At 40.6% G+C, this 57,933-nt stretch overlaps 2 protein-coding genes across 4 annotated transcripts; one reads left to right on the top strand and one right to left on the bottom strand.

The window, feature by feature from the left end:
- Window positions 1-5,280: 5,280 nt before the first annotated feature.
- LOC117232824 (ubiquitin-conjugating enzyme E2 N) lies at window positions 5,281-7,593 on the bottom strand. 2 transcript variants are annotated; one of them, XM_033492512.1, is made up of 3 exons: window positions 7,275-7,593; window positions 6,081-6,341; window positions 5,281-5,946 (listed from the first exon to the last, which is right to left on the bottom strand). In XM_033492512.1, the coding sequence occupies exons 2-3, from the start codon at window positions 6,323-6,325 to the stop codon at window positions 5,736-5,738; spliced, it is 456 nt and encodes a 151-aa protein (XP_033348403.1). In that variant the 5' UTR covers window positions 6,326-6,341; window positions 7,275-7,593; the 3' UTR covers window positions 5,281-5,735. The 2 variants fall into 2 exon arrangements, with proteins under 2 accessions (XP_033348403.1, XP_033348404.1); XM_033492513.1 differs by having other exon boundaries at window positions 6,081-6,355; window positions 7,275-7,580.
- Window positions 7,594-8,060: 467 nt separating this feature from the next.
- Window positions 8,061-37,259, top strand: LOC117232813 (S phase cyclin A-associated protein in the endoplasmic reticulum). Of its 2 annotated transcripts, none has more exons than XM_033492482.1 (15): window positions 8,061-8,439; window positions 8,987-9,210; window positions 9,377-10,749; window positions 10,822-11,564; window positions 11,630-12,110; window positions 12,186-12,368; window positions 12,438-12,689; window positions 12,777-13,217; window positions 13,300-13,409; window positions 13,606-13,729; window positions 18,243-18,406; window positions 29,888-30,311; window positions 31,396-31,587; window positions 34,858-35,031; window positions 35,220-37,259. In XM_033492482.1, exons 2-15 carry the CDS (start codon window positions 9,000-9,002, stop codon window positions 35,298-35,300), a joined length of 4,953 nt encoding a protein of 1,650 aa, XP_033348373.1. In that variant the 5' UTR covers window positions 8,061-8,439; window positions 8,987-8,999; the 3' UTR covers window positions 35,301-37,259. The 2 variants fall into 2 exon arrangements, with proteins under 2 accessions (XP_033348373.1, XP_033348374.1); XM_033492483.1 differs by lacking the exon at window positions 8,061-8,439 and adding an exon at window positions 8,458-8,729.
- Window positions 37,260-57,933: the final 20,674 nt, after the last annotated feature.

The raw sequence follows: 57,933 nt of genomic DNA, 5'->3' as shown, positions 1-57,933 counted from the left end.
ACTGGAAAAATAGATGAAAGCGATCAGATATGAAAAATGTCATTAGCGCGTAACTGGGAATAACGAGAAGAATGTTGTGAAACGTCAGAGAATTTTGAAGACATACTCATTTACCACCTTTTCTTCGTTTTCACGATATTGAGCACCAAATGAAATTAACACGGCAAATGGAACAAAGAAATGAAAATCGGTGAACTTTAAGAGAATGTTTGCATTGTTTTCGTGATACGCTAGCTTAATATACGTGAAAGTAACTTTAATGCTTGTATCTCTTAGGCTTTGATACTTCCTTCATACGTCAAACCTTCGTTACATTTTCTCGATTACCGCGTCCATGTAGGGTGGCCTATTTTAATTTATAGGGTGTCCCTAGAAGGAAAGTACCGCGTTAATGGTGGCATGATTCTAAAGCAGGATAAGACTAAGGTGCTACACGATGCTGAAGCAGTAAATAACCGCTTTCGCGTTGAATACACCTTTTCCTAAAATTGCCGTTACCCGATCGCATTTTAATAAGAAACGCTGATATCTAACGCTACTTCTTATACTATTCTATATTATAACCAAGTTTCCAGAAAGAATCACGTTATCGCGCGACGAAACTTGCTCTACTTTATTTTCTTAAGCCGCGCGATCAAACGGAACTCCATTCTGAAAATTGTACGATCTCTGACAAAGAAAAGAACGCAACAGACCCTACAATCTCTTCATAAACAAAAAGCCAATTAGTCACCCTATATCAATATCGGCGAGAATAGGAAAAAGGAGATATTCATTGATCGAGTTACTCGCCTCTGGAATATCCTGATAATCCTCGCCAACCCTTCGAACCTCCTGTGTAAAGCTCCGCGTTCAATCTTTTTCCATCCGATATCCTTTCGGCTGATAAAGTGAATCGAGTCACCCTGTGGTAATGGCGACCAGGCAGAGAAATTAGCTCGAGGCTCCGAAATTCTGGCATCCAACTCTGCATAACTACCCTCCCGACAACTCGACTCTCCTAAATATCCGTGTCTCGCATCGCCCGTTCCATGACGCGACGCAACGTGCCGATCTTCCCCTCCTTGCGATACCAACAACGATCCAGATCACGTCGGATCGCCGCATCAGGAGGAGGTCTAACCGAATATCCTTCGACGGACTCATTCAAGGAATCTCGAACGCGCCTACCTGACTCCGACAGATTTTTGCTCTGTCTGTTCGAACGACCAAGTTCGCGATTTCAAACCGCGAAAGACGTCTCTACAACACACGGAAAAATTAATCACACTGTCGGCAATTTCGCATCCTCGGGGAATTTCATCGTTGATTACGTCAAAGAGAAACTTTGTATTTCGGTTACCATGGGTTATTTGCTTAATTACGTTCTTCATTAGCGTTGCGTTAATGAATAATCGTTGCGTTTCTTCAGTAATATTACCTTTATGAAGAATCTAAAACTCTTTCACCGTAACGTTGGAAACACATTTCATCCGGTGCAATTGGGAGAGTTGCACAGAGGTGATCACTGATCATGTACCATTGATATATGATCCTACGAAGCTATTGAGCTGCTCACATATCGACTGAAGCTCTTAATACGGTTGCATTAGAATCATTCATACATTCGTGTTATGACGAAACGATAAGCACGAAATACAAATTACCTTGAACCTTCAAAATGTTGGTTGATATAAAAGAGTATGAATTCTTTCTTTTTTCTTTTACATTAATTTTGTATGATATTTGAAGTGAAATTAAAAGGAAAATAGACGAGGCATAGTTAGGGTGGATATTCAGATGCAACAACCTCCACGCGGTGAGATCTGAGCACGATCATTATTATAATATATCACAATATTAATTTTTGAAACATAAAATTATAAAACTTTTTGTTCAGAATTGTAACTGATAGTAGTTACATATAATTGATAGATGAATTATGATTTATATAGTAAACAGTACAAACCACTTCATTAGACTGTAGCGAAATTCTTATTGATTCCAGAAACTGCAAATCAGCGGATCAGAAAGCTTTTGGATCTTTCTGGTGATGTGCAACGAGATATTGTTTCTTTTTAAATAAATGATTTTGTTCCTAAAAATAATTTTTGTTCTACTTTTGTTTCTGTACAGAAGAGACGCTCCGTTTTAGTCATTTGCTTTATAATAAAAATAAACAAATAATATTGTAGAAGTATAGAATTTTGTATCTATAATTATCGAGATATATTGCAATTTTATCTTGTAGCTTCAATGTATATGTACCAGCACAAATGTTATTATCTTATTCTACGCCGAATCGATAATGTTGGAAATGACACTAAAATGGTAAATGGACTCGACCGTAGAGCTTCTAAAATACATTACGTATATGGTGCTTGATTTATCCTGTATCATGTGTGAAAAGATTATTTAATAAATTATTTATAAGGTTCTCAACGAACATCAACATTAATTTTAATAAAATAGTTTTGACTACTTACTTAAATAGAATTCCTAATAAATTACAAAATTTCCTTCGGTACCAGATTTATTTCGTTTGATATATTATAAAATGATTACTTTAACTATATATATTTCACTGTGTTTTTTTCTTACATTAAACATAAATATCCGATTCTTTGCTCACCTTCTAAACCTAAATATATAAAATCAGAAATTAAATATCAGAATCACCCCAAATTACGTACACACGTTTCCTAAATTTGTAATATCATATGATCACATATAGGTTGCATAATAAAAAAATAGTTATAAATTTAATATTTGAATACATTAAAATTTGAATCTAGATGACAATAATCTTCTTTTCCTAGTTAATTGAATGCCAAAAGCTTCGCATATTATTTATACAAAACAATAACGCGATATGTAAAAAAACAAATTATATTTTTATTGCGTGTTATTAATTTGCGTTATTGAAAGGAAATATCACGAATTAGTCTAAATTATCCTTTTAAAAATACGTTTTTCTTTTCGACATACCAAAACGAAGGATTTTATCGAAATATGTATTTTCAGATATATAACGCATTAATACTCAATTTTTAAATTTTGAAATTAACATTAAGCGCTAGTAATTTAACAGTTCTGGTTCTATTTTGAAACAATTGGACTTCTCTTATTACAAACTTTTACTTAAAATCTTTACGAATTACCAAAATTATTTAATGTAAAAAAAATTTTCGAATTACTTTTAAATAAATTGTAGATCTTCAAGTGCCTTTTTCCATGAGAAATCCTAATTTAAATTTCATATATTGTCTGTATCTAGCTTTTCTATTTTTCTTATTATTGTAAAGTAATTATACATTCTTGAAAATTGGCAGCAATATATTGGCATGTTAATATTGCTTTGTAATATATTTATAATTACCTCTTTATTATTGCAAATTATCTACAGATATTTTTCTTTTCGTGTAACCGATCCCAGTGTCCTTCCATCACATTTAAATTAAGTATTACTGTCTATTACTTTTATTAAAATATTACTAATATATTAAATGAATACAAATTTTGAATTGTTCAGAAATATACCAACTGGTTGTTTAAGTTCTATAATGTAAATATCGATCGATCAAATTGAAGATCTATTATTAAATACTGATTAACATAAAATTAAATATGAGCCGTTTGTTGTAACTATTTATACAGCAGTTTTTTGAAATTCATGCATGGATGAAAACAATGTCATACTTCAACTTTTATACAGCTTTTTTATATCTGTGTAATCAATTAAATGGCATTAGCAATGATACCTATTCAATAATACAATTTTTTCATACATATGAAATCAATACATTTAACCATATGTTATGCTAATTATTAATACTTTTCGGTAAACAAACTACATAAATAAATTCTCAACATATTGTCTGTCTCACTTCTCTTATCTTATTTTATATATTAAATTTGTTTTCAATGGCTGAAACGGCTAAAATTAACAATAAAAAAATGTTTTAATATCAATGAAACTCGTCTTTCTTGAAATTAATTAAAAAGGACACGTCTGTTGAAGCAGTCTAAAGACACCAAAGTATATTACATTCACAACCATTATTGCTATAAACAATTGCTGGTTAACAATTGTTTGAAAGCAAAGTTCAAAAATTAGCTATTAAATATAGAAGTGAGGCCCTAGCTAATAAATAATGTTAGCCAGGGTCTTCTTGGACTAGTGTGTCAAGGAAAATATGGATAAAGTTTTTACTATTCTGATACTCAAAGTGTTAGGCAATTTCTTATTGTAAAGAAACCTTGATATCAAAATTAGGAATGTAATTATCATTGTGATATTAGGAAAAAAAACTATTATTCATATTCTAAAATTGATAAGCAGTCAATTAAGACAACAATAAATTTTAATCAAATGATATACTGCTTGCTTTAAGTTACTACTCTCGTTATTCAAATATCATCAAAAATATACAGGGTTTTACAAAGGATACTTTCCACTTTGCTACACTTCTTCTGTATGAGCTAAAAATCATGATATCTCGTAAGGCAACCTTTTAACAGTTAGATATTTGTTGAAAGTAGGCAATCGACTTAACTTTAAATTTAATATTTTAATTTAATTATATTATAATTTAAATTATGGTAATGTAATTTAATATTTTTACATAACATTAAGAATGAGCACTTTCATTTGCTCGCAATTTAAAATATTCTTGTATCTAAACTAAATTTCAAAGATCATCAAAAGTATATGATTAGACATTAGTAAATTTTTGAAACTGTTTCCAACTTATTCTGATTCAACCTTTATAAAAAGAAAAGAAAAAATAAACAAAAGTGATTGAAAATGTTTTCTTATATATATATATATATATATATATATATATATAATATATTATATATTATATATTATATATATATATATATGTATTTTTATACAGTAAAAATATAGATTAACATAATCATTGGACAGATGATTTTTCATACGACCAAAATTTTAAGGTCAAATAACTGAAATTTGTTATGAATATTCAAAATGTTTCGTTTTACATTACATTGATAAATAAAAATCTGCGATAGAGAAATATTGTTACAATAGCTATACACTTCAAAAATGGAACTTCGCATACTTCCAATATTTTTGTACGCTTATTATTTAAAATAGTTAATTATAAATAAATGCCATATGTGTAGATCCCAAATTCAGTATTAGAGCTTTCATTTAACATTGTACATTCACGGAAATGATAAATACATTAAGATTATCAGACAACCAGTTAGTAGACATTGAATACGGAAAAATGTAATATTAGTATAATATAATGAACGATCCAGTACTGCTTTTTTTTCAGGGATACATTAAAGGTATCAAAATAAAGGCTATAAATTACTGATTGCACAAGCCATTTTGTAATCATATTCAAAAAAAAAATCTTTACGCAACATGCTACATTCACTTATTTTTACTACAAAGGTATATTTTTAAGTAAAAACTAGCAATTCATTAAAATTATACCTTCTTCCTGAAATAGGAACCTTCTTACGATTGACTTTTTCAATGTTAGAAGATTCTTGACAAGTCTGTTCGACAAACCGTTGAAGAAATCTAAACACATTTTTGTATTCCCCGCGATATAGAAAATACAGTTTCATTCTGTTTACTCTTACAAAACTTTTATTATTTTTATAGCAAAATTGTGGACACAGGTGCAGGGTACGCAGCTGGTGCGGGTAAAGTGATCGGTAAACTCGGAAAGATAGGGGTGACGTCACTTCGCATCATGGAAAATCTAAGATCAGTTGTCCATAGCATATCTCCGAGTCCATTCTTTGGCATTGCGTATTGCTTCGCTTTCATTTACTTTCCAGAGTTCAGCGACGTCATTTGCCAAAGGGTCATCTGGATTTGGTGCACTTAAAAGTGCTTGTATTGATAATAAAACTGTTCTGATTTGAAGAGCAGGACTCCATTTATCTTTAAGAATATCCAAACAAATCCTGCCCAATCTATACAACAAATATAAATATTTCTTGTACATTGAATTTTATTTATGCATTACATAAATTAACACACTTAAAAAGCTAATATAATTAAACAAAATTATCAAAATAATTGTCAGAAATTATGTGTCTATAATTACCTATCTATATTTGGATGATAAATTTTTGTAATGAATCTAACTTTAGGAGCAGACATTGGATAGTCTTCTGGTAGGAACAACTCAAGTTTAAAAAGTCCACCTTCAAATGGCGAATCTTCAGGTCCAGTTACAATTACATGAAAATACCTAGCATTTGTATCATCTGGTACAGCACTGATACCGGGAACTGGCTCTTGCATTAGTCTTTGTGTTTCTTTGATAATCCTTCTTGGTAGCGCAGCCATATTTGATGAAACTCCTCTAGAAGAAAATATCTATACATCTTTTAACTTGCTTTCTAAATAATAAATCCAATTTATTACTTAAAATAATTTTGCTATAAACATGTACTTAGAAAACTATAAAAGATTAATGCTATATGTTTATTACATACAAATATAAATTATATTACACAGGTGCATTAATGAATGAATAATATAAACTAATAGTACTACCTTTAATATTCTTTACTTAGTAAAATACATACACTATTTCAATACTTTCACAATAATTTACAGAGGCATGAATAGTATGAATAAGATATAACGTGTTACAATAATGACTATAAAGGCTATACAAAATTACATCATAAATATAAAAATATAAAAGAAAATAAATAGGTTAACATTTCTAGTAAAACTTATTGCAAACTGTAACAGATATATCATAAAACAGGTTCATTATAATAGAACTTATAAATGACTAACATAAGAAAATTTAGGTTATCAAAGAATGTTTCCTTTTATTTCTATAAATATAATATACATTAGAAATAAAAATTAAATCTTAAACATCCAAATCATAAAAATCTTTCATAATTGTAATAATTAATACGGGTTTACCGCTAATTGACAGCTTCTCACGGTACGTATAATTCTGCCGAAACGAGTAATCCTTAAGCCTTAAACTATCATATACAACTAAACAAACGATGCAATACAAATATTTGTTGCATATGTTATTAACAAGGAAATCAAATAAATCGTTCAGAAAGTGGACAATGGTATAACAATTGAATTTTTGCTGAAATATTTCTGCCAACCTCCAAAGCTGTTGCAAGGCTACTGTGTATGCGTAAACAAAGAATTCGTGCACAGAGTCACGTACCATGTACAACTAAGCTGCACAGAGTGTCTCACACGTGTAAGAATGTCTGAAATATGAATACTCTATGTATAACAGTAAAATACGTACGATTATCTGAAAATATCCCCGCGTCACCCCGCAAACTGTGGCAGATTGTCCGCCTCTCTGGAAGCCTTTTCTTCTAGAAACCTCGAGATCGATTTTTAATCCTATTTTCGCAGCACTATCGTATTTCGTGATAATCGGCTTCGCGGCCGACTTCAAAAATCTGTCTGGGATCTATGGTGCAACCCCAAAAAGATACTTCAACAAAGTGTTAATTAAATTTCCACACGTAAATGTGCGTTACAGTTACAGCCCTCGTAACCGCTTCTTGCGATTCATCTTATCACGCGTTGATGGCGCTGCACATCAATTTACTGCGTAAACCAATTTAACAATGACTCCAAATAACACTCCTTCTCGTCATACGAACAATATCCTAACTTTTAAATTTAATTAATTCATATATGTCTACGAATGAAAACGTTTTTATGTAAAGGCTCGGTCAATTTTACTCTAGTTTCGTACCTACGTCTTTCAGATAACCAATGAGCTTTTAGAATATTTTAAAAATGAAAGTTGTTATTATTATTTATCATAATTTTTGTTGTTGTTCATAAAATGTCAGTTAATAAATTCTATTTGTTGAATATATTTCAGGTTTTATTATATATATATTCAGTATGTTATTAGTTCATCCAACGAGTAAGCACATCTTACTTTTGAAATATCCTAGATAAAATTTGTATGCTTTTCTTAATATGTATATTACACAATAAAAATACATGTAAGACAAATTTGCATATATGTATGCATATATATATCGTTAAGAACGTGATCTGAAAATTGTTAAAAGATCAGATTCAGAAACATGAATATGTGTAACTTGTACACTTATTAGATTAAGTCATTAAAAAATATAGTTAATAAAGTATAAAATAATGCAAAATTTATGCAAAATTTACGCAATATTACTATAATATAATACTGTACATAATAAATACAATTAGTGACTATTTTAATTGGTATCTGTACCTATAACCTGGTACCACGGTTGCAGTTTTTAATGCAGCAAGATCAGTGCAACCAACAAACTGCCGCGAAACTTAGGAGATATTTGTCATGAAATGTCTTATATTACTATTGAAATGTCAGTTCGAAGTTCTCGTTATTTGAAAACAATTTGTAGTCAATCGTTCTTTGATATTTTGTAATTGTAATTACAATAAAAGTAAGTCGTGAATTAAAAACATAAACGTTACTATAATTTGCAATTTATGTTGTGAAACATAAATAGATTGTGTCAACACATAAATACATTTATTAATTGTTGTCTTATATATTATTAATAGTGATGATGTCGTTGATATATGATTGTTTACTTGTTTATACAAATAATCGTTGTTTGTTACTTTGTAAGGCTTAAGATATGAGTGACAGTAATATAACATAACCTTAAACTTGCAATAAAACATAAAATTGTTAATGTACTACAAAACAATTAAAATGTCATGATTATATGTATGTAGAATGTGTTTTCTTGAAGTTATTATTATTTCAATTTCTTGTCTTTTATTTAAAATGAAAGATATATGTTTGTAACTTTGCTAATAAAGACAATGAATCATTAGAATTTGATTTTTAGCATTTTTTCAATGTGTTGCTTTTTTATTGCTGCTTTTTTATTGTTGCTTCTATCATTATTTTGATGCTTTAAATTTGGTTTAAATGTATCTCTATAATTCAATAGACAATATTTGATTATGATTTCTTTATAGAACTTTATTAAAAATGGCTGATGTAAGGTTACTTATACAAGAGGAAGGTCGGGCAGCTAGAAATTTAATAGCTTTTAATGTACCAGTTGGAACAAATAATACCGAAAAGGTTACCAAAAAACCACCTAGTGTTCCAAGAGTATCACAGACAAATGCTACTAAAAGATCTATGAAACCAACACCTAGAGTGAGATCAGCTTCTACTGGTCGGGATAAAAAATCTGGTAAATTGAAATTTATCTACGTTAAAATTATAAACTTATTTTCAATATAAAGCAAAGTTTCCATATAAGTTTTGCATTTGCATTCATTGTTACAATTACTTTTGAATCTTTTATATTCATAAATTTTGATGTACTAACTTAATATTCTTTTGTTTTGTTATATTAGAATTACAGGCAAGATACTGGGCATTCTTATTTGGTAATTTGCAAAGAGCAGTAGATGGCATTTATCAAACATGCGAAGAAGATGAAAATATTTCTGAGTGTAAAGAAGTGATATTAGTTTTAGAAAATTATACCAGAGATTTCCATAATTTGATTGAATGGTTTAGAGTTAAATGGGCCTATGAAAATTCGCCACCACCCTTAAGACGTACTCCTTTAGCTTGGGAAGTTAGAAAAACTTCTCCTTGTCGAATATGGAATTCCACAATGATTCCGAAATCCACTAGTCCTTTACAAAGAATGAGTCCCACAGAATCTGTTTGTAGAAGCCCTGTGGATCAAATTATTTCAGAAAATAAATCTGTTTCTGTAGACAATACGGCAAATCATATAAAAGGAGAATCTGTGCACAAGTTAATAAAGGATAATAAAGGTAATATTCCCAAAAATAATATGACAAACTTAGGTGAAAAATATAAAAATTCAATAGATAAAGGCATAAATCAATCATTGAATAAAGATAAATTAACTACAATAAAAGTAAATAAATCTTTGGTAAAACATACTGTAGCTACTAAAATTAATAACAGCATTACTACAGATCAAAAAGCAAATGAAAGTTTATCTCGTGAAGTGAAAGGTAAATTGGATACTAAAAGTGCATCAAAATCAGTTAAAGCTGGGATGCATTATGCTACCACTAAAATAACAGATTCTAATGTGATAATTGAAAAAAATGAACAAACAGTTTGTAATGATAAAGATGTACAATTAACTTCTACATCGACAGAAAAAGAATTTTCTAAATCTAATAGCATAGATAATAAATTGAATTCTCAAAACAATTTTCAAGTGAAGCCATTGGGTCCTAAAAATGATATAGGACTCGGAAAAAATGAAATCAATTCTAAAGTAAAAAGACAAACTACAGAAAAAAATATTAAAAATGTTGGTATAGAAAATGTTGCAACTGAAAATAAAATGACAGAATCCAATAGCGTAACAAAAGAAAATAGTAACACTATGGTGAATAAAAACATACAGAATATTACAAAGGTTTCAAACAAAATTAACCAAAAATTAAAAAAGCAATCAAGTGTTAATGATAGTGCAAACAATAAAACTCCAACAAAGCTTATATCCGATACATCAACCAGTAATTCAAGTAAGGGATTAGTTAATACAAACAAACCAGCATATTCTACGGTATCGCAAATGAAGGTTATTAAACCAAAACAACCATGCCTCCTAGAAACTCCAAAATTTGTTAGAAGCAAAACAACATTAAGCGACAAAAGTACATCGATTTCAAATAAAACAAGACCTGGAACATCCGTGATAGTTAGGCAACGATTTCAATCAATCGACAATAAGGTATCATTGCTTCTTTTTATCTAATCGGTAATTGTTTGGGATATACATTTATAATCATAAGTTTTTCTTTAGATTTCAGAACAAAGTCTATTAAAAAAAGATCAGAATAGAGATATAAATGGTTCTGTAGAGGTATTAACAAAACAGACGCATGTAAAAACAAAAGAAGAAGCTGATGGTTGGCAAACGGTCCGTAGCCGTTATAGAAGAGGCAGTACACATAACTTAAATATGTCTACAAGATTTCATAAGCCAAGTACTGCAACATCGTTACCAGCGTTATCGATTGAAAGTCCTTCTGAAAAGAATAAAAAGAATTGTTTAACTCCAGATGGAAATGGTAAACAGAAACGGAAATGTATTGTAGAAAAAGAAGGAAAAAATATAAGTAACGAGGTAGAAAAAGTTAAAGGGGAATCGGTCGTAAACCTTACAATTAAAGATAAAGTAGAAGAAGTTTTCAAGAACACTGCTAATTTAAACGAAATAAATTCTACATCAATGATCGCAGCTATTTTCAAAAATGATGCGGAATTACTTGAAAAACGTATACAACAATTTATGGCTGCTCAAGCAGAAAGAGAGAGAATAATTTTAGAAGAGGAAAGGAAGACAGAGGAAGCAGATTCGCAACGATCGCAACAGTTATCAGACGAAGAAGCGTCCTTACATAGACAAATTTTAGAATTAGAATGTGGTGAAACTGATGTTGACACTGAAACTGATGAAACAGACGGTGAAATGGTCCTTGAAATGGAAGATGAACAAAGAACATCTCCTAATACAATGCCCGATGATGTTAGTTTAGAAGATAGGTATGTACTAATTTTCTTATCTTATTTTTTCTTTAGTATATTAAGTTTAAAATCATTCTTTACAGATACGAAAATGTGTTAGAGGAAATGTCTTGGGCAGAGTGTGTAGATACGCTTGCTCAATTACGCGCATTAGTCGCTCGTCATCCTGGTAGAGCTTTAGAATTACATCAGAAATTATCGTCCCCATCTCGAAAGAGATCGTTGCCTGAGACGTTACGACGGTACCAAGCAAAACAGGCTTGTGCACAACATAAACGTCAAAAACTTTTAATGGAAAAGTCGCAAAGATTACGAGAATTGTTGAATAAAGTGAAAGATGTCAAAAGTGCAAAGAACCAATTAATAGAAGACAAAAGAATTAGAATGGAAACAAAGTTAAAAAAGGCGGAAGAAAATAGAACGCAACATTTGTTAGAAATAGTAAGAAAAGCTCATGATGAAGATTCTAAGTTAAAAGAAATTGCATTTATTAATGAACTTGAAGCACAAAACAAGAGGCACGATTTCATGGCGCTATGTCAAGAACAAGAAGAAAGATTACAAGTACGTTGTGTATATCTATATCTTCAATAAGACAGATTATAAATTCTTGTATTATTTGTAACAATTATTTTTTAGGGAATTCAAGAAGAACGCCAACGCCGGCAGGAAGAAAAAGCTGCTAAGGAGGCTGCAGCCGAAGAACGTAGACGTGCTTTGGAAGCGGAACGGCAGTTGCGTATTCAGAAAATGAAACAAGCTCGTCGTGAACGCGAAGAAAGGGTCGGTAAGATGCAGTTAGAGAGAGAAAAAGAACGTCAGGTAATTATATTTCACGAATAATTATCTAAAATTGAAAAAACATCGATATTAAATTAGCAAAATTTTAAGGAACTTGCAAGAGAAAAAGCAAGGGATAGAGAAGAACGTTTATCTGCGCTTCACGCAGCGCAGTTAGCAAATCAAGAAGAACTACAGAAGAAAATAGCTCAAAAACAGCAAGAATCAGCTAGAAGGCACGTTGAAAATATAGAACACATTCGACAAAGAGCAGTTGAATCTTCTATTTTAAGGTCGGAAGAAGTTCCACCTACGTTAAAATCATATCCTGCTCAAAAACAATGTTCTTTATGTGGAACTCTAGTGAGTATCGGTTTGTTAAATTTTATTTATATTTGTTGTTTTAATTATCAACTTATGTAATATTTAAATTTATTGTATATTACGTAGATACCCAATGAGGTATACCTGTTGAGCCATTTAAAAGGGAAAACACACGTCGAAGCAGTACGGAACACACACGATGGTCGAGAGCCATCACGAGATGAATTGCAGCGCTTCAATATATCTCAAATTCGCGATGTCCCAATTTCAGTAGTTGATAATAATAGTTCGAACGAGATTAAAGCTGCAAAAGAGAAACAGAAAGCTTTAAAACGACGATGCAGAAAAATGAAACAGCGTATGTTTCTGCGAGGTAAAGAATGGGAAGACAATCATAAAACAGATGCGAATCAATCTATCGAGTCGACTAATAAAGCAAAGTTCCGACGAAATTTAAAAGAATTGGATCGATTGTACAACAATCATTCAAAGACAGCTTGGTCAAGCGTCGCCATCGCTTCTTTAGAACGTTCATTGGGTGAAATAACAAGAGCTTATTCAAAATTGGTAAGATATAATAATCTAAATAAAATAGTAATATAAGAAGAATAATATAAGACGAATAAACCTTACATTTTAAATATTTTAGTGTTCGTTCGATCAGATTGTATTTCGAGTTTTAAATGGATTCGATATTTTAACTAATTTATTGAATTTGGGACTGCAAACACAAACTGCATCTCATAATTTACCAAACAAGTAAGTGTAAGTTGCTCTTTATGTTATCCGAGACAGATAAAGAATTACGTTTTATACTACACTCTCATACCGTGTAATTTAAACGTACAATTTTGGAAAGATCTTTCTGATCTAAAAACTACCTTTACAATTACTGGATTATATATGGATATGCATACTATTTTATATCTTAAATGCAAATTTTCGTATGTTCTAGAAGCATTCTTTCGGTATGCCGTGTATTTAAATTAAGCGTCAGTGAGAATGACACCAACATCGAAGCGGTTTTGTCAAGTAACAAAATTCTGGTCATCTTGGATCTTCTGCTTCAGCATTTAGAGGTACGTCGAACACTACACGTTTTGTAACTATTGATATTTGTTCAACATTTTTAATATACACGCATTTATTTATTTTCTTAACGACACTTCTCAAATTTTAATGGACCGTAACCGTGTATAAGTTCGAAATTTCTAGCTAGTTCATAAGAAAAGTATGCTAAGGTGTGTCGGCATCTTTTCCCGCGTGGTTATAGCTTTCTTATTTTATACTGGCACGTTGAATCATTTTTGTCTCGGTTGTATCATTAGTTATAGGGCACCTTGTAGATTGTAGAATGAATAATGTTGCGTGATCAGCGTGAAATAAATTGGGAGTCCACGCGACAGCGATACGCGAATGAATTTTCTTTCGCTGTGCTTGTTTTTCGGACTCATTTTGAGGTTGGTGGCTTCGAAATAAACGAAGGCAAAGACCATCACGCCTGTCCTGTCCGACTTGTCAAAATAAGGATTAAGAGAGTCTTAGGGTCTGGTTCGGCTTGCGTCCTCCGTTTTGGAGTTCAGAGTATTTAACTCTCTTATTCTGATCGTTTCTGTGTTGAACGCAAGTCGATAAGCTGGATATCAAAATCTACCGAACAATTTCGGTCGTGAATATCAAAATTTGTGTAGGGAGCAAGAACTTTGATATGATACTTAAGAACATTTGCATTTCTATGTCTTACGCCGAGTTTAAAAGTAGATTAACAGAGAGGTAGAAGTAAAGTTAATTATTCTGTTTTAATCAATTATTAATAATAAAGCTGTTTACTTTTGATTATTAATTGGGCAACGAGTATAGTTTGTGCGACCGAAGTTTATGATACGTACGAATGTAATCTGCTTTATTTATCTCAACGTAAGAATCATTGTAAGTGTAAGAGTCAGGATTCTAAAACTTTTGATGCTTATCGATTCTCTTAGTCTATAGAGAAAATGCTACAGTGATATAACTCAAATGGATAAGTGAAGCGTAAAAGGGGAGACCGAGGTTGAAGGTAGAGAACCAAGGTTGAGTCGTACGTTTCCACCGTACAGGCGTATCGCCGAATCTTACATTTTCATATAATTTTGATTTTTCAGAAGAAATATCTTATCGGACGAAAAATATTTCATTCTCCGTTCCATCGATTCCATTCTGAATATTTCGTTCTTTACAAACGTTCATTTTTCTTCTACTCTTTTTCTTCTTTCTTTTTTTTTTTTTTCACAAAATGTTTGTTTCTCTCGTCCTAGTCGTCTTATCAATTCTAGTCTCGCTCTTTTCTCTTACCTCCTGAACGAGATCGGTTCCTATCGAATAATTTTGGAGACAGCTATTGGTAATCGTCCCCAACTAGGTTGCCGACTGGGAGACCGGTGACTGGCCGTACGTTCGAAGTTAATCGTTTCGCTCAATGATCCGTCGTAATCGGTTCGCGAATTCACCGTCGTGATTTCAGGATCGATTTTTCACGCTTCATAGTACGGCACTGGCGCGGCGCCTTCCTTCTCCTGTTCCTCCCCCGGGAATCCCCCTCCGCAAATGCATTAGCGGTGAGAGAGCTTTTAGTGACGTCACCCACGCACATACATACATACGCTCACCCCCCCTCCCCTCCCTCGCACATACGTACATGTGCACACGGCTACACACGAACAGACGGGGGAATCAGGTTATACGATGAAAGAAGCGTGTGTTCCATGTAGAATGTGCGTGGGTACTTCTGTTGCCGCTTCCATCAAGCTCCGCTTTCGAGGAGCCGGCCTAATCTTTTGTCTCGTCCTCTATCGGCAGTTTTTCAACGACCTCTTTGCACGTTCCAGAATTCGGCTGTTCCTCATATTTTATCGCCGCGCGAGCTTTTCCCGGTTAGATGGTTTTAGCCTGTCCATGCGAGAACATTCTTACGACCACGAATTTCACTCACCGCGATATTTTCGAGTTTATGGTTGGGACGTAAGAAAGCGTTCTCATCTGGAGGAACAGCAATTGATATACGTATAGCTGGAATTACTGGAAAATATCGTTGATACTGGAACTACCAAAGCCGTGGGAACGGCTCTCGAATTGTACGATTTCGTTTAACATTGTTATTATTAACAATGTAACTGTATGAAATTGTTCCCGGGAGAAAAAAAGAAACAAGAAAAAAAGGGAAAAAGATAGAAGGAAAGTTACAGAACAAGCAATATTCTCTAACGTTCTATTCGACTTTACATACGAAAGACAATCGATCCTTAAGTTAAATTAGGATCTTTTTAGGGAAATGATGCCTGTTATATTATTAAAGCCTGGAAAGAATCACAGTTTGGGCCATTACACAAAGAGATCGATTGTTCTCTGGGGTCCGCGAATGCTTTCCAATCTCGTCCATTGGCCAAGCAAATTTACAATTTCCCGTAAGTCGTCCGAAGTTGCTATTCTTCCCCGTCATTTTGTCCCTCTCGTTCGGTCCTTTTTCGCCAGTGCATTCGTTCGCCTCTTCGAAAAGCGTAAAAAGGCTATAGATAAATTCGACGATTCGGAACTGGACCGATTGCTCGTAAAAAAAAGAAAAAAAAAAATGGGGAAAATTCTTCCTCTTAATCTAGTCGACTTAGAGTAGGCAGGATCGAAGCAGAAGAAAAGCGGATTTGGTTATCGTATCGAGTTACTTGGATTTTCGACGTACTTAGCGCGAGGAATTTAAAAATTGAATGTTTTTTTCTTTTTTGGGAAAGAAAGGATATTATTATATCGGATAGCATTTCTGTTTAATTTCGGAGATTCTTTGTTGACTTTAGGGCGAAGTCACGATTCAATCGAATTCTAAACGAAGCAACGAGGGAAGAAAAAACGATATATCACGTTTTTTAAACACCTCCAATCATTTCCATATCAGGAAAAATGTACTTTTATTTGGTTTTGGGATTAAATATATTTTCATCGCCTTTTTGAACACTGTGACAGTATCGATGAACATTAGTTATTGGTTTTATCAGGTTTATTATCTGCTTTTAACAGGTTTATATCTTCGAACTTTGGACTGGGCACGTTATTCCTCTTTCGAACTATATCGTATCAAAGTAACCGTTTTTAGCTACCGGTTGGCATAAAAATTCGAAATTTAACAAAAATCGATCTATCGTGTTTTCCCTATAGTCTTCGAACGAAGTGGGCCACAGGTTGTCGAATAAAATTTTTATTTTCAATTTCGTTTCTGACGATTCGAAGGAAATGAAACGGAAAAAGTAAATGCACCGCAGAATTATTAAGATAAAATAGAAGGACGAATTTCCTTGCGAGTTAACATATGTGTGCCCCGTTTCCCATCGTACGACTTTTGGTTCCTTCGTTGCGTTATTCCGGTAAAAATGTTCCTCTTATGCGTTTTTGAAACTTTTATTCGGTAATCGGATTTTTCAACGTAACGCCATTTATGTTTCATTTCAATTACGCGGCTGAAAAGCTTTATATGGTAAAATATCCAAGCGAAAGACATTACTTCGTATATTTAAATGGTCTGGTAAAAACTTTTTTCCCGTGAAATTCATCGAAAATCCCCCTTTTTCTACAAAAATGCGAAATGTTCGCTCTCTTCCGTAATTTCCTCGTCAGAGGATATAGCCTGCTCGATCATAGAACTTGAAAGAACTTGACGATTTCTGCTAACACGTTTCTCGAGATCGAAGTTGATAATTCGTTGGTAAAAGAGGGAAAGAAACGAGGGGAAAAAGAAAAGAAAGAGAGTGAAAAATCTCGGGTAAAATGGACGTTGCGCGTTAAGTGTTAAATCAAGTTAAACGAGCGAGAGAATAACGCGGAGAGTCAACGGGTCCGTGGCATTGTGCTGCGCGACAATTTTTGTCCCAAAACGTAAACGAATACGGGGAAATGCAAGCCGTTAAGTGTTCCCCGAAGGACTTATCGAATTTGTCGAGACTGAACCGTTTAGGGGCCATATTCTCCAGGATTCTTATCGTTACCTGCTGACTCGTTACCTCTAATTTAGCATTTTAAATGTCGCCTATATGTATGTGTCGTTGATCGGCCAGCCGAGCGGGCCGGTATCAATGACTCAACGTGCCAGGAATTCGCCTTCTCCAGCATCCGACTGATCTTTTGGCTGTTTGGAAACACGCGACCACCCTGCACTGGTAGCTGTTCGTCCCAGTCAGACATTACGATTTCGTCGGAGTCAACTTGCACGATCGCTTGACGAGCCTTTTAGAAAACCGATATCAACCTTTAAAAAGGACAAGTTAGACGAATATTTTCTTCAGGCAGGATGATGTTTGGTCGGTTGGCTCGTGATCCATGCAATGATATCTCTCTTAACGTTGGTCGTTGTGATATCTTCGGCTTTTATAGGCTGATTTTTCTGCAAGCATTAGCGATCTTTAGCTCGCTTTCGTTTCGTGCTGTACATGTTGTTCGAACGATTCTGAACTGCGTAAAAGGCGAATGGTAGGTCGATGTTTCCACTAGTTTGCGGGAAAATATCGTCTAGAAGACGAACGATATCTTATCGATTATTAATCGAGCTAAACGAATGAATTATTGTGTCGACAGACACTTGCGAAACTCGACGACCAGGTGCAAGTGCAGGAGGCATCCGGTAACTCGACCGGAAGTGGAATCGTAGCCAGCAGCCTGATGCAATTGCTGTGCAGTTTGGTCCCGGAGGAGCCTTTCGAAAAATCGGCATTGCAAACGCGGGTCCAGGATATTGCTGGGTGAGTAGCTAAAATGCGGCGTGTGTTTTCATGTTTTCACGTTACGAGACCTTAAAAAATTCGACGTGTACGTTCAGCATCGATCATACTTTATGCATCGATGTCATTTCCATTCTCAGAAAAGCGTGCTATTTAAAGTAGCATCGTGCATTAAGGAACAGCTGTCATAAATGCTTTCCTTGAATTAGAAATGTGAGAAAATAGACGAAGCAAAAGTAACATGGTAGCGTATTTTATTAGGATGCTTTGGCAATTCTGTCCGGCAGGAGAAGTGTGCCACGAATTCGTTTTTCAAAAGTGCTTTTCGAAATGTATCGTGCTAGACTGTTTTTTACGAGTAGACATACTACTACTTCCTTTTCTAAGTCTTTTCAATTTACGAACAAGTCATCCACGAATATTTCAACTGCTCCAAATACGTTTTGTAAACGTAAAGTGGACGAAACCTTACGAGGAAATTCGTCAAATCTACAAATAACGCGACGAGAATATTTTCTGAATGTCGTTCGTTATTTTGTTCTTTAAAACTATCGATAGAATGACGCACTTTCGTGATACCGTTATAGTAATTGTCGTTCTAAGAGGAACCTACTTACACCCTTAAGCCTTAATTTTGATAATTGCGTGACACGGGGCCGTGTGAAAGCCTTAGATTTCGTAATTTATCGCCTTTCATAAAAACGTACAATTATTTTTTTTCATTATAAATTCAAATAAACTTTTTCCCACTAAAGCGTAACATAAAATACGTTCTGTAATAACAAAAGTCTTCAAGGTGGATATTTTTATAAAGTATTAACGTTTCCACTGAAACGTCTATCTCATTTCCCTTGCATAATAAAATTACTTCTAGCATACCATTAAGTATTCATGCGACAGAAGTTATGATATTTGAAATCTAATTGCGTGCATTAAACCACGAATATACCTGTACTTGATCGAAATACACAGGTATCCTAATGAAATGCGAACATTGTTTATTCGAAGGAATATTCTAAGATATTGGAAATATTACGAACACGTGGAGAAAATAATCTTCGTAATACTTTAAAATATAATTTTACACATTAGTAATTATCTTTGATAATTCAAATATTTTCCTCTTACAACCTCAATGGAGTAAGATATTAATTATCGTATTTTTTCGATTTGAGATTAACGTAACGGAAAGGTTAGCGCTCTCTATTTTCGCTGTCCGTTTAAATTTCTACAAAATTTCCATCGTTCAACCTCTCTCAGTCCTATGTTGCACAAACATCGCGGTACACGATTTCTTTGAGGCGGACAATGAGAAAAAACTTGAACGCTTTTGAGGCGCGTGGACCACCCTGTAGAAAAACATGACGGTTCTGTTGCGCGAGCTGAATTTAATACGCGAGTCACGCGGCAAAGTGACAAGGTGCATGCTGTTTTCGTTGCATCCTCTGAGATTCGATCTTCGAGAGGAAGAAACGTTGCACCTGGGTCAACTTCCTTCTTCCAGACCCCCCAATTGGTTGGTTAATCCTTTCCTATTTACACGGAATCGCTTCCTTTCTTCCTGTTTCTATTATTCGAATTTCATTGCGTTTAGCGAATACGTATGTAGCTGTATCCATCGTTATTTAATTAAACGCGTTAAAATTTATTCTCACGCGTTAAATCCCCTATCGACAAATAGAAATCTCGAATTCCAATTTGACTGGGAAATTGCATATTTGTGAAATACACGCGCAAATTGTACCAATACTTACGTATGTCAGACACGTAAGTTGCGATTGATCGATGAATTTCGCTTTTTGCGAAGGTTAATTTTCTGTCGTATATTTTTCAAACGTTATGATAATTATCAGCGTCGTAGTTTCGCGTAAATTTATTTCCAAACATTCGCGTTTCTATGTAACACTTCTGTCTGTGAAAAATCAGAAAATCGATCGACTCTGCAAAGATTATTTATCCAAACAAATTATGTTAGCCGGTGAATCTGCAAATTTTGAGTTTACTAACTGTAACGTCCAACGTTTGAATAATGAACGACGAAAGCGCGATCAGAGTGATTGCCGGCCGGTCGTTGCTAGTCGAATTATTATGATTAATTTCCTGCCGATGCGAGAATGGCCTAGTCACGATTTTTACTCACCAGCCAAGATTGCTTTTCGTTCGTACCTTTAAAGTGCGCAGATGTCTAAGAACGATCGATCATTTCGTACCTGGTAATACGCATTTGAGAATCGTTGAGCGCATTCATCGTTGTTCACAGTTTGAAAAAATCGCCTCACGCCTTCCGTTTACATTTTGCGATTTTCTACAATACGACGATTCTCGTCGCTTCGTAAATCTCTGATCCGAACGATCGCGTAACCTTTATCGCACGGAAGTTGGAATTATCGTCGTTCGAAACATCGTTCAACAAATTGATAATCATTTATAGACCAAATATCATCGTAATTGGGTCGTTGTTGAAGTGTTGCCACTCGGAAAACAAGCATCGAATTGGACGAGATAAGCAGATAACACGAAAAAGTCGACTATCAATTCGTCGAGTTTCGCAATCTATGATTAAAGAGTCGTATACACCGGCATCTCTCGCGGGAATTATTTCCTTGCTCTCCAACGAATACGAGAAATGGCCCTTTTGTCGTAAATAGGTGCCACAAAGCGAGAGGCTTCGCGTAACGTGTACCATATCGTTTCCCCTTTTCTGTTGTTTCTTTTACCGAAACGCGCGGTCCGCGATGCACTCCGAGCTGCTACGAATTTTAAATGATCCGCTATTACGCAAAGGAGATGTGTTTTCATCCAAAAACTTCAACCGAAGTGACTCTCCGTATAGCCACGAATGTTAGGGCTCTTATGCTACGTAGAAAGCAGACATTGGCAATGTTGCAGAAATAATTAATCACGTTCGCTCGATGTTTTAAGACGTCGAAAGACCTAAAAGGATCATCTTGTGCATTGTGACTTTTCTCATGCCACGTTCAGCGACCGACAGTTTCTGCGTAAATGAATTATACAAAAGTATTCCAAAATATTCTCTTTTAACAGATGGGTTCTAACTAAACTCGAGATACAAATTCGACGTTTCGTTCGTTCTCGGTGTAACCACGGAAACATAGATTGCTCTCTGTCAGGGAATTGATTCAGACGGGTGAATAAAATCGTAAATAAGATTCGACCGCGTTTCAAAGATTGTTTATCGAGAAGGAAGGCGCGCGGAGAAATACGCGGAGGCTTAGTTCACGATCTAATAAAATCGAGAACTCTCGAAAACGATGATAATCGGGGCTCAAGTGGCAATCGGTGAGGTAATTGTTAGAACGGTCCTAGAAAAATCAGTCGGTAAACACTCTTATTATTAATCCCGATGAGTTGATCGAACGAACGTCTACCGAGCTCATTCCCTTTCGCCTTCTGAGATGTTGATACAGCTTTAATCGAAGTAGGATCAACCGAGCAATTGGTAATTTACTTATGAGACGCGTGCGACCGTTTCGTGGCCATCTCCCCACCCGATTCGCCCCCGTTTTTCAAATTAATAAGATACTCGATGTACTAAGAAATGTAAACGTTGTACCGAATCTCGTTATTTACGAAGCAACATCTCTTGTCGATGGTTTCCTCTCTTTGCATCGAAAATACGAAAGCAGGCGTATACGTTGCGTTTCTAACTAGTCGTGGTCAAACGCAATTTTTCGTTTATTACGCGTTTTCGCCTCTTGGCAAATTATTTTTATTCGTTCCACTTTGTTTTTCCGTTGTCGCGTTAAAAAGTGAAAAAGTGGCGAAATTCTTGTTTGATCTTTCTTACTTTTCAACTATTACGCGAATGATTAAATCGGTTTAGAGTACGTCGTACTTGTTTTTATTACACATTCTCGGTAGAATGTTGCAGTAAAGGAAACGAAAGTGTGTCAATTTGTAAAATCGTTACCCTCGTTACGCTAGCCTATTTCTCCCTCGGTGTAAATCACAGTTTACTTTCGTTAATTGAAACGGCCATGAAAGGAAGATGAAACGCTTTCAGTTTTTGTTTTCCTTTAAAATAAAATTAACCAGGCTTTCGATCAGCTTATCGATATTTGCATTTACAAATGTGCGCCTATGGATGGTATAAATTTAACATAAACAATATGTTTGTGCTAAATACCTGGTAAATATTATTTCTCCATGATGTTACCCGTATCGTTATATTCCGCCATATTATACGCTTGAACCAAATTATTAGTAAACCTACCTCGACGAACTAATTACATTTGATATCGTAAATTAAAATTCATGTATCGTTACGTAAATTACATATTTGCAAAATCAGCAGAAATTCCATTACCTTGCACGTAGAAGAAATCGTATAGATTTTGAAAAAACCGCCTAGTCTCTTCCGGAGACTCTTGCGTTCGAGATATCGCGTTAATAGCAAACGCGTGTAAATTGTTATTCGTTGATACATTTCTGATTTATTTAAAAGAAACAAAAAGAAGAAAAGAAATGAAGGGGTTGTCGTACGCTTCGAAAATATTTTCTTACGGTATTTTTTGAAGAAAGCGTTCTGCCGTACGATTGTACATAGGCAGAACCGAGCACTGTGTATTTATTAAATCAATAATCGTCGAAGAAGATTGAAAAGAAGCGGTTGCATCAGAAACGAAGTCTATCGGGAAAATGGGGCCACAGGATCGTCTTTGCCGCGGCAAGTACGGGAAAAAGGCAGGGACGCTCTTTAGAACGGCCAAACGAAATTATTAGATCAAACAGTAGCGCCGTTATATTAATAAAATAGATTTCCTTGCTGTTCAAAGGAGAAAAAGGGACGTTGTCGTCTTTCACGTAATTTTGTTTCGCGCAACTCCCGGTTTAATGATGTCGCGCTAAAGCGCACCTTTTATTTATTTCGCGATAAAACGGCGTGCTATAATATAATACTTGTTCGTAACTTCGTCTCCGCAACTATTACGTTAGTAACTTTTTTATATACTTAATGACGCAGAATCGAGAGAATTAACGAGAAGCGAAACTTTTCTATTCTAACGCGTCTAACCTTACGTTTACAAATCGAATGATCTTTTTAGAGAAAAAGCGCAAATAGGAACGCGATGCACCTGCCATGGAGAACAGCTTAGAAGTTTAGGCGGGGCGAATTTGAAAGCGAGACAGAGGAGAGAGAAATCGTTAGTGGTTGAAGGAGAACGGGGCAGGAAGAAAAAATATCGCGGGGGTGAATGAGCGAGGCGGGTTGGGTACGTAATCTGCTAATGGACTCTCTCCCTTTCTCCCTCGACTTCTCTTTCGTCGTCCAAATTCACCCTTACTCGGCGTACGGCTGCCTCTAACCCTCCTTCGACCCTCCTAGACTCGACTCATCTTCCGATTCTCTCTACTTTATTTCTTCTTTTTTCTCTTTTCTTTCGTCTCTTTCCTTTTTTCTTTACGCGTTGCCGTTGTCGAAACCGTGTAAAATGATGTTTGAGGATACAGGGGGATTGCGATCGTCCTGCAACGAACAATAGTTTCGGCCAGTTTTGCAACATTTAGTTTCTATTCGGACATTTTCTCCTTCTTACACGCGAATCGTATCGCGTTTCTTTGACATCCTTGTCCACTTTCTTTCCACCTTTTCGCACTTTGAACGGATATTCCGAGACGATTGGAAACTGACGAATGAATCACTAACACCGGGCTGAATTAAGCCAGCTGATGGCCCGATGCATCTGCTGTCTAATTTCTAACGCTAACCGAACCGTTTAAACTTCTATTTTACATGCCCGATTATACGATCCTGACGAATTTATCGATATCTGTTCTATTAGGGAAGCGTCGTCGTGTCTCCAAAGTTCGATTCTTTGCAAATCAAATGTTCTTTCAAACAGCGGTTATCTCGATTATGCAGATATACATACAACGAAATATCGTTCTTCCCTGTTGCTCGTACAGTTCTGTATTAACCATTTTGTTACTTACGTGAAATTTATCTTTGGTAACAGGCATAGATAGATGTTTCGATATACCGTTGTTGTTGTGTCGATACTGTTTCAGTATTTGGAGAGGTCGGTGATGCAGCACTTTATAAATAACAGATCGAAAAACCGTTTCTATTTTCTCATCGTCAAACCGATTTACGCTGCAAAGTTAACAGTCTTGTAATCACCGACAGCGTCGATAATTTGCTTTAATCTTACTGGAAATACGCTAACATCGACTTCATTAATGACCAATAAATCGCTTTAGCTCGTTCCCAAGAATATCGTTCTACGTACAGGTATAAACCCTGCATAGAAAATACTCCATTTCTTATTTATAGTTAACGTATTTTTAGATTTTTAATATTTCAACAAAGCAGGGAAATTAGCTTCCAGTTAAAGATATCTCAAATTACTCGTTAAATACAGTTTCGGTTAATTTCATTTTGTACGATTTCTTCCATACTCCTTTTTCAGCGTTCGCAAATGGACTATACGAAGCTTTTAGCAAGGGGATCATATTTTGTCGAAATAAAAAATATAAGCGTGGTAGAAAAACGAATCAAAGCTGAGAAAGAGAGAGAGAGATTCGTCGTTTTTGTTTCAAACAGAGAAACGATTAGATTCTTGCGTTCTCCTGAGAAAAGACAGAAATCGATATAAAAAAAAATGTTGTTGCGTATCGTTCGATCGTGCGCGAGCTGACAAATTACTTCGTGTCTTGAATTAATCGAATAATTAAATAACAAACAGGCGAAAATCTCGAGCACGACGAAGATGTTCCGCGATAACAGTCAACGACAGTAATGACAACAGTAATGGGAACTGCGGGATTCAGGCGGTATTTGATCAGGTTGGTTAGGGTCGTGAATAGAAATAAGCGGCACGGCTGTTTCTGTTCCCATTCTACTCAGCGCCAAATTTCACTGCTCTCTCTATTATCCTTTCATAATGCTCCTTGTTGACAGAGACAGCTTTAAACGGCGCGAGAAAAAGGGCACGGTGATTTCGTTCGCGTAACATTCTCAACGTTTCACTTCTTGCATCAGCTAGGTTTGTTCTACGATACTACAAACGCCAGTTGATGTTACCGCGTTCATCGAACGATGTTCGCTCGATATTGTAAAATTTCTAACAATATTTGCGTAAGATAACGGGAAACGCAAATGCCGTGCAGTTTCTACAAATATCGCATATTCGTCTAAATAAAATCGGCCCGTATTTGGTAATAAATACATTTCATTTAAACGTACTTGTACATTCAGAGTTAAGTATTTTCAGGTTTATTCGGATTTTTATATCGCATAGATGATAAAATTATTCTTGGAACAATTTGAATAAACATTGATGGAAAAGTATCGAGCAATCAGCGACGATGCATTTGAAGCACCCTATAGATTCGCATCCTTCTGACTGCGAGGCGAGCCGTGGCAGGACTCGATTGTGTGTATAGAGTAGCAGGATTCACCTCATCCCTCGGGCTACCGAAATCCCGGCGTGAATGCATTACGCGTCAACGAACTCGGAGTAGCAATATCCTGAGTTGCTGGATGTTAGAGTACGAGGATTATAATACATTACCAATTCGACGAACGCCTCGGCCATTTGACCTTGTTTCAGACTTTATTTCGCGTGTCTGTCTTGTACATTGGATTTCAACGGTTTTATCGGTGCACGGATGCGTAACAAAATGTGATTTTTATTAAACCATCGTCCTTTTCCAAACCAACGAGACGTGACCCATCGAATTAAATTCGCTATTGCAAGGATTAGCGTCGTTAATTTTACCGAGACGTGGATCGTACTGTGCGAACCATTTTTTTTTTTTTCTAAATAAACGAGCTTCCACGATGCGATAATATTTTGTCGCGAATTTTTCCAAATATATGTAAAATATACGTATACGTAGCTACGTGTACCTACGTAGTATGTATTACATAGATGATCGTTGATACTAGAGAAGGCGAGGGGTGAAAAGGGGATGCTGAAGTTCGGTAGCTGGAGACACTTGTCAACGGCAGGCAGGGGGTCGGTTTCAGGGGTAGATCTAGACGACGACTCTGTAAATATTGTAACAAGTGTGCCGTCGTTGCCACACGTGGCATTGATGTGCTTGGTTAATCGATTGGTCCATCGAAAATTTTCTGTTTTAATCGTGGAAATATTTCTGCGTATCCTGATATCGTATAATTGTAATTTGCAAGCGTACTGATAAATTATTTATTTTCATTTTATTTTCATATGCCGATGTCAAATATCAAACCGATTGTATTTTGACTAATTGTTTATTCGTTGATCCTCTTAGCCATCATTAATCTCGCACACGTTTGATTTATAATTTATTTCAATACCATGAAATTCTCACCTTGCTTCGTACAAGCGTGTACAACGCGTAGATACGATGTAGAGACGATGGAGAATGATTCAGACGTCAATGAAAAATACGGCCATTCTTCGTCGCTCCTCTGTTGATTTTCTCATCTCGTCGATACACAGTTGTCGTTTTCACACTTTCGCCATTTCGTTGAGCAAACATGGTCCATTGTGGATGCGCTGAATGATACTTCTGCCAGGCACATTTGCCGCCTGTAGAAAAGGACTTTGTTCAAGTGGATTCTTGCAAACAATCGAACCACAATCTGACGAACGATGCAAGTACCGTGACGAATATTAAAAAAAGGTAGTTTTCTTCTCATCGAATTTTCCAATCTTCGCTTCCTCGTCCTATGTAATCCGGAAGTACGTTAAAATATTCCAGACAAAATATATATAGAAATCTTCGCGTACTCCTGCAAGCAAATTAGACTATGGTCAAGGCAGTTCTATGCAGTTTCAAGTTCAATGCATGTAGATATACGCTTGATACACAGACGCAAGCTACCTGTCGCGTAAAGCCACGAAGTGCGGCGCGAAACGTCGTCGTCCGCAAGCTCACCGAACTGATACCTATTCGTTCGACCGTGACGATTATCGGGAAAGTAGCGTCACGCATGTTTCTTCGTGAATATGTAAATTAATTTGTCCTATTAGCCAGCTCGGGGTGCTTGGTCGTGCTTAAACATGCGCTCGCGTTGCACCACGAAATTACGTAAGCTGGTGCATCGGAGGCGAGCACCAGTCCGTCTAAGGATATGCACCCTTGTGCTCTTGCTATGAAATAATCATATGGTTAGCTAATGGCAGCGCTGGGGTAGCGATTGCTCGGCTGCTGCGGCCTCCATAAGGCGCTTGGGGAGAATAATAAATAAATTCAATGTATTTGCTCGAACCCCTCCGCAAACATTCAATGATAGATCGGAATCTTAAGGGAGGGGGAGCGATGATGCATGGGCCAGGCCCTCGTAATGGTCAGACGTGCGTGAAGATCGCAAGATCGGATCTTTCCGTGCTTCTTGCGAATTGTCTGGCTATCGCGTAACTGGGCTACGCAATTGCGATCCACAGATGGCCGATTTTCATTCGTAATCGTTCGTAGCATAGTTTATGGAGTGACACCTCTTTCGTGTAATCGGATCATCCACGGTCAACTTTAATTTTCGAGATGCGTCGGTAGACTTGGCTCGTTCTTCGCCTAACGATTCGACTAATAAATCTCGTAATCGTCGGTGAATCGACGGATTGTAAATCGTAGAGTTCTGTGGTACAAGCAGTTTATACAATTTTACGAGTTACAAATTATGTATTGTTCATTTTCCAGAGAAGTCATCCTTATCGGTAGTCAGATTTTGCGGTATCGTTTACGTTGCGGTGCAATCATCAAAGGAGGCTACGAGGAAAGTAAATTAAATAGCAAAATGTATGGGTCATAGGATAATGGTCTTGTTGGTCGGTTCTATCGACTTTGCGGAATGCCAAGCAGCACGAATCGGAGGCGGATCAACCCGCCCGAGCAGAATTATTACATCCTGCAGCAAGGACACGGTCCCCTTACCGACTATCATTCGTGTTATTATAGGTTAAGAGGGTGTAGCTACGATTCGAGCGATTCTAATCCATGCGCGCATCTCGCTGCATTTTATTAGCGTATTTACCGAATCCCTCGAAGTACCGTCGAAAGTATCGGTATTATCGGCTGTTCGTGTTCGTCCATTACGCTCGTCGCTTCTATCATCGGAATGACGGAGCTTAAGCGCCTTTGCTTTTATACGTATCGATGAATTATGCAACAACAATGTGAATCAGTGTTGGTCCCAGCGTCCTACTGCCCGGTACTTTTCCACCCGCTTTATTAATATCGTTATATTTCGAAAACAAGTGAAACTTATTCCCGGTATTTGCCGATGTACGCGTTCCCGGTTAACGAGATAGAAGGACAGAATTTCCACACGTTTCATACTGAAATTTATCAACGCGTATTGACAACGAGGTGTCGTCGTCGTCCTGACGCCTTTTCAAAACGCCCTCCTTCGTAGCCTCGTAGCTTACAGGTCCACGCACATTCCATTCTTAGGTTTCTCGGTTAAGCGTCGCTTTAAACGGACGTATCTTCAATCGTGTGTAATTAATAGGTAGCCTAACCCCCGGAACAAGCCGAATCGTGACATATCAATCGAGCAACTACGGCGGCAGGACCGTTTCATTATCGAGTCTGGAGCAAGGGTTGCTCTTTCTCTCGAAAAGTCCCCGTGGCATAAAGAACGGGAGTCCGCGGAAGTGTGCGTGTCGAGTTCAGTGGCGTCGGATTAGCTTGCAGCTAGTTATGATTAGAGGAGACAGTTGGCCCTCCACCGGACTACTTCATATTCGAATGCTGATCGGCGGCAGGCGAGCGTAGCCCAAGCATGTCGGTGTTTCGGTGGAAAGGGGGCGGCGATAATACGCACTGACAGCCGCGCACCCTCGACAACCCGGTCGCTGGGGGGTCACGAGTGAAAGGAAGGGCGGATGGGTGCCGTACGAGAAAAGAAAAACATATACAACAACCCGATAGAATGAGCATCGCATGCGCCGACGCTTGTTCCCTCTTCTGCCGGCTTGTGCGCGCAGAATTACCCACTGATGTTATAATCCTCTCGTGTTACGCCATCGCACATGCTGTCCTGTAAGCAATACATTGTTTTTTTTCTTCTGTCTCTCTACCGAACGCGCCTCTTTTTGCCTGTTACGTTCCCCCCGCGACGGTTTATGACGCCAAATCTATCGGAACCCATATGCACACTTTGCCGCCGTGAACGAGAGACACGGTGTCGCCTGTTCCGTTGTATACCGATCGGTGTACACTGCGACAAGTCTTTGTCGAATCGAGACAACCGGAATTAACGAACGATCGACGTAACGATAGCGTTACCTCGGTGCGAATGAACGTCGCCAAAGAATCGAGCACATCGACGACGAGTGACCAACACGAGGTGACAGCTGTACTCGCAGCTTTGTTTTAAAATCGTCAGTCGAGAGTTTAAAGTCTCATTCGCCGACGCTTTGTATCGCCCATATATCGTTGCGTTTTATTACGATAAGACGAGTCATGATTTATGCTTACTTTACACGTGGCTCAAGCTACTACAAATAGCAGAGTTGGTAACAATGTTAAACGTTATCGGTGTTTCAGGTACTTGGTAGCAGGTGGATTGGTAGACCGAGTGTTTCGTCACAGTCGAGCTCTGATCGAAACCGACTTTTTCGTGGACCAGGACCACGAATCGCCAGTCTTGTCGTCGTCGTACGATCTACTTTATCGCATCTGTTGCCATTTAAAGAAATCAACGGATCAAGACGTGGGGAATATTCACGAGGGCAACAACAACGTCGAGCAGACCAACGTCGAGTCGCACCTTCTCTCGACGCTGGCCTCGGCCGAAGCTGCGGGCGCGATCGGTGCACTTTACGCTGCTGTTGCACTCACACCGCAAAATCAGAAAGGATCCTCTCCGACCCCTAATCAGATTACGGTATCCCAGCCTATGAGGATTCTGATCGTTCGCAGCCTTAGGCTACTTAAATCGATCGCAGGGCTGAACATTCAGAAATTACAGGTAGGTGTACCTCGACGTATCTTTTAACCTGTTACTGTATGTTTTGTCCTTTCGAGTATTTTCAGTAGCATAAAATTTGTGCAGGTAAAATTCGCTTTAACAACGTAGACTCGAAAGAAACATCGATCGAAAGTGGTTCATCAAATACGTACGAAAAGCCTGTCTATTTGTTTTAAAAGGGAACGATGAAAAGTATCGTGCGAGTGTTAACAAGCGAGGAAAGTTTAACTTTATCCGTTTCCCTGACCAATAGGACACGACGTTTAATTAATTAACCACCGTTTGATGTAGGGGAAAAGACAAAGGATCCGCAATTAACTCCTTCGCTTTGTCTCACGTATCAACTGTAACCTTTATTTTAACTGCACTCTTTATCTTATACCAACTGCAAACTTTGAAAATGTAGTTTCATCCTATCGATCAAACGGCGTTAATCTATCGTTTCGATTAGCGTTGATCTAAGTCTCGAGAAAGTGAAATTTTCCATGGCTGCAGAGATTAACGAAATTTTATGCGGAAAGTAAACTTGGATCGTTGTTCTCTCGATCACCGTATCCTCTTTATTAGATCGAGTACCGCAGAAAGTGCAATAGAGATATTATATGTATATATCGCGTGTCGTAGGGGTTCGCCTGTCAAGATAGAAAGGTCTCCCGTGTAGTCTGCAATGGTCGAACCACGAATTGAATCGAATGCTCGCGCCCCACAAAAACCATAAGGGCTATCCAATGTCCCATTGGAGAGCCTGCTGAGTCTCATGGGGCACCGCCTCGATTATCCTTGTGGTCCACGCAGCCGGCGTTTGTCGAAAAACCAACGTTTATTATCTATTCTCTTTGACTTTCTGACAACCAAGTCTGGCTGTTCTTTAATCTCCGCGGGAGTCTGTCTCTTGTTGCGTTTCAAAGAGATCCGTCTCTTTGCGTAGAGGCGATGGTTTAAGAATATTTCCCGATACGTCCGACGTCTATCAATCGCCTAATCGCGCGATCGTTTTGGAACCAAGTTCCGTGAAGATTTTGAACAAATTCTCCCAGTTAGACTGCAGACAATTTCTTTCAGAGCGCAAATCTTCTGATTTCAGAATCTCCTAGGAGCGGAAGGTACCAACCTGCAATGGCGACTGATAGCTAGTCATGTGATAACCCGATTATCACGAGATCCAATATCGCACAAGTCGGAAATTGGATCTGCGCAGAACACTAGTGGTACTTACATCCTGTCAGAACTGTTCCAGGTTCTGGGATATTTTGCAGTTAACAACCCGGAAAATCAGGTAAGCCTGCGCTCCGAAAGTGTTCTCCGAATTAAAGTCATTTCGCGCAATTTCCACGACGTACGTGTTTCTTAGCGTGTAACACTAGGCGAAATAAATTCTTCAAGCTCGTAAACACGTTGAACGTCTACCAACGAGCTCGTTGCAATCTCGAGCTCGATTCTGAGAAAGTTTTCAAGATCATCCGCGGAACCGCAACGATTCCGCCGCATCCCCGAGCCGGGGCAGAAAGCAAAGCTGGTAACACGCATAAATCGTGTAACGAGACCGTCGTTGCCCCGGATGGTCCCCTCGCAATTCACCAGCCGAATCGGCCGGCAGTTAAAGGTTAAAAGCGTTTTTCCGCTAGTTTCCCCGTCCCATATCGGATGCACTTTCGGCAGGCAAGCGCAGACAAGCAGCGGTCCTTCTTAAAAAAGGCGGCGAAAGACGAATGCGCGACGTCGTCGGTGCACTCAACGCTACACATCCCGATGCATCCAGCACGCGCTGGATTGATGCACCCTCCTTGCCGGCTCGGCGCGGCCCGGCGCGGCTCGGCGCTGCGCGGCTGCTCGGGGCTGACGTATGGAATGGAACCGAGTAAATATATCTTAACTGCATTCGGCCGTATATTGATGGGAGGTCCGCTGAGTGTGTTGTGTCTAACAGCTTCTTCCTTCTTCGTCGCGTGTTGCGGGCCGCATTTCACGCGAATGTACCGGGTGACTCGATCGCCCATTCCGCGAGTTGATGGATGATGGCTCGTCGTGGTCCGGTTGGTTTTCGTTCGTTGGCGCTCGCTACACTCGCCGTGGATCCCGGATAAATACTCCACGTGTCACCGATCGATATTTTCATCGATAAATCGCGGTACTGGGATTTACTGGCAGAGTGGCGAGACGTTTCCGCTTGTTCCATGTAAACGATATATTCTCCTCCTTCGTGCGTCGAATGGCGCGGATACCCAAGGAACGATGTTTCGTGAAAAATATAGATTTAATTCGTTACTCGACAGAGTTGTGTACGCGTGATATTTGTGGATCGTTTGGTAAAATAAAGAGTTGCTCGGAGATTTTACGAATACCCGTTGAGATGTTTACATTACAGACGCACTCTAACTACTTCGAACGAGATGCTTCTTCAATGGACTTCTAAGTTAAGACTACTCTTCTTCTTTTGATGCTCGATCGATCTATCCCCGAATTTAAAATCATCTCCTCGTTGAATACTCGATCGGATTTTCCTTTTAGAAACAACGTGTAGATTCGTGTTTGTTTTCATCTTTCCGTGCTACTTCTTAAACAGACTGCAGACTGCATTAACAGGGAACGCTCTGTATGAATGGAAAAAAGAATATATCACAACGTCCTAGGTTTCACAGGTTCCAGTTTCTTAGAATTCGAATTTCAAGATTCAGAATATAGATTTCGGGAAACAAACTTCATCGAGCATCTTCGATGTCGTAACTTTCAGCTTCCTCTGTGTTCGTGAAAACATGCTGTCATTTTGTCGCTGCATATCAGTTAATCGTCTTCTCTGAATTCCTCCCGAATATTCTTGTAGCCGGTACAATTTATTTCTGCCTGTTTCAGTAACTTTATTGCCAAGTTCGTGAGCAAACGACAAACACGCGCGCCTAACTTTCAAGACTAGTTCCGTACAGCTTTGTGAGTCTATAATTATTCGAACGGTTACGAATTTAAGGTAGGCTACTTTTCACTGTTACCACGAATATTTCCTAATACCTATGCTATTTCAAGTTACTTTAAATAATAATCTCGTCAAAGATATTGCTTTAAATATCCGATGGTTGTCTCTAAGATACGAAATTATACTCGACTCTGACAAAAGCAAAGGGTAGCTTTCGGTTAACGAGAATTCTATAGCAGGAAAAGCAGGTATCTCTAGATAGAGATTGCCGGTTGAACGTTTTTCCCTCGTATTCATCGAGATATTTCTAGTCACGGAACAGACTACACGTGGAAATATGTGGCGCCTTGGAGAACGTCGCGTCGCCACGTCCTTCCTTTCTGCGCGACTATCGAACCTCGTTTTTGAGATATCGGCCTCTCGGAAATCACCGAAGTATTCGATCCATGCTGAAGGATATCGAGAAGGAACGACTAGCTAAGATTAGACCCCATAGGTACAAAGCGCTTCTCGAGCATTTCGACGCGACAACCTTCGCCTATCGTCAGCCTAATTGTTCTGCTTAGAGGACTCCTTTCCCTCTATTTTTAGTCGCCCTTCGAGATATCAGGTAAAAATGCACCGCCGTCAAGAGCAGAGGAATTGGAAGGCTTGTGACTCGTACGAAGGCTTCTAACGAACCGTATAAACGACCGAGCACTTTTTTTGTATTAGGGCGAATTTTCCAGTCAAGCGTTCTGTACTTGTTATCCAAGCAGTTTGCTCACGGCCTTTTAAATACGATAAAAATACGTAGGATTCACGATCGTCGTAAATCTAGTTGGCGGTTTTATGCCGCGTAAAAATGATCTTTTAAAATAACGCACAAAATGGTACGCGGAGGAAAAAGTTTCACCATAGAGTAGCGCGTAATTTATCGGTGCAGTGTATCCTTCGCTTGACGTAATATAAAATTACAAAGCGATACACTCGTTGACAACTTATTTTTGACAAGTTTCAGCGAAAGCGATAATATATACGTAATAAAAAATACACGTAATAAAAATTGGCAAAATCATCGACGAACATTTTCCATCGAATCGCTTTGATCATCGTTCGTCGGTTTACCTTTGAAACGTCGTAAAACGGTGAGATCTTGAAAACGGATTATCAGCGCGTTCACCTGATCGAAATGCACACTTGGCGAATGGTCGGAGCATTACCAGAGGGTACGCGTGTAACGAGGGACGTAGGTGAGGAAATAAAAATTCGTAATGTGGGTACTTCCTGCAGGAGACCTTTTCACAGGTGCACAAACCTGTTCGAAGACACTCGTTGAACCGCAGATGTACGTCGCGACGTTCTCTTGTTCCTGGAACAAGAACTTGCCGTGTACCGACACCTGGATTATATAGGTGTGTTGTTTCCCACGATGTTTAAGGAAATTCATGATCTCGCGGCACATTCGGCCCGCCGTAACTGATCATCTTCGTTCTGTGTAACGACCGTGAACATACCTGTTAGCTAGTAGCTTCATGTGGGTGTTTTGCAATGGAAAACCAATCGTACGGCGGACCCGTCTGTTTGAAAGAATCGATTTGGCTATTCTCGTAGTTAACCGTTTGTGAATTCGATCGTAACGTTTGAAATCTGTTGCAGTTGGTACTTCAATCGGTTGGAGCAGGACCAAGCGTTCTTCAGCAACTGTGTACTCTTCCATTTCCGTTCTACGGTGCTCCAGGATTGACGTCATATATTTTCCCGACACTCTTGGCAGCCACGCATCAAAATCCGGAGGCTACAGCAGTCCTGTCTTGCGAATTATCTTATCAGGTAAATCTCGTTTTCTTCAAAGAGACTTTTTACCGGTATCTCTCTTTTCAAATTATCGAAATTACCAAAATTTTATGAAATTTTAACTCAACTTGATACCTCTGATATTTTTCGTCTGACAAATTCTTAACACGGGATAAGCGAAAGAGAAAATTACAAACAAACCAAATGAACGTTCTATTTCACAGCTGCTGGAGGAGTACAGAAATTCGGACGATGGTAAGCTAAATCCGTTGGTCCGTTTGCTGAAGGACTCGGTTGATCCATAATCGTCCCGATTACGATTCGATTAGTTCGTTTAAGTTTCTTCAAGTATCTTCGTTACACGCGATGAACTTCGTGGACGTAGTTAACCGCAGGATCATCGTTTCTATTCCGTTCGAGGAAGGTTCGGGGAACAGTTTTGAGAAAATTGTCGTTACGTACGTCCATCGTTGAAAAGCTGTCTCGAGGCTGGTACTCGACATTGTAACGTATTTATACCGAATGCACGTGCTATTACATACACGGAGGGTAACTGTAAAAATTCGAATCGAATTGGCGAAGAGACTAGGAGGCTAAATTTTTACCACGATCCTGTCACTTTCAACAGCCGACCAATCGAAGGGTTTGTTTTGCAGAAAGCGATAATTGCGAAGAAATGCATTTGAATGCATCTTTTTTTTTTTTTTTTTTTATTCCTTTAAACGTCATTCGGGCGTTCAACTTTCAATCGCTATTGCGAAAATCAATAATGCTGTTAACGATCTTCGATTCGTGAGTTCTCCTCGACGTCATAAACGCTTATCTTTAACGCATAGCGTAGAATTCTCGAAACGTTTATGCAAATGGAAAATTTCGTACGATAAGCGTATATGCTTGTTATCGAAAGTCGTTGATGCATTGCACGCGTTCAAATCACTTCTATAATGTTTCTTTACTTTATGCTCGCGTCTGTGATAGTTTCTTCTGCTCGCATGCGTATTCTAATGAAATTCTAACGTTCGCGACGTGATATGCGGCACAAGCTACGAAGTTCAAAAATGAAAGGGAGAATCTTTGTTTTCTTAATTATTATAGTTTCATCGCATTGAAATTCCATTTCCGTGATTGTTATGTATCAAAGCTTGCCGATTATTTTAGCAGCGCTTTCAACATACAGCTTCGACGGTCTTCCTATTTTATATAGAAATAAATGAAATGTAAATAGCGACGAAAACGTTCGAAAATATGTGCTTTTCTACCTGCGTACGAATTATAATTTCTCTCTGTGTAATTTGCTGATCTCTAGATCGATAAATGAAGTAGCAGATTTTTTCGTGATCGAGTCTTTGCTTCCTTTTTTGCGATCATTTCAGTTCTTCTAGTCGTTCAACAATGACACTCTCTAGTCTTAGGCTTTTTCCCTACGGACATCATTTACAACGTGATAGAATCATACTTTACACAGCTTTTCTGTTTGCGTTGTTAATCATCTTTTTCTTTGTATCCGTGTGACTTAAGGTTACATCACACGACAAAAATGGTAAACGTTTATTTTTATAAATATTATTTTCTTCCTTCCCGTAACTTCTCGGTTGTTAGTTCTAAGATATTTATTTCGGTTGTTTCTCGAGGCAAATCGTTTCTAAAATACCAAATGACGAACAAATTTCGTTAATATATTATTTTTGGATATTCGTTACGAATAGAAGTTCATTTGTTTCTGTACAAAAACTCTTCGGTTCCCTTTCAATTTCGTGATGGACGCACGTAAGCAAACAATTTTCATGCTTCAGACATCGTCGTTGATATTACCACTTTACTTGGTAAATATAATTGATATTAATTGTACAATCGTGAGTTAGAATTATCCGTTAAGAAAGTAAACTGATTATTTCTGATTTCGCTATTTCACCGTGTAATCGTTCGCTATTGCGTCGAAGATACAAAACTCGGCAAGTCCGTTTCGCTCGCAACGTTAACGAAGTGTAAGCTAGCGAAATACTCGTTGCCGTGTTTTCGCAAATTCTCTCCACCTGTCGCGAAATATTCGACGTTTCAAAAGAAAACTCGTCAACCTTTTCGTTTTCGTTGCGTCATCGTTGCAACGATTTCCGAACGGATATTCAACCGAAACATTTCACGGGACATTAAAACGATTAAAAACGTGCTTTCATTCCCGTGTTCCCAATTACAGTCGTTCATGCATTTTTAGTCAAACAGCGTAATTGCCGTTGAAAACTGCTAGAGAAAAAAAGAAAAAAAAAAGGATCAGGTGGAAACGAGTTTAAAACGGACTTGCGTGTTTTTGAATCTAGTCCGGTCAGCGATTCGCAGGCTTTATAACCTTACGATCGTAATTATATTTGTACGTTTAGTACGTAGCGTATACTTGTTTCTCTCGTTTTCACGCGTGCCAATAATTCGTGCAAATGAACGTGTCTTTTGAACGGGCCTTTTAAACGTTTTTAGCTGTCGTGCAATGGTCGAGCTACGACTCGTTAGAATTAGAATAACGTATCTCCGTGCGTATGTGAAACCACGTGAACCGTACCGAGTCGGTACAAATTTCTGCTCTTTTTACTCCGTAAAATGTGCCAAACACAGTAGTCGATCGAGCTAACGGCAAAAAATAAAAAAAGAAAAAAGGAAGAAAGAGGGGGAGAGCAGGAAGAAGCTCGAGAGGCAAGAAAAAGACGTTTGAGAAACTGAAGATACATTCTTGGACATTAGTATTGTCATATATCGGCATCTTTGACACACTTTACATTGTAAAAATGCAGAAATTTCTGTGCTTTAAGGCGCACATCCTTTTTCCTGCTTCGTTTCGTTGAGATGAAGATTGTCACAGGAGTTATATGACGCAAGGATACGTGGCGATGGTTCTCAGTTTCGTTACGACTTTTTACCACGATAGTTTTCTCGCAACTCGGCCGCAACAAATAAACGAATAACAAAAAGACGATAAACAGATCGCGTTATAGCTAACTGGGAACCACCGGTTTAAAAAATTCGTAAAGTTTCTTTAGCAGAGAGAATTTTTAGGATAACATGTGCTCTCGCTTCGTTATTTAGCGGCAACCATACTTTTCGCGAGTCTCGCATAAACGCGTGTACGTATTTAATCAAGATTGATTATATATGATAAATGTTTATTTATAAGAAATCGAAGGTATATTTTAATTTAAGTATACCAGCAACGCATTCAGCGCTACACAATTTCCTTCTTTTTTTTTTTATTTATCGTTGTTTATCTCTATTTACGCGTTTTACTTGCTGTCTTCTTTTGTTGTTTTTCTTTTTTTTTTTTTTTGCTTCAACCATTACTCGTTTTCTTCTTTGTTTATACCTCGCTTCTTCTCTGGTACATTCTCTATTTCCAACGACAATTATTTCGAGAAAATTCAAATTTGAAGGAATAAGATGCGAAAACCTTTGATACTTCGTAAGACAACACGTACATTCCATTCCACTACGCATACGACTAAAAATTCATATCGAAATATCTAAAGTATCCGTGACTCGAGTCTATTATTTTAAAAGTTATCAATGAACGTTGTAATTTTTTTAGTTGCAACGAGTAGAAGATCTTCCAAACATGGTACAAGATCCCGTTTCCCAGAAATACGGGAACGAAACTCGACAGCCAAGAGTCTGTTATTTATTAATGATGTTATTGCAGTCGTATTGTGACGCTGAATGGGTTGATATAAAATATTTATCTATATTACAAATGCAACGTGCTCTTCGAATAGATATTTATTTCACAACGATATGAATTTATCATAGTGCAATGTAAGATTATTTATTATCGAAAGGAGAAGGACGAAAGTGAGTACTTATAAAAAGGTACAGGTTTTCGTGGGTGCAGCGAACGCACTTGTGCAATGTCCTGCCAATGCAATTAATATTCAAGTATTATATATATATTATATATACTGTATACATATATTTAGCGAATATTTAACTCTGTATTAAAGAAGGCAAGGATCGCGTAGGTTAACGCTATGATGTAACTTTTGCGTAAAAGTTTTGTAGCTCAACGGCTACATTGAAAAATCTTATTTACAAAAGAAAACGTGGAAACACACACACACAGTTGCCCCTATCTATTCTTCTTTTCATGTTTTCGTCGACTCTATTACGATTTATCGCGTTGATTTTTCAATCGACGGAAATCAAAAGTTTCGTTTCAACTTTCGATAAAGTTGATTTAATTTTCGTCATACAGGTAGATCCGAAGACGTTGTAATTCGTTTAAATATGTTTCGTTTAAAGCCAGATTATTGTAAGTCGTTACAGAAAGAGATAATTGAACCTTCCGCGATGTTGGACGTGAGAGGTTGAATTTTATAGAACGACAAAGTTTTATACGAAATTCGACGTATGTATAATAAATAATCCTGCAATAAATTTTACAAGCTTGAATAGCTAGAAATAGGACCACTTTTTGGTCGCCGTTTGTTCGAGGAAGGAATGAACGTGTTATTTGCGCCTGAAAAAAATCTCTTATAGAATTTATTTTGTATACGATCGACGATAAGATGAAGAAACATTTAAGGTACACTGCAAAATTATCGCCGATTAAATGGCGCTTATGCGACGATACGTGTACAAAATCAAGTTACATTGTAAAATATTTCTTCCTTTTTTTTAGAATTTCTCTTTGTCTTTTTAAATCGATACCGATGTTTCTACAATATAACAAACGCGTCAAGTATACCTCCTTACTTTGCCTATCTATAAGACGATCAAACGATCAAAACTGGTGAAACGTTTGTCGTTTTCAGTCTTAAATATCGTGTTCGTTCCTGTTGATCGATACGACGAGCGTTGAAAATCGTCGAGAAAGAAGAAGAAAAGTAAAACGAACGTTATTTTATCATCGCTGAAAACTAACGTCTAAGGGAAGATTATTCTAATCAGAGTACTCGCGTGCCGTTTATATTTTCGAAGTAATTTAGCTCGATCGTCCCACGTAATGATACTCTTTCTTGTAAGCAATCTATGTAAAACTATGGTTCGGCGTTACGATACAAACTGAAAAGGAGAAAGCAGGAACAGATTGCGCGTAATACGAAGCGCGTACTTGGCCGACGCTGCGCGGCTGTACGAAAATTTCACGATCGATCGTTCGCGATTCCATGCCTGTTCACCTCGTTCGCCACGACGCGTTGCGATTAACTCGCTGATCGGTCGAAGAAACAGAGGTCGAACGTACGCTTTGTAAGATTCGCTAGAGGTAGGAACGAAACTGAAACTAATAAATTTCGACGAAGAAACTTTATCGTTTGTTCTTAAATAACCTCGTGCTTTCTCCCTTCCTTAGCAGCCACTAAATCCTCTAAACGAACATTTTGTCCCGTAACTTTTAAAGAGATACGTATTTCCTCGCGAGTGTATCCTTTAAAATAATCTTCCAATCGTTCCTTTGCCTTTTTACCCAAGCAATCATCTCGTTCTTTCTAACGAACGTTTCCAGCAATTTTACAGCGAATGTTACGTCTCTCCTATAACGTTCTGTCCAGTCCAGGTTACGATTACTCTGCCTGCGAGTTGAACGTTATCGGTCAAGTACAATGCCACTTTGCCACAATTTTTGGTAATCGCGTGGAACGCTAACTGGCGCCGCGTGACTTTAAGTTCGCCGTCTAAACGAACATTAATAGAAACATGCTGCGTCATTAGAACACGGTCTGTCATTTGCTTATTATCCACCTGTCGAAACGCGATACGAGGCCGTCACTTGGCTGGAGCTCGGTTAACAAAGTCCACGGAAATAGCGCCTTATTTCGACGTTAAAAGGAAATGAAATGGAGCCGTGGACGAACGGATAGGGCAAGACTTTATCGGTGTACCGCGTGCCGAAATTATCGTAATATTACGTATTTTTATTCGACGCATTTGTCGATCGGTTGATCGACTCGCTAAGTAGGAACGACGCGACGTCATCACGGGCCAACAACGCGAAGACACTGCTGCTTACGCGTGTGCACCGAAACGGGCCGCGCACGAATGACGTATGGAGTGCATAGGGTAATCTTTTTTCCGGAGCGTTTTAGCGCGCCGGGGTCTCCACTTTTTCCCCGAGCGTAATCTATAGGCGCACTTAATACAGCTGCTCGTCCGAACAACTTCCCCGCAGCCTCTTTTTCCTCCTCTCGTCGCGCCGCGTTCTCGCGCTTTCCTCGTCGTCTCTGTCTCCTCTGCGTCTCTTGTACGCTCCGCTGTCTCTGGGAAAAAGAGGGACCAAGGGAAAAAGAGAGCGTCAGCTTCCACTTAGCGGCACCGTACGATATATCACGCTCGGTCGCTTTTACCCTGTAAATTGTGGAACCGCGTTTCGCGTACAACTATACGCAGCCACGTGCAGCGACGCTGTTTTCGTCGCTGTCGAGGAAGGAGCTTCGCTCTTCGCGAGCAAGAAGCAACGAGAGTACAGGGATCATCGATGATGTTTCGTACGTTGCTCGGGTCCACCAAACGTTAAAATTATACCAATTGGCGTACACGTGTTAATCTGCTTCGACGACAAAAGCGCAAGATTATCGTTACTCGCTCCATCGTTGGTTACTTCGTTTCATTAAGCTTAGAGATCGTAAACGCGACTGTTAACGACGACCAATCGTCTATTTGGCACCGAGTCGCCTGCTTTTTCATGTTCTCTCTGCCCTGGAAGGCAGCCTGGATGGATCGACCCGTATCAACTTGCGTAAAAAGACCACGGTTCTCCTGCTGCTGTAACGACAGACGAAACGATAGGAGAAGGAAACGTCTCTGGAAAGGCAACCGTCGAACGAGCGATTATCGGTCGAAAGAGGATCGATCGAGGAGACGGTGGCATTGCGCGTAATCGGCTCGCGCTATGCGAACTGTACGCGAGAGGGGCGCGGGAGACGTTGGCGTGACGGGGCGCGTAATGACGCGGGTGGGAAGAAAAATCGAGTACGAAGAAGAAGCGACCGGCAGCTCGTTTCCGAAGAGAGAGAATTCCCGAGAATGGGGGCAATTTGGTTACCTGGTGGACGGACTGTTCCAGGTCGGGTGTCGATCGATGTTCATCCACGTAAAAGGGTGGGCGGTGGTACGAGGGAGCGGATGGTTAAAGGATAGTGGCGGCGGTCGGGGTTGTAATAAGCGTAATGGATATAGCAGGCCTGCACGCATGCCCTCGCCTCGCGACGACCAGCGCGGCGTGTTCACGCAGCAAAGGGTTGCTCGTATAATCGTGAGAACGCCCACCCCCGCCCGCCGCCTCTCTCCTCTGCTTCCCTTCCCCTGCCTGTCCCTCTGACCCTCGCGTGGCCCTCGCGTATCCCTCAACCTCGTCGTCTCTCAACCCCGGCTTTTTATTTCTTTCGCTGTCCAGCGACACGGCGCGCGCCGTTATTTTCATTATGCCTGCCGTTTTATTTCGATCTGCCGATGCACGGGGGGGGAAAAAAACGCGTCCGCGCTCCAGGGCTCCTCGATATTCTGCTTGGAAAGAGCGACTCACCGAATCACCGGCCCAGGGGGGACACGCTAGGTGTTTCAGGATGAACGAAGATTAAACAGAGTGTGGTAAAAATAGCCGAGAATCGAACGTATTCACGCGCGGAGAACGGTTTCGCGGCCGGCTGACTCTCCGCACGATGGATTAACGGCAGATCGATCATTTTAACGAATACCGTTATGACAGTAGTTAAGCACGCGGATGTAGTTCGCAAGGGAACGTTAGCTGCAACTTGAGCGCGTCGCGTGGCATAATTTGCTAAACGTTCAAAGTTTCGCGAAAATAAGGAGACGAGAGGAAAAGTTGGAAGAAGTTGGGCACGACGGCGGAGTTTATTTGTCGTTTTCAATCATCTGAACGATTCGTCGCAAAGATATTAATAAAGTAGCTTCGGTCCAGCGTGTTTCGCTTACTTTCGCCGCCGTTTACATTATTTACACGGGACCAACGTATACTCGTACTTGTATGTATCGAACGCTTGTTAGATTTTAACGCTTTAAGACTCGTCACGATCGGGTCTCGTAGTTTCCCGGCTTGGTCGACAAGAGCTGGAAAAAGCCGGGGCTTGGACATCCTGACTGCTACACGGTTCGAGTTTGCGGTGGTTTCCGGTGAAAAGTTGGAGTTGGCTAACTCAATGTACCGGTTCGCTGGGTCACCGGAAGCTTTTATTGTTTTACAAGTTTACCGCGGCTCGGCAGGGCCGACTGACCCTGCCGGTAATTCGATTGCCGAAGACGGTACTTTCCTTAAAGAGGTTTCGCTTCGTTGCCCTCGGTTATCAAGAACGACCGCTTTATCCTTCGATCGCACGCTCGCGAGAGACTCGACCCGAAGCGGTTTCAGGATTGACGCGTCTAAAACGAAACGCGATAGACGCACGGTGAAATTTTATTCTCCGTGACGTCGTTAAAATCTTCGACGCGATGAAGCGTTCGCCGAGAATGTTCGAGCGAGAAGTTGGAAATGATAAATAAAGACACCTCGTGTCTCGTAACGGCGATTAAATATATTTGTAAACGATTTTCCATGTTTCGCGGATCTGCTGAAAATGTTTGGACAAATAGAGCGCCGACATAAGGCGCGTAGAACGCGTACGGCGTTACACAGCACGCGATCGAAAGAGGAAACAAAGATAAAATGGAAAATCACTTTCTAGAAACAGCGATTCGTCGAGCGTCGACGTTGTACGACAACGACGTTCGAGGACGCGTGATGAAAGTTGGCGACGCGTCTCGTGAAAGAGCAGGAGGCGAGATCGATTGATCCGCCGTTCTCCGTTTGTGTCCCGCGAAGGAAATAAAGCAAAGGGCGTGTTTGGTGTTTCCGTTTCTATGGACGCTTGACCTATTGTCTCAGAGGTTTAATTTTTGGCCCCTGCTCCGCACGAGATTCTTCTCCCGCGGCTCGCCCGTGTCTCCCTCTGTTTCGGTTCCTCCCACGTCATCGGGAGTCTTGCCAAACGTATTCAACGCTCGTACACGCGACAATGCGTCGTTCTCGTTGCGGGACAAGGCGATGCACAATGCGACAGCAATCAGGAGTCGCGCCCCTGTCAGCGGGATCTGCCTCTGTCCCTCTATCGAGTCTATCGAGTCTCTCCTCTCCTTCTATCTTTCCTGCCTCACTCTATTTTTTCCCTTTTCTTTTTTCTTTTCTCCTCTGTTCCTCCGTTTTTTTGTCTCCTTTTCCCATTCAGAGCCTATGAAACACGCTGCTCAATGGGACAGACCGCGTCGGGAAGGGCAGAGGCGGATAAGAACGATTCTTCTCTCTTTCTCCGATTTCGCGGCAGGAGCCAGTGATTTCACGAGTCTATGCCGGGATAAGAGATTGCCGGAGAAATATTTTGAGATAAACGGCGAACCTCGTTACGGTGGAACCAGAGAAACACGAGAAGATAGCGAGAGACCGAAGCAGTCGTACTGCGATTGGAACAAAAAGCAACACCCATTGCGATTCTGTAGTCGTCGTGACCGTGAATCCTGGCGAAACGCAGCATCGCGTCAAAGTCGACGACGGTTTTAACGAAAATAAAAGTCATTCTCGTTGGGGCGTGGACGAGAATACAAGGAGAAACGGTTTGGGAACTGAGCGAACATTTTACGCCACTGTTGTAACGGGTGATGTGTTTGCACGGCCCGATGGATGGATGGATGGATGCTTTGCTTACGCAGGGAACGACGCACTGGGTAAACAACGATTGGGTTTCCTCTTCGGCCACGTCCTTCTCCTAGACTTTCTGCATCCTACGCGGTAGATCCTGTATCCGGCTCGTCGAGGAGAGGGTATCCTCCGCGGTTAGCAGAACCGATCCGATTTCGGGGGAGAAAAAGTGGAATCGACGGGCCACCCTTTTCTTCCTGCTCCCACGCTCTCCCTTTTTCCCATTGAAAATTGTCAGTTTCTCGTCGTGACGTTCCCGAGATGCGTACTCCGGGGGAGATGTGGGAAATTCTAGTAGCGTTCGAACGGCGTACAATTTCTTCTTCCTTGTCTGTCCGTCGTGCTCTTGGTAGAAGTATACTTCTGGTATGATTTCTCGATTCCACGCGTTTCATCCATATCGCGTACGTATTTCGTATGAAACGATATCCACCCTCCGTATTTACGTTTTCCTTCAATTCTTCGTACAAATAGCGCGAACCGTGACGACGAAGATCGACCAACTTTCTTTTAATCATCGATGAACGATTCGCGCATGCGATGTTTCCATTATGAACACCGTGGTGGAAGCTAAAAAAAAAAGAAAAAAGAAAAATAGAAGACAAGAGGGCGTCCACCCTTCTTCTCGTCTTCATCCTGTGCAGGAAGTATTTCTTCCGAATCGGTGGATCATCAGTCAGTGCGACGGCGAACGGAATTTCGCATCTGAATTTTTTCGCTCCTACGTCTCTAGTTCTACCCGATGATCCACGATGTGCCACGAATCGTTGCTCGCCGAGAGCTATTCTTCCGGCTCGACGGTTTCCTTTATTACGAAACGAAGCGATTTCGTCCACGGATACGCGACTTGACGAGATGTATTCTACGTCTGCAAATCGCGTAGCCGATTTTCTACGACAGGCATCGCAATCTCGTTATCGTTCACCTATTCCTAACATAGGTTTGCAGATCGGGGTTTGCAGATTTTCATCGATACCGCGATACGTTATTCGACGAGCAGACTTTATCGATGTTTGTAATTTTCCAAAATATCCCGTATACGTAATCGATAGATCGAAGAGCGAGTTCGTTGGCGTTTCTTCGGAAAGAAGGTCATCGACTCGGAGGAATCATCGTCTCGAAGAAATCAGGTGCGCCGAGCAGGCAGCCAGGCAACAAAGGAACGTCTGGAGCGCGAAGTCTTGCGATTTGGTGGAGAAGCCAGCCCCTATGCAGGAAGTATTTCTTCCGGGTCGGTGATCCGCAGCGGAAATGAAAATTTCACATCTGAATTTTTTCACCAGACGTCCTATTCGAAGGGGGTAGGCCAAAGGACAATGGGAAAGCCAGCCCGTGTCACCCTTGCGTTAATTTCTAACGGGGCGTTCGCCCCTCCACCCTTCGACCTTGCAGCCCTCGCAGTCTGAAACTATCGTTCGCCCTCTCGTCCCTCGTAGCTCCATCTCCATTATAGACTTCTTCGGGTACATATCCGGTGACCTGATTTAAACACCGAAGAGGTCCACTTCCTCTACTCGAGCAATCGCTTAATCGATAACCAGGGATCTGTTTCTCAGCTTCTTCCAAGGCGGTCTTCGCCCCTTCCAACACCTTGTCCTATCGCGTATGATTTTTTATGACAAAGGAGACCTTAGAAAATTTAAATCAATTTCGAATCGAAGGTTGAACTAAACGTTGCGAATTATTCGAGAAATTATCGAAGCTTCGAGTAAGATTTATGCGATAGGCACTACGGAATCGTCGCGCGGATTAACGCACACGATCCAAAATGATGATGGTAAACGATGCGGTAAGAACGGGTTTCAGCTACTGGAAATCGGTCGACTGGTGTCCCCGACGGGGAAATCCCACGTCGAATTCATCCTCTCATGGTGGTGTCTCCAGTCGAGCGTCTGCCATCCCACTCGTGATGATACTCCCTAAATAGCAACCCCCATGGAGACAATCAATCAGCTGGTCACTGGACCTTGACTGTATCCACATTGCGCTTTCTGCGCATCTCTCTCTCTCTCTCTTTCTCTCTTCCTCTAGCGCGATAATGGGCGTGAAGCCCTTTCTCTCGTTCGATTTCTCTCTGTCTGTTTCGTCGTGCTTTACGCGTAACTCGCCAGATCGGCGAATAGACGTCATGGACGGCTAGAGGGGCGCGAGCCTATGAAATAAAATAACACGTAGCTATGAATGGATTGGCGCATCTGCGATTTTTGACGGTCCATCGTTGGTCATCCAATCGTTCCTCCCTTTTTTTTTTCTCCCCGGTCGTTGTTCTTCGATGCTGCGAGACGCGACGCGATTCCAGGTAGCAACATTCGACAATTCGTTCCGCAGAGGGTGCTGCGCCCATTCGTTTACGCGTTATGCCACGTCGAACGAAAATTACGTTGTCTCGTCAATGGAATCCTCGACGAGCCTGGCACGGAGGAAAAACGTTTTCGTAATTAATCAGGTCGGATAGCTGTCTCTAGACGAACGCGTTCTGTTTCGCCAAATTTTCAACGAAAATTTTCAACGAAAACCAGCTACCTCCGCTCAACCGGGGTCTTCGATCACCGATCGCCGGACGGAAAAAGAAAGACTGTCAATTGCTGACAATGACTTGGTACAAAGCGTTGGTGGTGGTAACTTAGCTTCCCTAAGCAGCTGAGGGCGAAGAAGCAGCTCCTCGCAATCTCGCAGAACCTACCCCTCCCACGGGGGATCGTTAGATTGCACGCGTTCAGCACAGAGTTGACATACAAACAGACGGCCAGTGTTGTAATTAACCGCAATCATCGACGGCAAACACACATCGCTCGCGTCCCCGTGGGATATCATTGACCGAGCGGGATATACGCGTAAGGAGTACATACGCTATTCCTGATCAATATTTATGACCGAAATCCAAGGGTGGAGATGCCGGTTCACGAGCGTACGCCTCGGAGGATACGAGAACCGCGGTCAATATTTATGACAGCCGCCGAGCACGACGCAGCGTAGAGAAGATTCGATTCGCCACGATCTCTCGCCAGATTTGTTTGACTTCCGCTCGTGCGCGATTCCTCTTCGTTGATCGATTTGCCGATCTGCGCCGCGACGATACCCAGTCGCGTGGCGGTTCCAAGCTCCACACGACGTCAGATTCCAGCCACGAAGTTTCGATTTCGTTGCGAATTCGATCAACGATACGTTTGGATCGATCTCGTAGTAATTCAAAAAAAAAATACCATCGATATCTCGTCGATCGTGCGACCTATGCCGAACCACCTACGCCGCGCGAGATCTCCGCCGACCAGCGACAACGAACCTACGAAATACGTACGACCGTAGGATCTTCTACGTTCTCCGAATACTCGTATTCGGTCGGAGTCGGTCGAGCAACCTTCGGCTTTCCCTTTTCTCTGTTTAAGTCCACCCGCGCTGCACTCATACATCTTCTTTAACGCGTTCGCTTTCGATACCCTTTTGTTGCTAAACTAGTAAATGTTTTATATACCCGAGGAACTGCTCCCCGACAAGGCTTGTAACCTCTCCTATGTACTCGCAAGACGACACAGATATGCTTTTAGCGAGAGTCAGGGGTGGAACGGTGCGTTTCCGAGCGCACGCGTCTTCCGGCCGACTATGTGCGTACATACGCATCGACGCACACCGAGATCGGCCTGGCATTAAGGCGACAATTCGACCAGCTCCTGCTACGCGACCAGGGAGAGCATCGCCAAGAAGGGAAAGTCCCGTGTCGCTACCATATAGAATACGGCGGAGGGTTGCTGGTCTACTTGCACCGGATACTTCGACACCTGGAAAATTACTCGCTTGCCGCTGATTTCTTCGGGGCCAAGGGTTATCTCTTCGGGCTCGTTGTTGTCCGTCTTCGTTGCAGTTACTGTACCGTAGCCTGTATAAGTCTCGTCCAACTTGCGGAAAATCTATCTCACTAACGCGCAAACTTGATTCGTACAGATTCGTATCGTAAATTCTAATCTTTCGGACAAACATTGCATTATATGCCACATTTCCGTGCTTTTTAATACGTCTTTAATAGATGTTCGATTAAATAAGGTTGGTCGAGTAAATCGTAATCCGCGTATAAAATACGATGGCGTAAACTGGCCACTGTTCGTTAAGACCTGGCGAAGTTTCGCAGCTAAGTTAATTGTTTTACGACTCCATTACCGAATTGGCCGTCTCTCGAAAATGAATGTTTGCGATGCTGTTCAAATCGAAACGTGTTCGCGTACCGATACAGCGAAATATGATCGCGAATATCGTCTGGAATCGCGCGGAATATCGCAAAGCCGGATTGCTCGGAGTTGGAGTAAATCGGAACGAGTAATCGCAATGTTCTACGAACTGTGCGTTCCAGGAACCGCTTTCAACGATTTTCTTCCCTTTCGATCGTGAAATTACGACGCTATTTTTAATTAAAATTTCCTCGTGAAATGTAGTCCCTTGTTTACGAATTTCGTTAAGAGACGCGTTATTCCTGTATTGCATGCAAAAATCGAGATACAACATTTTAGATGAATTTCGCCGATTGGGCGAAACAACATTTTACGTCGAGTAAAAAGCGTTTTTATTCTCGATAAAAAATGACGAATAATATCAAACGAACGTAGTAGAACGTTGCTTTTGTTCCAACATTTCACTGCGCGTATATTATTGCAAAGTTATGGTAAAAAAGTAAATGTTGCGTTAATGGATTCGGGAATATCATTTTGCCGGTAAAAAAGTAACGCGTATAAATTTACCAAATTGTTACATTTCATATCGGAAAGTGTTAAATTTTCAGAATCTGCTTCGACCAGTTAGCTGTAGCGACCTCTTTGGAAACTGCGTACCCAAATTCATATTTTTTTATTTCTTCGTTTTATTTCCTTTTGGCCTCCAAATACTCGAAACGTCTTAAAACTCACGAATATATTTTAGTTTTCGCTAAAATTGCAATTCAAACGGCAAATTCTAGCTACTTTTTACACGCGACGAGTATACTCGTCGTAACGCAAAATATCGCCATCTCTTCGTCACGAGTATACTCGTCGAAAACAGCTAACCGGTTGAACGAGGAAATAAATTCAAGGGAAAGATATGAAACGCCTTATCCGAACTAGTTCGTTGTCTGAAAGGGTTAATCGATTAATCTAAAAAAGTAACTGTAGCGCGCGTATATCGTAGAAAAGGACAGTCGCAAGGACCGCAAGACCGAGATGGCCCGCAACTCGTCCAAGCTCCATCCTCGAACGGCTCGCGCTACAATCGAGCGTAAAGTGCAACATGTTCCAGATGGAAATGGAGACCGAGGGTGCATTGTGAAGCACCTGTTTTAGCGGGGCACGCTCGCAACCACCCCGCGCGCTTCTACAGAATCATGATTAAACCTCTCTGTCCGACTGCTACTCCGCCCCCCGATTTCGTCCCGTCCACGAATATCGTAGGGTGCAACCTTCGATTCGACATTTGGTGTGATTGTCGCGAGGCGACGCGATGCCGAGGGTGCAGCACGGTGCAACTGCTCTAATGCTGATTTAATCAAAATCCTAGCTACCATCCCTCGGGCCTGACACGGATTTACGCGGGGCCACTCTCGTAATCACGCGTGTTCTCCCTTTTTCTTTTTCTCTCTTTCGTCACTTTCTTCCATTTGTTTATAACATACAGTTTATCGCGGAAATTGCAACGCTTTTAAATCCTTTTAATAAGTTTCAACGAGTCGATAAAATCGTAATTGTCATCTATCGAATCAACGTTTAATTCGGTATTTACCGTGATAGGTATTTTGAAACAAAGAAACGAGAATTAAAAAAAAATTGATCTTTCAACGCTCTTTTAACGTGTACCGACGCTAAAATCAATCGTCGGCTTCCCTAAATACGACTACGTAAGACGGTCTTCGCACATACGCACAAAAACGCATACACGCGTACATAGGTACATAGACGCGTTTGTGAATCTATCGGATGCACGTGTGTAAGTACAGGGGCGGCATTAGGCACATATGGCCTGTATACACGCCGATTATTGCATTACCGATGTAGATCCAAGAATAATAATCAAAAGGGACACGGCCGATTCGATCATCAATCGGCAACTATACGTCGACTAACCTACGATGGACGCATCGTATATTAATCGGAAAATCTGCACACAATTTCACGCTTACTATATTTACCGACGAATGATTTCGGATACACGTTCGTCCCTTCGTACGATGCGTCTAATTAGGATATCGATTCTCGTTGGACAAGCGTGAGAAACGTTGACGCTGGAGCGCGATATCGACGAGCATTTCGGTCGTTCGTCGCGGTATCTTGTAAGAATATCTCGGCCTTTTAGAGGGAGTGGCGATTCGTCGCAGGCGTCGAACACGGTCGACGTGACGATTTTACGTCGGGGCTGGTTGCGCTTTTGCGAGACGGCGAAATCGAATTTATTATCTGGCACGAAGGGTATGCGGCGGGGACGTGTTTGTAGGGTCTTAATCGAATTTCGGTGGACAGAAATCGGAACGGACCAGTTACTTTTACCGGAGACCTTCCGTGGGACGTGCCGATGCTATTAAAACTCGTCATCCGAAGAAGAGAAGCGACCGAACGATTCGGAGTAACAATAATTTTTGCTTTTCCAAGAAGATCTTGATGCGTCGAAAACAACGTTCGATGTCTTCGGCAATAACGGAGAACCGATATACGATCGATATTAAACGGATCATCGCTTGGCTATGGAAAGTCCAAAATTTGAAAGAGAAAATGAAGAACAAAGATGGAAACGTATCGGCGACGTGGAATTACTGTGAAAGGTAATCAACGTTGGAGAGAAACGGAGGAAGAGACGCGTGAGTTACGTGGAGATGGACCTAAAGCCCGCAATTCTGCGAACAAATTAGAGCTACAAAATGAATCGCGATAATCGTAAAGAAAGAAGATAAAGGAATAGAAAATCTGAAGAAAATAGAAGGGAAAAAATAGGTTTCAATAGAGTAATATACAATAGAAGAAGGATAGTACGAATAACTAAAACTAGATAACTTTGTTGGTATAACTATGGCGTAAATATGGTTTAAGCACATATCGCAAACAAATAGAACGTAAATCGAAAGTCATCTTAATCCGCAAAGCGGGGATTAGTAACAAATAAAAAAAGAAGAAAAATTTATTCTCGAAGCGTTCTTATCGTACGTGGTTTTGTTTCTCGTCGATCCAAGTCTTGGAAAACCTTGGCCCGAAGAAAAGGAAATGCCTGGATCGGGCAACCATGGAACGTTTAAGGTCTTACTTTCACTAAATCCTCGAATTAGTAGCCATCGAGGCGCGATGCAAGATAACGCGGATGTAGATGGCCAGGTAGATTAAAAAGCGACAGGCGCAGGCAAAGGCAGAGGCAGAGGAAGGTCGTCGGGCAGTTTAAGAAGCGAGCCGTGTCGAGAAACGCAGAGAATGAATGCAAGAAAAAGAGCGGCCTGGTCAGTGACGTGGCAGATGCAACTGTTCGATACGGGATTACCCTCTTCTTCTTCGAGCTGCCACTAAAGGCCTGTCTATCCTGCGCACGTCAATGATGTCACACGGTATAAAGTATAATATATTCCGGCGAAACCGAGTGGATTTTTCAGAACAAAAAGCTAGCAGCGTGCGAAAGAAGAAGTCGTTCGCCGTGTAATTTCCACCGCTCGTTGCCGCGAAATGGCTCGCGATACTCGAACCTTTCCGATCGAATGTAAGAGGTGGCTTTTAAAAGCCAAATCTAAAAAATCCTTGAAAAACGATTCCGAATCTGCAAGCGACTTTGTCGTAGTAATTTACCGATCGCATCTTCCTTCACCGGCCGCTCCGTCTTCCAAAGGAGTTCGCTACGCGAGGAAACTGCACACGGAGAAGCAATTTCAAGTATCTCGGCTGATGGCGGAGGACAGAGTTGCGGGCATCGACGAAATTCATCGACAAGAGCATAAATCAATTTGGTGGACTGGCGCGCATCACGATTTCATTAGGAAGGCCGCGATCGTACGTTCCCATGACACAAGTTTCGTGGAAGATACGTCTTGCATAATAGAGGGATGCACTTAGCGTTTCGCCACGGGAACCGCGCCGTGGCGAATCTCTTAACAAACACGCGGTAGTCTTCCACGAGCTCCACGGTGCATCATCCGCTCCATTAGACGTTCCCGTCGAATCGGCCAACGCAGTGGCGCGGCGGCGGCCGGAAGCTGTCGAGTCACTCACTCGCGCGCCACCATTCATCCCACTGCGTCATCACCTGCTCTTAACCCATTGCTCGTCCGATGTTTTAACAGCGTTTCGACCTCGATGAAAATTCAGCGACCGCCTATGGTCGATTTACAACTCTCCGTTCTTCGACGTTGGAGAACGTCAGGTGGAGCGAAGATCGTGGGCGGTGAGGAAAGCCAGTTTGATATTCGCGCAACTCTGCGTGGCAACTTCAAATTCGAAGATTGTTTCATTTTCTATGGGGGCGCGTGACCGAAAGGTTACGCGTGTATCTTTTAACGTCACTGCTGTCAACGATGTTCTCTTTTCTGGGGGATGCAAATTCGATCGTAATATTCGGTTAAGCAAAGGAGAAAAGTCGAAGCGGAACGTTTTCTCAATTTCACGAGCATGACGATCCTCGTGATAATCATCTCGCTGTACCGGTCATCGAGGGCTATCGTCGCGCATAATACGAAGACGCGTAGAATTGGGAAAAGCGTGTTTGTCGAACGCGACGTCTTCGAACGGACGGGTTCCGTTCGAGTTCTCCTGCCGGATGGCAATTCCCGATGGATAATAGATGACCGCAGCGAGGCGCTCGTTCTAGATGGTTTCGATTTCAAGGCAGGGGCCGATACGGTGGGAAACCGTGGCCGAATGATTGCTATACGCCACGCGGGGGAGTATGTACAAAGGGTGCAGTAATAACGCGACATTATGCTTTATAATGTGGATCATATTCCGTTCTATCGACGATCGTTAAAGGTGACAAGCGTGAGAGAGTACTCGCTAAGCGTTCGCGAATCGTTTTCATAAAAAATTTACGACGGTCCAAAGGAATAATGCACTTTCAATTATTGGCTGAGTAACGTACTTCGTAACAAGTACACGTTCGTGTTTCTGACCGTTAAATTACAGCGATCACGATGACCAATCCTGGTAATAACTGTTGCCGCTCGGTATCGTTAGCTAATTCATGCACGATGCATAAATCGCGTATGCTTCGTAGATTTTTCGAATTGCTCGTACGTTTTCCCAAAATACGATTTCACGTTGGCTTTAAAAACAGCTTACGAGTACAAACGTACAGCTTGCAATATATATTCGCATAGACGAACAAATACATAGACGAAAATTAATAATAATTTAAATTCGTAGCGATCGTAGCCATCTTATCTAACGATCTACAACTGAACGGCGCGCCGGTTGGTTCGACGCTTGTCGAACAGAAGCTCACGCGATTTTTCACCACGTCTTAAACGACGAGCGTTGCCGCGCTTTCCATTAATCTACGCCTCCTTCCCCTCTGAGTTTCTCTTTCCGGTAGAATAGCTTCCGTTCGAGCAGAATTCTACGAGAAATCACGATACGAGAATGAATCTGTTTAAAGATCGTTTACTTGGTTTTTAATGCGATCTCATCTAACGATCCAGCGTTTATCGCTTATCTAGCTGCGCTTAACTCTAATTATATGTATCGTTAATGTGTAATATGTCGTTGTTTATCATCGTTGCAGCTGTGTGCAATGTTTATCGTTAAAGCATAATTTATTTTACGAAATTCACTTCGGATTGGTCGCTTTAAAACGAATACATTTACGACACGTAGGTAATATTTTAATTGTCCTATCGTTTCAATCGATATTTTGGTCGACTATGCTATAGTTATAAAATATCGAGATAAATAACAACGCCTTTACGGAATATCGCAAGATTTCGTTTCCTTATGCAAATAAATTCAAATATTTGTACATTTCTGATTAAACGATATCCCTGTTAAAATTTATTGTAAAATATGTCTGTTTAACACAAGTGGCATGTTTTACGTCGGTACATGCTGCTAATCGGGCGATTAAACCTACCAATTTCGATGAATAATTTTGAAAACAAATGGGAAAAGTTAGTCGACGCTAAAGTTTCTCGCAAGTTGCTGGAAAGCGCGAAACTTTTAATTTCTCTCGATATACGTTACGACAGCTAGCAAATAGGGACGACAGAAATAAAAATGAAAAGCTAGAGACCAGTAGGATGTAAACCAAAAAGTGAATCCGCGTACAACAAATCTGATCAAGCACTGTGGATTGCGTAAAACCGAGATTGTACCGGTTAGTTAAAAATACTGTCGCACTTTCCTTCTGCCGTGTTAAAATGGATAGCGGATTTTTTTTTTCGACGAGAACAAAAAAAAACGAGAAAATTACGTATCTTCCACTCTGCTAATAGCGCTATTTGTTAGAAAATGCATCGATTTTCCAGCAACTCGATAATTTTGCTACAGAAGATATTTCTTCGAGTAATTCGTATCTTTTTCGGACGTCGTTTGTTCCACGAAACTACGTTTCAAGTATTTGGGAAAATTCGGACGCTCCACTCGGTTCCATTCGAAATTCGAGTTACTCGAATAGTTCGAATAATACTCGCACGCCTCTACTAGCCTCTACGACTACCCTATCGTGTTACGTTAATAACCACTGTCACGACGCTTACCTATCGAATTTGCGATTAAATAAACTGCAATCGAGTATACGAACCAGTAAACAAAAACCAGTTACAAAAAGCGTAGCCCTTCCTTTCTTACAGAGCTCCCTTATCCGTGGCATCTAGACGCACGCACGAGAGGCCAGGAAAACACATGGAGATGGAAATATCCGGGCAGGATCGCGTGGTCCCTGAATAATTAGTCGATTGTCCCGTCCGTGGCCGGAACCGAACCATCAATATTTTTATTGCTGGCCGACCCCCGTGAAGCGAAAAAGAGGGGCAGGAGGTCGAGCGCGCAACCCCTGCGGTTCCCTTCTCTCTTTCCCTCTGCGTGTCTCTGTTCCTTTCTTTTTTTTTTTTGCGCGTGTCACGGCTCCTAAGGGTGGGCGATGCCGGCTAAGTGATATCCTTCGTACGTGATGGAGGGGGCGACATCACGCAACGCGGTTCCAGGATCCTGTTTGCGAAGAATAGATCCTGCCAGGGAGAAAAACTGCCACGCTACCGAGACTCTGGATAGATTAATGGATCCTGAGGACACTCGTCCTCGTCCGCATCCGACGAGTCGTCTCGAGCACGGAACAAACCAACCGACCGAAGGTGTCTCGAAACGCACTTGGAGACGGCGTTGTTCGGCTCTTGGAGCCTTCCGGATCGCGAGGTTCTCGCGGCTCCAATTGACCTCCGTGGTGTGGAAAAATGTCCACGGAACGAAACGTCAAAGAACGAACGAATCCGCGAGAACGCTTATTACAGATTACGGAGCGTCAGAGCGGTTGCAAGCTGGCGAACGAACGGAGTCGCGGCACGTGACGTCACGGTAGCGTCAATTAGGCGTCACGTGGCCGAACGACGCCACGCGTTATTTGTCAGCGTCCCCGGGAGAAGCGTGCAGTCAGTTCCTGCGAACACGCAACGAGAAATTCTCCACCTCTTCCTCTGGGAATAGCGCCGTGTGGCTGAGACACAAGAAAGAGAGAAAGACGCAGAAGCTTCGAGTTACCGTCGATCCACAAATTCCTTCTAGCTAACGCTAAACGATCCTTTCCATTTTCCTTCCGCGAATCGCTGTTTTACTTTCGACTCCGCGTTGTTACTTGGTCGTTCGTCCTCGTTTAAGGCCATCGAACGCTACCCTCCCTCCTATCGACGGTCTTCTTCTTCCAAATAATCTAAAAGTTTCATCGGACCCCTCGCGAAAGAATGAAAACACGCAAGGACTCGAGTACAGAGATACGGAAACTCTGGAACGACCGATTAATCCTCGATGCGGCGTGTACGGCCGTTAGGACGATCTACAAATTCTGAGCAGCGACTACAACCTCTGACACAATGGCGGCTGATTGGAAGTCACGTGTCGGTGGCAATGAATTCGAATATCGAGGTCACGTGTCGAGCCGCGTTTCCGTGAACGACGCAGCCAAAAGTCACCCCTAAATGCGAACCCTAAAATGCGCACCCACCCTCTAGCCAACGTCATTCCGCGTGGCTTCCAGGAGGAGGAGCCCGTTTCCGTGATCAAACATCGAGATAGCTGCGCGCTTGATTTCATCCTTCTCTTCATATGGGTATTTTGCAGAGAGACGTCGACTCCTGCAACTGTAACTCCGACAGGTAGCACGAAGGATAATTTTAATTTGTAATTCGACAGTGCCGTCTTATAAATTCCGACATTTTTATTTAAAAGCCTTATTAAGGTTGGCGAGTATGATAAAAAAGTAGGAAGGTATTTCCAGATCGGTGAATCGCTCGAGACTAATTGGATGGCTGACACGTTCGTTGGATCTTCAACGTTGCTCGGTCGTTCTGTTCACAGAACGTTACTTCGATATCTCGAAGCTTATTTTGCGCGAACAAAGGCCGAAACACGGAAAAAAGTGTAACGTACGTATCGCGAGAGAATGAAATTTGATTGGATCGTTGGTCGTCGAAATATCGTGGCGAATTATTCAGACCTGATATTTTTAAGTGGCAAGGAGGTGACAGAAACGTATAAACAGGGGCAAAAAAGGAAGAAAGATAGAGGGTGGTAATGAATTAATTGACTTGTGGCGACGCGTGGCCGGATACGCGGTAGATCGTCCCCGACTTCCGGCCGCGGTGATTCTTTCCTTTCCCGATGTGGTTCCGATCGAAAGCCACAAGGACGCTCGAAAGCAGGACAAAGCTGCAACGTCGCTCATTGTCCCGGAAAATATTTATCGCGTCCGACGTCGAAGGGTACGAACGACGTGGAAGTTGGATTTCTTGAAATCCTTTTGCTTCCGTTGCTCCTCCCCGCTATAAATCCGCTTTATCGTACCGGCAGCGTATTACCGCTTGCGATTCATACGTCCGCGTGCTGAGACACGCTCTAAACGGAGTCATTAGTACGAGTATCGTCGTGCGTCAACCGGTGAATCAACCGGAAAACGATGCCGCTTGTTAGGTACAAGGACAGAAAGTTCGAATGGACGAGGAAAATTAACCGACTAAAAATACGTCTAAGCGATTACCAATTAATACGATGCGCGTCTAAACGATTCGTATGGGTAATCGTCCCTGGCGCTTTACACGATTGCGTGAAATAACACGAAAGCGTGTAAAGAACGGTCCGCACGATCGAAACTGAAAACTA

Source organism: Bombus vosnesenskii, unplaced genomic scaffold (genome assembly GCF_011952255.1).
Source record: "Bombus vosnesenskii isolate JDL3184/JDL3185 unplaced genomic scaffold, Bvos_JDL3184-5_v1.1 scf7180000013293, whole genome shotgun sequence".
NCBI lineage: Eukaryota > Metazoa > Arthropoda > Insecta > Hymenoptera > Apidae > Bombus > Bombus vosnesenskii.
This window is presented reverse-complemented; position numbering and strand designations above follow the sequence as displayed.

What these genes read in the sequence shown, in the direction of transcription:
- LOC117232824 (XM_033492512.1), bottom strand. Translation starts at nt 6,325, where the DNA reads ATGGCTGCGCTACCAAGAAGGATTATCAAAGAAACACAAAGACTAATG. An exon ending in TATCATCCAAATATAGATAG is followed by an intron (nt 5,947 to 6,080) that starts GTAATTATAGAC and finishes TTTGTTGTATAG; the next exon opens with ATTGGGCAGGATTTGTTTGG.
- LOC117232813 (XM_033492482.1), top strand. Translation starts at nt 9,000, where the DNA reads ATGGCTGATGTAAGGTTACTTATACAAGAGGAAGGTCGGGCAGCTAGA. An exon ending in AACAAGAAGAAAGATTACAA is followed by an intron (nt 12,111 to 12,185) that starts GTACGTTGTGTA and finishes ATTATTTTTTAG; the next exon opens with GGAATTCAAGAAGAACGCCA. An exon ending in TCTCATAATTTACCAAACAA is followed by an intron (nt 13,410 to 13,605) that starts GTAAGTGTAAGT and finishes CGTATGTTCTAG; the next exon opens with AAGCATTCTTTCGGTATGCC.